The following is a 72,089-nucleotide window of genomic DNA, read 5'->3' as shown; positions in this document are numbered from 1 at the left end:
TTGATGCAGCCTTGCCCTTGGATTGGGTGGACACAGATGACATCCTATTACTTGCTCCACCTGAATGGGGGCATTTTTCAGATTCGGAGTTCCTTTAGAGGTGATTGCTTTTCTTGACTCACATGAGGATGCCTTAGTTTTTTATGTTTCTTCGGGGGGCAGGCTGCCCAAATCCACAGACGATATCTTGCTGGAGGTACCGTTTCAGCCAGTCAAAATAGCGGGCTGCATGGAGCATGGCTCTCTTTCATAGTGGTAGTTGGATCCTGACCCGCTTCTCCTCGCCCTTGGCTCATGGAGGCTGTGGCTCTATGGAGTTGTCCCAATTAAGTTTTTGTAGTGGGACCCTGGGGAATGGGAATGGATAGATGAAGGGCACCGAGAGAAGGGCATCCCCTTCTTTCGTTACACGGTCAGTGATGCCAGGAAATTCCAGCTCAGCTGTAGGGGTTGGAGGCCCATCAGAGCTCATCATTGGGAGAACTTTCAAATTCCTGCTGACTTGCAGAAATTTTTTTGGCAGAGACTCTGGAAATCCCACCGGAACAGAAAAATCACTCTCTTCTTTTGGCTTTCTATTCATGGTGGGACAGCAGTAAACCATTGGAGATCCAGGTTCAGAGCTGACCCTTGTTGCCTTCGCTGCCTTTTTGCTTTGGAGACAATACAGCACTGCCTTTGGGATTGCAGACAGGCGAGAATCATATGGAAGGGGATTGCAAGACTTTTCAGCACTTTTGTTCGCCTACCTTTCTATATGACCAGGGGATCAGTGGCTTGGCTTACTCTTTTAGGGCCCCAGGTATTTTTTAAGAGACTTGATTCCTCTTGGGCTCTTCACATCAGGCCACACCTTGTGGAGTCGTGCTCTCTAGAGGATGTTCCGGCCACTCTTTTCAGGGCTGCTTACTCCTTGGTCGACTTTCCATGGGAGATCCTAGCTAGCATTGCAGCATGGCACATTTGGAGAGCCAGATGCACCAAGGCTTTGGAAGGTTCTTAGGTTCACCCTTCTCAGATCTTGGCCAGTACTTGGACAGATACGTTACACACTCTGATGGCCATTTGGGCGACCATGCAAGGATCATCTCGAGCAGCCTCCTCCAGGAGAGTTACTTTTCTCAGAGATTGGAGAGTCTCTCCCTTCTTTGCTGAGACTTCTATAGGGTTGAGATGGCATTTTTGGCCTCAGCCTTGGTTTCTTTCTACCTCATTCCTCTGAGGTGTTTTTATTACATGCTTAGCATGGTGTATTTCTGCACAGAGCTTGCTCTAGTGGGTTTCTTTCTTACTTAATAGAAGTCTCTTATTTGGGGAAAAAAAAAAGGTGCTACAATTACATCAACTGAGAATTTCACTATATGCAAAAAAGACGTCATGATCTATGGAGCGGGTCTACAAGCAATCAAAGAAAGATTGCTACAGAGAACACGTAAAAAAGCCAAACAGAGAGAAAGTAGGATCACCAAAGACTTACAATTCCTATGTGTCCATAAAGTCCATAGTGCCAAGTAGCAAACCCAAACGAAGAAAAGATGAAACTCTGGTCTGGATGGATGAAACCCAAATAGCCAGAAGAACTTCCCAAACAGAACAGATGGGAATCTCGCTAGCAGGCACTGTCGAAGCAAATAAAAAAACTCATGAGAGCACGGACAATGCCAAAACAAGTGAGGCACAATCTCTGAAGAAGCAGAACATCTATGGCAAAGTGCAAGAGCAATGTGTCAATGAGCTAATAGCTGTCCAGATGGAAACACTCCCAAAAGAACTCGCCAAAAGAAAACTTGTTGCCAAAGCAGTACTTTATAGGCCCAAAGTTGCTGTAATCTTTTCGTCCACCACTTGGTTGGGCAATGCATTCGCCAAACAGAATCACCTCTCTTTGTAACCCAAGATTGAGACAAAAGGATTTTATGCAATGCAAGTACAGTAATCTGAGATAGCCTCAAAGGACGAGAAGAGGACCTTGGAGAAGTCAAAGTCCAATCTTCCATCCGGTCCTGGAGTTCGGTCCTGGAGTTCCAAAGGAGGAATTGGAACAAAAGGCGAAAGCATAGAAGTAATTTGTCACCACAAAGGATGATAATGAGAGCCCAATCCATATGTAGTAGCTGCTAGAGAAAAGGGGAGCACAGTACCAGCATCATCTATAACATCAACAACCGAGGTGATGCCTTTAAACAAGACAAAGTAGGAACGTCGAGGTTCCTATTAAAGCCAAGGGAGGCTGAAAGACTTTCGACCAGTGAATGCTTTCAGCTCTCAAAGAATTCCCAAGCAAAGATTTCCGTCCATTCCATTCCAGATGAGAAAGAACATGCTTCCAGTCAAGAAGCAAGCGGGAGACAAAAGGGCACCCAAGCAAAGTGCCATCAGTGCAGCCAAAAAAGAAATCCCAGTGATCGAGTTGCCAATGACCAAATGCCAAAATATTGATATGAATGACCAGAGTCCTAATCATAAGAGCCCAAGGCTTGATCACCTTGCAAAAATTGCAGCAACATTTTTTCCCTGTGGGCAAGAATATGCACATGAATATTTGTGATGTTTAATCCACCATGCATCTTGGGAGAACAAATGTGATGCATCGAAAGCAGCTTGAGACTTTTTTTGCCATGTTTGGATCGCCAGAAGATTTCCATAAAGACAGACATGAAAGATGTAAGATCTGCCTCAGTGAACATGATCAATGGCAAGTAAAACTGAATATATGTTACAAGGATGGACTGCACTATCTGAAGACGAACATGCAAAGGCCAGGTTGCCAATTCCGAAGCTTAGCCAAAACCCAATCAATTTGTTGTCGGCGAGTGAGTTCCCACCCCAAAGAGTAACCAAGATGACGAACAAACTGAGTGGGTGCAATGATATCCCCGGGCCATAATAATGCTAGTCTTTGGAATGCAAAGGGAGCAGCTTAGACTTATGAAAATTAACAAAAAGACTAGCTGCCAAACCATAAACAGAGAGGGCCTGCATCAAGGCACCAAGATCATGGGGCGTATTCTTTGGGGTAAACAAAGAATCATCAGCATAAGCTTGAGCAACCATGCTGTGATTAGCATCCAATTCCAAGCCATGAGGTGATCCTGTAGCCACAAGATGATCAATATATTGCAGCATAGGATGAGTAGCAATGGCATATAGCAAAGCAATGAGAGGGCATCCCTGGCGGACCAAACAATGAAGAGTGCACTCATTAGAGATATCCCTAGAAAGAATGCAAACCGCATTGCTATCTCTGTAAAGCCAGTAAATAACCTGCTGCATTTTTTGTCCAAACCCCAAAGCTCGCATAGTTTGTGAGATGAAATCCCATTGAACTGTGTCAAAGGCTTTTGCAATATCTACCTGCAAGAGTAGAATATCCTGTTGCATGTTTTCGGCATATTCAATCCCAATATAAGCATTGGCAATGTTATCTGTGATATGGCGACGTGGAACAAAGCCATATTGGGAGGGATGCAACCCATCATGCAAATAACCTTTAATCCGATCAACCACCATTTTGGCAATGATCTTGTAAATGACTGGCATGAGCGTGATTGGCCTCCAATCACCAAGTGAATCACATAGCTGCTTTTTTAGAATTAGCTTGAGAAGACCCTTTTTCCATGACACAGGCATCTATTGATTTTGCCATGCTGTATTTACCATTTGTAGCAAGGTGAATTTAAGAAGATCCCAGAATGCAAGAAAAAATTCAACAGTGAGACCATCCCATCCTGGAGATTTCCATCTGCCATAGGATCTCAGTGCATCAGACAATTCCCTTTCAATGAAGGGATGTTCAAGTTCCAAAGCCTAAGCATCATACAAAATTGGATGAATATGTTGCAAAAGAAGTTGACGTGTAGACACGACCTGAGGAGAAAGAGTATCACATGCCCAAAATGAGTGGAGAAGTGCTGCATACATTGGACACACTAGACTAAAACTCACACTAGAACACACCAAACTGACTCAACTTGACCCCATTTCCTAACAGAAGGTTGGGAGGAGGAGGAGAGAGGAGCAGTAGAGGGAAGGACAGAGGCTAGCATGGGGAGGGGAGATGGGGAGGAGCAGCAGCTCCATGCTATGCTAGATTGGATAAAATACTTCTCCAATCACCTGCATATGACCTGCTTTTACTGGCTTGATTTAACAATTACATCCACCAATTCTAAAGACTAGTTATAAGTAAATGCTCTTGTCCTACCATTTATTCCTTTCAATTATGATGAATCGTTCTAAATTGCAAGTAAAAATGGGACCTTGATCCAAATAAATCTTCAAAATTAAATATTCTAAGTGGCCACACCAAAAAAAATTGACATACTTTTATACATCCCAACATGCATAACATGACTCCCTTAAAGTTTAAAAACCAATTTATATTACAGGGATTTTAAACGATATGGACTCAAATATTCTCAATGCTTTTCTATATAATTGTACCTCAGTGATATTGTGAAGTTCTAGAGGGCCACTTCCACCGATATCATTTGCTAAAACATTGATAAGAACAACATTCCCTTGCCACAGCTGCATATAATCCTCGTTTGCTTTTGGAAAATAAGCATCTGAGCCCAAAAGATATATATGGTAAATAATTGAAGCAATTGTTAACATTTATTCTACACTATTAATACAGAGTCACACTGTTGCAATATGACGTATCAAATTCTAAATATAGTCCCTGCATCATAAAACTATGCCATCCTTGAAGATATCTGACCTGAATGAGCATAATCAACCATATGGCAAGATGGTATATCCATTCCATTATACAATACATCTATGACATACTTTCCACTAGCAAACGGCCGGTATGCTGTGAAATAAGATCCTTTTGCAGAGTCTATAATTTGCTTTTGATCATATCCTTTGTTGTATGGATTTATGACTAGTTTTACCAAATCAGATTTTCCATCAACTCCATTTCCTAGGCTATCATTCAACAAGATGAAAATGTAATTCCATAGTTTGACTCGGGTACCATCCTTATAGCTGTCCTTGTAACATCTGGACTTTGTTATGTTCACCGCACCTTGATACAACATCACACATTCGATGAGCCCATGATATTATTTATCTTTATTAGAAACTATAATTTGTTGATAGTGAACAGCAGACAGAATTCAGCTACTTAAAAAGCACGTCAGGGTTCTTGATTTTATTCTATTAAAAGCATATATTCAATTATTTATGTGAGTGCGTCTGCATGCATACATATAACATTTGGGACTGTTAATGTGACTGGTCTTGCATGTGCATAAATTTCACATTGATTGCTTAAAAATAAATAGTGTTTTTGTGGCACATAACCATGCAAAGGGACTCAAAAAACATTTATTAGGTGAGAGGCCTGCAAACGAGGTGCATGTCCATGCTCCTTATGCCAAGGTTATGTGGAAATACTAATACCTTGGGTATGCTAGGAAAACCAACATATGGTGGACATACATTACTGAAATTCTAAATAAAAAAAGAGAAAAGGTGATTATTACTGGGCACCTAGATTTTACAAAAAGAGAGAGCCCTCTGCCCCCCTTGCCCTATTTCTTCGTCGCCTATGCTGAATGGGACTTGTACAGAATTCCGTACTATGGCTTGTACAGGCTTGTATGTCCCCTTTCATGTGCTCTTTTTCAATTATATGGAATGTGTCATGATATTATTTTTTAATTATATCAATTGTTCTAAATGAATTAGGAGCATAATAATGATACCAACCCTATCCCTCAACTTCCACTTTATGTCAAATATTTCAATCTAATTTATTAGCTATTATATTAAATGTCTCATGATAATCACTGTGAGATTGATGCTCGTCCTCTCAATCATCCGTGGCTAGGTCTTGCACATCTTTAGCATGTAGATCAAGGTCTCCAAAATCATTATATCTAAGAAACCCTCCCCTTTCCACAGTCTTGTGGGAGCTTTGCAGGAATGGAAGGTTTGATAAAGGTTTAAAGTTGTCCTTATACCCTTTGATTCGAAAATGGCTTCACCTTCAACACCTCCACCTCCTCACTGGCTGTGAGAAGACGTTTATTTTGTGACGACACGTTGCAGCAGCTTAAGAAAAATGTTGAAGATGAGTCTGCAGCCAGTCTCTTTGCATGCACCCATGGCTCTCATCCTTTTATAAGCCAATATTAAGATTTGATGCTTGCAGCCGTACACCTTGACCTTTGTACACGCCTCATGGATGTTTGTTTTATAAGGGGAGGCTTCTTTCAAGTTGTCTTTGATTGTCTGGAGACTTTCTTCCAAGAGCTAGTAGCTAGCCCTCTAGCCCTTACAGTAGAACTTCAACTGTAGATCCAGTAGCCCTAAAGCATTCCTCTTTAGACCAGGAGTAGCAATCACCTTCCCCTAGCCTTAGCCTCTTTCTCCTTTGGCTTGGCAGCAGGTTCTTCCCCTGGGGCAGTTGCACTCTTTCCCTTTTCCTCGGTATTCAAGCCCATAGACGTTTCCACCAACGTAAAGACATTGGTCCTTAGTACAACTGCCGTTCCTTATCAATTTGTTGCTCTCACTCAGTTTGAAATTTTACTACATAATGGTTTTACACATCTTGCACATTTTGGAAGTTTCACGGAAGATGTTCCCATCAGACTAGGGATTGGATTTTAGTTTCATTTGGAACCAGTGGAGTACCTCAGTCACCTATTCATGTTGCTAGGTTAGCATTGGTATTTCCCCTTGCAGCAATTTGCTCCTATCCTTGAGAGGGTCAGCAGAAATCTTATGTTTTGGAGCTCTACAAAGCTAGACCTTGACTATGGGTGTTTGTGGTTAACCATATTCTTTTTCCCATTTCTTGGTTTTTTTGCTCTTGTTGGTGCTGCTCACATTCTTTTGAGCCACTGCTTGGTTTGTCTACCATTGGTGGTGCCACTCACAAGGTGCATTGGGAAGCTAGACAAATTATGAATTTTATTTTGAGTGGGTTGGAAGGTTTTGTAGATGCTAGAGTCAGGGTGTCTTGGAAAGATTCCTACTTAGAAGGAATGGCTGACCATCATGCAGCTAGATATTCAAAGTATAGCCTTGCTAGACCCAAGCTCAGAGAGTACCCTGAGTTCAAGGAGGATTTTGGATTTATGAAGGTGTCCCCATAAAGTGTTTGCATTGGGACTTTGAGGAGTGGGATTTGGCTTTATAGAGGTGTCCCCATAAAGTGTTTACATTGGGACCTTGGGAAGTGAGAGTGGGGTTTTTTTTTCCAATGAAAAGACTTCTATTTAGTGTGAAAAATACCCCAAAAGTAAATGCTCAAGGAAAAAAATCAGCGTGCATAGCATGAGATGCAAAATACCCTGAGTGGGAAACAACCTACTCTTCATCTTCAAGTAAAGCTAATAAAGCACCAAGGTTAAGGCTGAAAGTTCCATGTCAACCCTGTGGTGGACTCCGATAAAAAAGAACTGCCACTCCACTACTAGAGAAAAATAGCCCTCCGTACCATAGTGTAAGTGGATGATGCATGAAAGGAAATGTATGCTATTATTCACGCATTGAAAAAGTGGAGACAACATCTATAGGGTTCTACTTTTGTGGTCTACTTGAATAGCTCTTTAGTAGGAGATCTGTAAAAACCAAAATTTTCTAGTGGATAGATTGGTGCTTTTATAACCAAGGTCATCCCTTCAAGAAACCTAGTTGTCCACTCTAAGAGGCTAGCTAACCAAGATCCCAATGAATTGCTCTAGGGTAAAGTTCGAACATCAGTTAGTAGGGCAATGACAACTAAGGGACAAAATAGAAAGGAGAATAGAGTAGGTGTAGTGAAAGAAAAAGGTGTGAATCGCATGAGCCACATGGATAGAAAAGAGTATTAATTTTCTAAGAAAAAACAACTTGAGAGCTTCGAGGAGCTTAAGTTGAGCCCAAAAAGTTTTTTCGGAAGGTGCATGGTAGCAATCAATAGGAGAGGAAAGCATCATGAGAAGATATGATACACAATTTGTCAAAGGCCTCTACAAGAGGGACAAAGAATAAAATGAAGAGATCTAGTAGCTAGCTAGGAATGGAATGGAAATGTGGAAAGCATAATGAAAAGCAAAATGGAAAGGAAAATGAAAGAACAAGTGCTAGGCAATGATAACCCAAATACTCACATGTAGATAGCTTGACGTTGACTGATATTAAAAGCCTCAAGACAAGTACAACACTATATAGTGTGACACTAGACTCTAGAAAGCCATAGTGTATATGGGATAACTCCCAATATGACACGTGGCATATCTAGGACTCACTAGACTATAAAACACCCCCTAGACACCTAGTACACTCATTTTTTACTCAATTTGGCTTCATATTTCAATACCCCCGCATGACGGCAAGGTAAGAGACTACTTGAATGGAACCAAGAACAAAACATGACAATGACGGTCATTAGAACTATGCATGCCAGTCTAGAACTAGACATGGTTCCCACACAATCTCAGAGGCAAGTGAGCATGGCTCAGAGGCTAGTGAGCATAACATAGAAATCTCATCTAGCATGGTGGCTCAGAGGCTCATCATGGTGGATGCATGACCAACTCAGAGGTCTAGGAGACCAATGCACCAACATCCTGGAACTCTCAAGCCAGGCTTGATAAACAAATAGACCTATCAAAGCCAATACATATGGCTCCCACAGTACATCCCCCCTTGGCTTCATAACAGGACATGTTAGGAATCCACACACTAAAAAAATAGGAAAACCAATACATCTTTTTAGGAGGACTATCCAAGGCAGAGGACCTTTAGACTCAATGAAAACCAAACACTCAATACGTATCATTTTAGGGGGACTACCCATGGTAGAGGACCCTAAAATACATCAAGCATGTAGTAATAAATAAAAATATCTCTTTGTGAAAGAGATGTCCTCCAAGTAGCTAATGCACATGTGTACACATCCCTGCGAGTCAATGACAATGTCAATGAAGCGCTAGGCAGGAATGCCCCAAAATATGTGTCGATTAAGTCCATGGGTAGCTACATGGAGCAATTACATGATGACTCTCAAAATGCAGGAAGGAGAGTCACCAATGTCGAAGTAGAAGCCTTAGGTACCACGACCAATCGAAAAGTCAATCAATGCGAAGTATCTCAGGCACTGATCGAATAAGCAATATTGAAGAAGTCATTTGTTGATGTAGAGTGGTCTACATCAAGCTCGATGTAATACACTAATCAGAGAGATCACTGTAGTATCAGAGAACTCACATTTAGCTCAGAAAGTCTCCACCAAAGTTTGGAGTAGTCACGTGAAGGAGTCACCGCAATGTAATGTCAAGAGCTCACATCAAGTGACGGGCAGAGAAGATAGAGGCAGTGTGGACAGCAATTCCAAGAGAATGACGAACAAAATGCGGGCACGAACTTGCCGGGCAGCAGCTCCAAGAGAATGTCGGACAGAAGGAGCAAATGGTGGGATGGAGCAGAGGTCAACGATGAAGAGGATGGACAGCTCCACGTTGAGCTGGTTGCATCATGCTTGGGCTGTCAAATCATTGAGCTCCAAAACAAAATTCGCGTGTAGAAACAAATTTCGTAACTTCTTGGAAGGGCTGTAACTTTTTGCAAAAAACTCATATTGCAATGATGTAAAAACGAAATTTGTAGTACTCAAGGTCCTCTACAACTTTGCTGAAGACACAAAGCCGTGATTCTGCTTCTAGCTCCGAATAGAAGCGTCACATCGTCCGCAGGTCACAAAAAGATGTAGCTGAAGGAAGGGGAAGAGAGGTGGTAGATCATGGCCTGGAGAAGAGAGCTCAAGGAAGGAGAGAAGAGGGCAGCCTTCCAAGGAGGAGGAATTAGAGTAGCTTCATTGGCCTCCCTCACCTCAACCTCTTGGAAGGGAAAGGGAAAGAGAGAGCAGGGCTAGGAACATGGCTCTGATATCATATGAAGAGATCTAGTAGCTAGCTAGGAACGGAATGGAAATGTGGAAAGCATAATGAAAAGAAAAATGTAAAGGAAAATGAAAGAACAAGTGCTAGGCAATGATAACCAAAATACTCACGTGTAGATAGCTTGATGTTGACTGATATCAAAAGACTCAAGACAAGTACAACACTATATAGTGTGACACTAGACTCTAGAAAGCCATAGCGTATATGGGATAGCTCCCAATATGACATGTGGCATGTCTAGGACTCACTAGACTATAAAACACCCCCTAGACACCTAGTACACTCATTTTCGACTCACTTTGGCTTCATATTCCAACAGAAAATTCAACCACGATTTTTCTATCAAATCAACAAATGATTCCATAACAGAAAGGATGTGGAAAGAGGGCTGTAAAAGCTAGCAAATAGAAAGGCCCTAGACACACAAGGTTTAGTGGCTGAAATGCTGAAATGGGGTGGTGAAAAGACGAAGGGGATGCTAACCGAGATCATGAATAAGGCTTTAGAGGAGGTTTTTCCTCCACAATGGCTCCTTGGCAGGATTGTGCCATCGAGTGCATTGGAACTATGCTAGAACCTTGACCAAATGTGGTTTTCAGAGTGGACAATTGAGAATTAAAAACAATACCGTCTTTATTAAAAAATGTCATTTTTTTAATATCCTTTATTTTTTCTTATCCTTCCAATCCTTTCATGGACATGACTAGCATTTTACATATGGCAAAGATGCTAGTTCAGGCTTCCTTTTCCACTTTTTGAGTCGCTGATCCTGACGATCTTGTGTCTTTGTGCATTATGTTCTAACCCAGCAGGCTTGTAGCTTGTAGGTAGGTTGTATTAATGTGGTTGTTGAAGTGTAGCAAAGTGGATGGCAATTTTTAAATATTAGACAAGGCATGCTGACTATACTTTTGGGGGTTTAATTGATGCTACTGTTGTGTTAAAGGCAGTAGAAGAGGAATCACATTGTTCAGCACAAGAGATTTTTTCATAATTTGAGCTGCCTTATACCTAACCTCAAGGCGTCACTGAGGCCTCAACATCCCTAGAGATAGAGAGGCATTTTACCACACCTATTTCCCACTTCATATCCTTTTAATTTATAGAGAGGGGAAACATGTACTAATCAACATTACATGCTCATAGAGAAATTGAAATTTTATAAGGCATGTGCCAGTCTAGGATTTGACAGATGTGAAAACCCATTGCAGCTCATAAGAGATGTGCCAGTCTGGGATTTGACAGATGTGAAAACCCATTGCAGCTCATAAGAGCTCCAAGGGGAGGCCAATGGCAGAAGATATACAAATCCTAAAGCAAAGTAAAACATGCAGCTCTCCTTCAAACAAACACTTGGGGTGCAAACAAGACAAATATCATCAAACAACAATAAAATAACGTGTGGTTGAGAAAATAAGTTCAAGAATTTTTGGTTGAGATAATAAATTAGCATGCTAAAGGTTACCTGGAAACGCGGTGACTTGAAAGGCTTTCCCACCATTGAGGAGGACGTTTGTCCATAATACATAAAGATCATACTTTCCTGCTCTTGTGACCTTGTAACTAACTTTATAAATGGCCCTTTTATCAGCTGCCATTGTTATGTCCCTTGAAAGATAAGTTGACTTTTGTGGGATTGTATCTTGATAAGCTAGCTCATCCTCGATGCTGTGATACGAGGAATACTTGAAGCTTTCAGGAATTTCTGATCCCTGAGGATTCATCATCATGGAAATGGAGTTAGGATGTGAAAGTACTTGTTGCCCTGTAATGCTATAAAGTTTGACAGAGAACTTTGTCACCATGCCGACAGTTGCATTAGAGAGCCCTAATCCAGATAGGATGGTTGCATTTGGCTCGACATTTCCTGTGTTCAAGCAGTCCCTTAAGTTCACAAGGAAAAATTGCCTTCAATCTTCATTTTGATAAACAAAAATTGCCTTCAATTTTCATCTTGATAAACAAAATTTGTTAAACAATCATGCTGGTGGATCAAACTAAGTTGTAAAAATGAGGTTGCTGAAGCTTTTTTTAAGGCAAACAATCAATTAGATTTCCCAATCCTTAAAGACGATGACAACTTTAAATGCTTTCTCACAGCCATTCAACACCTCTGTTTTTTTTTCACAACTAATGTGTTAGAGCTCAATAGAAGCTTGAGATGGTTCTCTACCTTAAGACTCTCACAACACCTGTGTTCAAGTTATTTGTAAACGCATGTCCTCTCATTTCTCTCAATAGTAGAACAAGTGGTCATCCCTCTTCAGGAAGGGGGTATGAGATGTTTCTTTCTCAAGAATTTAAAGCACTCCTTAGTGGGCCTATCTATTTTCCTGATCAGCCAAAAAAACTTTCCAAAGGAAGCTGTAGGAAAGCGAGCCCTTGGGCATTGCTGCTAAAAATAAAGTAAGTTACGAGTGTCAAAGGCATTGCCAAACAAGATGAGACAAAGATTCTAGGGGAGCTTGACATCTATGACAAATAGGAGAAGCAATATGTCTGCGAGCCAATAGTTGACCAAATGGAATGATACCAAGCATCACCCGCCCCAAGAAAACTTGATGAGACAAAGAGAAACTTTGGAGTCCAAAGTAGCCTGTCTTTTTTGTCACCATCTGGCATCACAATGCATACACCAAATATTTGAAATCCAAGGTGAAGGAATCAAAACCTTATAAGCTTAGCAACCATGATGTGAGTGTAAGACATTACAAAGATATGGTGTTGTAGGCATAAAGTCAACCTTATGGTTGACCAGTAGTACTTGGGTACTATATATACCAAGTACTTGTATTGTTTCATTTTGAACATTTCTATTGGAGCTTTCTTGTGTGTGTACTCTTGCTCACTTGTGTTCACAACCTGTCTCCACTTTGTTCCTACATTTGGTATTAGAGTGCTTCCGTCTCTAGAGCCCATTCCCGCGCTTGCTTCTAGACACCCGCAAGCTTGGTGCTCCAGTGTGCGTTCCTAGTTCTCACATTGAACTCTCCAGCTTTCGTTTGAGGTAGCTCCAACAGTGTTTTTTGACTTTTTGAGGTCCGATTTCGACGTTTTTTGAAATTTCTGAGTTGTTGCATACAAACAAGCCTGTCCTGCACCATTTCAAGCAGAAAAAAAAAACAAAACAAAAACAAATTTCTATTTTTTGTCCATACAGTTGTACGGACGTCCATGCAGTCCGTATGGATCTGCTTGTACAGTTGTGCGACAGTGCCAAGAGTCCGTACGACTTGTCAAAACCTGATTTCGAGCCCGTACGATTTGTTAGAAGGCAATTCGAGCAGTTTTCGATTGTTTTTCGGCGTTTTTGCTCAGATCTGGATCTTTTTCAGCTCTAGCCTCTCCCGGGTGTGTTCCAGCAGCTCCAGGTGTCTCCATACTTCTCCACGCTCTTCTCTACACGTGTGTTGTGTTCAGAAGTACTCCTGACAGCTTCATTTAGCTCCAAGCAGCTCACTTCAGCTCCTTTGTCATATCCAGCTTGCCCACACAGCCAGTGGACTGTTTTGCAGGTGTTTCGGGCCAAGGTGCACTTTCAGTCAATGTTTTGAGCTATGTATTTCGCTTCGGGACTGTTTTTGCAGCCCATACTCTTGCACTCTTAGGTGTAGTTGTAGATACTCTGCATTGTTGGGTGCATTTGCAATTACTCTACAGTTGTGGATGCCTTTGAACTCCGGTGGATGCATTTGAGCACTCGTGGGTGCGCTATTTAAAATTTGGGTTGTGCATTTTCAGTTTGGGATTGCACTTTAGATTGCAACAGAGTGTAGTGATTGGTTTATGCCATTTTTGTAGTGATTGCATTGCGCAATTAGTGGCATTTTAGAGCAGCCAGTCGTACTTTGCATTTACAGTCAGTATTAGTTTGGGATTTGCAGGCACATTTGCAGCCAATTACACTTTTGGAACTTGCACTTCTTTTTGCAGGTACATTTGCAGCTTTTGTGGGTATCCCATTTTGCATCATGTCGACTCTTTGAGACAATTTTGGCAATTTGTCCGAGAGTGACAAGTTGGATGGACCAAACTATGCCTTGTGGTCATTCATGCTTAAAAACATCTTGGTTGGTAAGGGCTTGTGGGATATTGTTAATGGGGATGACGTGAGGCCAGCAGGCTCATCTACATCCAACACACCTTCTTCGGGTTAGAGATAGCAAACTGCTACAGTCCCTCCTGCTAGTCCCATAGCATCGACCAAGGAACAGAAGAAGTTTGACCACCGCAGTGCTTTTGATTGCCACAAATGTGAAGAGGCACATTATGACGACTATCAAGTCGTGCAAGGATGCAAAGTCAGCATGGGAAAGATTGGCAAACATGTATCATGTTAAGAATGAGGCAAGAGCCATTGCCTTGACAAATTAGCTCAAGGATCTCGAGATGCAGGAAGGCCAGGCCATCACTGATCATATTGTCAGGATCACTGATCATCTTGTTAGGATCACTGATCTATGTGATCAGCTCGCAAGTATTGATGGGGAAATAGAAGACAAGAAGCTCGTCTCTATTACTCTCAATAGCTTAGCGCCCTCAGATGGCACATTCGTCACTTCATTGACCATTGTTCTCAGGGCAGCCCCACTCTCATTCGATGAGTTAGTTGGGCTTTTGTTGCAGGAAGAGCAGAGATGCTCAAATTTTGCCAAAGCCTCTCGTCAGGGTGAGCAAGCACTTGCCATGGGTGGAAAGGGCAAATTTCAAAAAAAGTTTGAGCCAAAACACAGCCATACAACTCAACCCAAGGAGGGGAATGCAAGCAGTTCAAGCAAAAATGAGAAAAAGGACAAATGCAATTATTGCAAGAAGCCTGGGCATTACATCGCAAAGTGTCAGAAAAGGATTGCCAATGAAAAGAAGAGGCAAAGGGACAGCTCTAGCAGTAATTTTGCTACCCCCATTGAAACTCGTGCTTCAGATGCACATGGTGAAGCTCATCTTGCCCAAGGTGATAGAGATTTTTTGTTTGCTGCATTTAGTGGGAAGATGGATGCCAGGGGGGATTCGAATACTGAAAATCAATCAAAGGATGCTTCCCTTGTTGTTGCAAGTGATACATGGTATATTGACAGTGGTGCTACTAAGCACATGACTCCTTGCCAGGAGTGGTTTGAGAGCATCACACCTATTCATGGCAGACAGGTCACCTGTGCCAATGATGCTTCTCAAGACATCATCGGAGTTGGTCACATTCCCATTCAGCTTGATAATGGAAAAGTTAAGTATATCCGAGATGTTTGGTATGTTCCAGATTTGAGGCAAAATCTGATTTCAGTTTCAAACATTGCCCATGATCAACATATGTTGGTTAAATTTCAGGATAACCAATGCAGGATCAAGGATCCAAAGAAAGGGTATGAGGTTGTAGCAATAGGCACATATGACAGAGGCTTATACAAACTTGATGCTCATCCTTATGATCAGAACGTATTGGCTGTAACAAACACTTCCCAAGCTGATTTATGGCATGGCAGGTTTGGACATGTCCATCACAGGGCATTGTCCTACTTGTACAACAATAATATGAATCGAGGAATGCCAAAATTACAGCAACCAGCAAATGAAGTGTGTGAGGGGTGTGCACTTGGCAAATTGCATCGCTTGCCGTTCAGTAAACAAGGCAAGAATTGGGTCAAGGCAACCAGAGTGTTGCAGATAGTGCACAGTGATGTATGTGGCCCCATGACTATTCCCACGCACATAGGAGCAAGGTACTTTGTGACCTTTATAGATGACTTCTCCAGGTTCACATGGCTTTTTCTCATGAAGGAAAAATATGAGGTGTTCTATTGGTTTCAGGAGTTCAAAGCTGTGGCTGAGAACCAAACCAATTCTAGAATTGAAACACTCAACTCAAATAGAGGGGGAGAGTACATGTCACATGCCTTCTTCCTCGACAGAGGCAGTCAGTGCAGACGGGGTGCCTCGTGTTAGGGTCATTGTCTCTGACCCTAACATCTCAGATGACCACATTATCCGTCAGCATCCAAACGGCTCTCTCTTTTGACAGAGAGTCAAGATTTCAGGTAGACAGGACCAGTGCAGGATTTGCAGGACCCTTGGGCACTTTGCTAGAGACTGCCGAGGAAGAGAATGGTGCGGCTCCTTCACGTACTACCACGACTGCACCTCCCCAGCACCCTGTACCATGCACTCTGGGACCACCAAGAGCAACAGGGCGCCCTGCTTCGTGCACCCCAGGACCACCAGGGCCAGCAGGGCGCCCAATGCCTGCAACACACCCAGTACCACGATGGAGAGCTATTAGAGCGGCTCCCTTACCTCAACAGGAGACTTTTGATTCTGTTCAGATTGACGCCTTCCAGACTCCAGAGGTGGATGTTGCTATAGCCCCAGACACTATAGTTCCACATCAGGAGGGGCCTTTAGATCCACCAGCCCTAGTCACTCTGGTTTCTGAACCCTTGGTTTTTGACCACGAGGGGGCTACAAGTACTTCTTCCCTGCAAACTGTTCCTACCACAGTCAGGACAACCGAGAAAGTGCAGGTGTAGATGAGGAATCCTGATTCCTCTTCACCCCATCCACAGGCCTCCTCAACCCCCAGCTCTAGTTTTGCTGATAGAGGCCTGGCAATTCCTTCTCCTCCATCTTCCACGAGTGCAGGTCTTCTTCGCACTCCTCGGCCAGACTTGCTTATTAGGAATTCTTTTTCGGCACTGGCAGATTCTGCAAATTTCATGGATGATGAGGAGTTTGTGCCCTCCACCTTAGGGGTCCCGATCATTGGGATTCCTTCTTACAGGGCCTCCCTTTCAGCAGGTGTAAGGATCCTTTCACCTATTGAGTTTCCTGTCCTCAGCAGGAGTGTTTCGGACCAGGGGAAGCTGGTCTCCTCTACTAGGTCCGGTAAGCCTTTCCATCCAGCATCCTCTTGTCGATGAGGATAGTCAGCTGGAGCATACAGGGCCTAGGCAGAGTTCCACACCGTCGCTGTAGGCAGCTGATCCGGAACCAGCTTCATCCAGGCATCACTAGAGGTGCTGTTGATATCCTTTTTATTCGGGAACACAAGCTAGATGCTAGTGATTGCTCTAAGTCCCCCTTCCATACTCGTCATGAGGACAGCGATTTTGTCCTCATCATCTGGGGAGCAATTCAAGTTGGAGAGTTGTTGAACTAAGGATTGAATTTTTGCTATATGTGCACTTAAGGTATCGGACTCTTCCATTTTCAACTTATAAAATTACATTTTCAAAAAACTTTGGAGTTGGTGATTTTGTTACCAAATATATTCTCGAGGCATGCCCAAATCTCCTAAGCTTGGACTTGAAGTCGATATGATGAATCGATGAATCAATGAATCATCTAGGCAAAGTCCGATGATTGCGTTGGCCCTTGAGTTGTGTTGCTTCCAAATCTTGTGTATTTGAGGCTCTGTTGATGCCTTAAGTCCATCATCTTTGATGGCATCCCAAACATTCTCTTTTTTTTTTCTTTTTTTCTTTGTTTTTACAAAGAAAGGAACCTTGTATTAATGCTGGAAGATTTCATACAAGACAACAGCCCCGAAGGTGCTAAGTATGAAAAAAACCAGAAAAGGTTGAAAGAAAAACCGGCATGTTCCAGAGAAGCCCAGCGCACTGCCTAGGGGATCTCAGGAATTGGGGCTAACAGCCAAGTGGGGGGACTATACAGCCAGCGAATCCCTTGCGGAATGAAGATGTAGAAAACACGTGCAGGCCAAGCCTTGCAGAAACGAGCACGCCTCTCAATAGTCGCCCTGGAGCCTGGCGTTTCACACTCCCAGGTGGACCATAGAGTATAAATGATATCTTGCCAAATGGTAACCAAGGTAGTTGAGGGTGGAACCGGGTGCTCTCCCAGACTACAACGAGCCACCCAAATGTTCCAAGCCGTGATACTGGCTACCACCTCCCAAACATTGTCTTCCCTAGGGGAAGGAGGAGCTAGGGCATCAAGGGGGCCTGGCTCGTGGAGTGCAATCCTCTGAATGCTCTGACCCTGTATCCGGTAGGCTGGGGAGATCTCACCAATCTAAAATGCATGCCCTCCCTCTGTCAACCAAGCCACCATCCCCTAGGCGTAGTCTCTGTGAAGACTCTGCATGCGTGTCATGATCCTGAGGGCTCTCATCCAGTTCCTCGCTGCGCTACGACAGATCCATAGGCAGTGTGGGATAGTCTCCAGGACACCATCTAAGTAGCAATGGCACAAGCCTTCGTGGGCTGCCAACCAAAAGAAGTAAGAAATCTTTCTCGGCCGCAAGCTGGACCACAACCGCGTCCAAAACCTAGAGGGAACATCCCGGGGCACTCTTTGGGTCTCCCAATGTCTCTCCCTCGAGGGAGTCCATCTCGACGAATCCATCTGAAGTCTCCTGCCAATCCGTGTGGTGTAGGAAAAGAAAGGCACCCCATCTATCATCAGCTAGGCTGCGCCTAGAGGGCCAGAACCACTCCCCGGGTTCCCATTGGACCTCCCTTAGGGGTCTATCCTCCCAAAGCTAGAGGTGCCATCTAGAGGCGTCCTGCTCTCAGATACTGGGAGGATCGATGTGCCACTCCTTCCCCAAGCATCCTACCACTCTGATCATCTGCCAATGTATCCCATCAACACTCCCATCCATCTCAGGGTCAGTGAGGGGCTACAGTAGGCCTCCAGGTCCTACATGGAAGAAGCCGGGGTGCATGCTGCCGTGCTACATCAAAATTAAAACCATGCTGTGGCTAGAAGAACCTGGTTAACCACCACCACTCCGGATGCCAAATCAAGTTTGGCTGAGCTCCAGAAAAGGAGCTTTCTTCTAATGCTCTCCAATACCGGAGCAAACTGTTGTGAAGGAGAGATGCCCACCCCAACCTAGCAACCCAAATATCTCACAGAGACACCCCTCTGTACCCAAGTGAAGCCAATATCATTACCCCAATCCGGGGTGTCATCATCACAAATCCAAAAACCATTGGATTCATGCCAATTAATGTGTGCACCTGCAACTGTGCAATATAAATGCTAGGCTGTCCGGATGGAAGTGAGTGTCTTGGGGGAGGCATCCAAAAAAACAGCCGTGTCATCTGCCAACTCACTATCCAGGAGCTCTTCTTCCCGGCGGAGAGGAAGTCTCAGCCCATAAATATTAGCTTGAGATCTAGGGTAGATACTCATAGCTTCCGCCACAAACAAAAAAAGAAAATGGGCAATAGGACAACTCTGCCGGACTGATTTGGAGATCTGAAATCTGTCCCCTCTTACTCCCCCAATAAGCACCTGGCTATGGGCTGATCTATAGAGAGAGGATATTCCTCTAATCCATGCATCTAAAAAACCAAAGCGAGATAGAGTACCCTCTAAAAAATCCCAGTCTACTACTCTGTCGTAAGCTTTGTCAAAGTCCAAGAGTAGAATGGCCAACCTCTGGCGGCTTTGCATGGCCCATTCTGAGGCCTCCCAAAATGAGAAAATATTATCGAAAATACTTCTGCCATGCACAAACCGTGTCTGCATGTCATGAATCAAATCTGGAAGAAAAACTTGTAGCCAGAGATTGATCGCTTTCGCCAAAATCTTGTAAAAAGTGCCCAATAGAGTGATGGGTCTCCATTGTGACACTAGATTCCTATTACCCCCCTTTGGGATGAGATGAATGAGACCATCTGTAAGTGAGTCAGGCATCTCACCAGAGTCCCTCACGCCCTGCAAGGCTAATGTAATGTGATCACCAATCTGCTCCCAAGAAGTAATTAAAAAAAGAAGGGGTAAGTCCATCCAAACCTGGGCACTTGCCCTTGTGAAGGGCAAGTAATGCAATGGTGAAAGGTGCATCAAGAGAGACATACATCTCCTCCTTCACCAATACAGGGATACAATGCCAAATAACCTCTCTGGCATCATCTATGGCCTGTGTGCCCGGATCTGCAGTAAGAAGGGATGCAAAAAAATCTGAAGCTACACGCATGACGGCATCAGGATCTGACTGTAACACCCCGTCTGAATCAACAAGGTGCAGGACACTATCTCTACTATGTCTGGGTCCATGAGTAGAGAAAAAGTGTTTGTTGGGGATGGTCTTAAATGATCATGCTTGTGGGAGTATCCCTAATCCAATTTCATTTCTTCATTGTAAACTACATGCACTTGATTCTTTATTTCTTTTTGCAACATTTATTCTATTCAACATATGGATTCAGTGTGCTCTTGATTGCAATAACAAGAAAGAGTAAGGGGTGCAAAATCGTATTTCACATGCAAGCATATATGTTTTGTGTTTCTTAAAGTCTTGGGAGTTGATGCAAAAATGCATAGGTTCACACATCAGCTTGTGTTGAAGAGCCAAGAGGTAAGGCTTGCCCCCACAAGGGAAAGAACACCTTCCTAGTAGCCCATGACACATACGTAATCTATGGCCCACCCAAAAGTAAATATGTAGGTGTAGTTCATGATTACCATGTAGACACACATGTTTTGAAGGACTCTAGGTTGAGGCCTTCCTAGACCTAATTCTTTTAAGCAAGGGCAAGGACCGCACAACTACTTATCATTGTTAATGAAAGTAGTTACTTTTGACGTAGAAAAATCTCTAGTGCATGGTGTATCACCTGCTTCATCAAACCAATGCCACCCATCTGAATCCAAAAGGCTTCCCGTGCATGAAAGGAATACTCTGCTCTCTTATCAAACAATGTCTGCATATGAGCCCTTGCTGCATCAAGGCACTCCTGAATCCAAGCATCTGTGGGGCTATTCTGCTTTTCCCTCTGAAGGGACGCTAACTGTTGGTGTATACCAATCTCACGTCTCCTGGAATCAGCGATTGTATGATAATTCTGGATAAGGCTGCAGCTACCTGAGATGGGCGGACAGCTCCACCCTATATGTGAGAAACCCAAATCTGTAAAATATCCTCCGTAAGGCTCTCCTCTGCATAAAGAGCATCCGAAATCTTGATACTGGCAGAGCGTCCCCTCCGATGAGGCTCAAGAATCTGCAACACCACTGGAAAATGATGTGAGGTGGAAACCGCAGTAGAGATGCATAGAGATCCACCTCTGTCAAGTGCCCAATCGTCTACATAAAATCTGTCAATACATGCATGGATGGGCATGTGTATTCTCCTGTTTGACCAAGAGTACAAGACTGACTGTGGCATAATGTGAAAGGCATCCCAGCCTGCCCTCTCCAAAGAATGAATTCCACCCTGTCTGCCTGCCTTTTTGTCTGATGGCAATTCAACCATGTTGAAATTGCCACCAATGATCCAAGAGTCTGCAATGGGGGCCCAAGAGAGTAACTCCTTCCAAAAGGAGACCCGCTCCCCTTTGTTGTTGGGAGCATAAAGATTGAGAAGACCAATCTTACTCCCTCCAATCAAAATAATGATCCATTGAGCTCTAGAGGGGGAGATAATTCCATGACCAGCAACCAAGGGGAGAATAGAAGGAGAGACCGAAATGCAAGTACCTCCCCTTGTGCCCATAGCAAGCGACCAGAAGGTATGTCCTAAAAGCAATTTGCCAGACTTAGAGCAATCACTGGCATCCAACTTGTGTTCCTGGATAAAAAGGATATCAATAGCACCTCTAGTGACACCTGGATGAAGCTAATTCTGGATCAACTACCTATGGCGGCGCTGTGGAACTTTGCCTAGGCCCTGTATGTTCCAGCTGACTATCCTCATCGACAAGAGGAGGGTGGATGGAAAGGCTTACCTGACCTAGTAGAGGAGACCAACTTCCCCTGGGCCAAAACACTCCTACTAAGGGCAGGAAACTCAATAGGTGAAAGGATCCCCACACCTGCTAAGGGGGAGGCCCTATCAAAAGGAATTGCAATGACTGGGACCCCTAAGGTGGAGGACACAAACTCGTCCTCATCCATGAAAGTCGTCGAATCTGCCGATAAGCAAGTTTGGCCGAGGAGTGCAAAGAAGACCTGCACTTGTGGAAGATGGAGGAGAAGGACCCGCCAGGCCTCTATCAGCTGGAGGAGAAGGACCCGCTGGGGGCTGAGGAGGCCTGCGGCTCGGCTGAAGAGGAATATGGAGTCCTCATCTGTGCATGCACTTTCTCGGTCGTCCTTTTTCGCAGAAAAGTAGTGCTAGTTATCTTGCTTGAGAACGAGAGTACAAGAGGGCCTAAAGGCCAACGGGCTGCAATCACAAAACGGATACAGCCCGAGGTAGCAAAATACTAATTACAAGCCTCTCAGGGCATAATCATTGGGGTGTGGACACAGCCACGGTGGGGGGAGTAATGCCACTGAAGACTCTGAGCAGAGTGCTGGAAGAACAGCTCTCGATGGTCCCAGTCACGAAGGAAGCGCCGTCTCTTCTCCTTCCCTGCCCGGGACTCCCCTTGAATTTGATCCCACTGACCCTTGAGCATGTGAATGATCGTGCTCCAAATGTCCGCTAGGGTATGGGTAGCCGAAGAAGTCTGATCTCCTAAGGTCTGCGCCCGCATCTGGAAGTCCAAATATGCCAGCCTACAATACTCCCTATGATCTCCCAAACTGGGTGCCGAATCATCGCTCCTACATTTGTCTCCATCAGCTGCCAAGGGAAGCTGTCCATGTATGCCCAGGTGGCGTGCGTGATGAAGAAAACTGGATCCTGCCTAGAGAACTCATAAGCCAAGTGATGTCCTATCTCGGTGCTGCACCAGCAAACGGCTCCCCAAGTGACCGGGCAGCCCTTGCTAAGATCCCCATGACTCCCTTCCACACTGTCTGAGCATGCAAGCAGCTCTAAAGGCAGTGCTTCAGGGACTCCTCCTCCTGAAAACACATCTGGCAGTGCCCCTCCTGCCCCATCTGCCTCAGCCAGCTGCCAACTGGTAGCCCCTTGTGGGCCACCATCCACAAAAAGTAAGAGATCTTCCTCAGCCGCCAGCTTGCCCAAAGAGTCTTCCAGAATGTGCGAAGAAAAAGAGATATCCCTTGGGCATACCAACTATGAGCTTGTGTGGGTAGCCCGCGTTGGAGAGCCCCAAGAGCACGCCTACTAGTACACGCACTGTAAGAGAAGAAGGGGGTAGGGTTCTCTGGGGTCTCCAATGGTGGCCAGTGCCACTCCCCTGGGTCCCACTCCACCTCTATCAAGGAACGGCCCTCCCAGATCCAGAGTCTCCAGTCGTGGTCCTGCATAATCAGGGGGTCTATATGCCACGTTTTCCCTTGCAGCCCTATGATGCGAAGGCGTTGCCAGGGAAGTTGGGGGTCGATCACGGCCTCTCTGCTCTGGAGACGGCTATTATCGACGATAGAGAAGAAATGAATCGAGGAGTCCGAGAAAAGGCCTGCAACCACCAAAGGAATGCCACGGGGTGTGAACTGCCCTAGCCACCTCTCATCCCGCAGGAATGGCAGCATCGATCTCCGCTCGCCGAGCCTGGATCCCACGTGCTGTACCTTCTGCTACTGCCAACTTGCCTGGGCTCAGCTGGCTGTAGACATCCCTCCAAACCCGGAGCGAGTGCGCGGGCCCTCGCACCCAGAGCGCCCAAGGGATATGGGATCTCTCTCCAAGCTGGCGACCTGTATCATATGTCACGTGGCTGCTCCAAATCAGGGGCTGCCTGTCTATCTCCTCTCGACAGCTAGGGGGAACCTGGGAGAGGCTGTGTCGCAACTTCCTCCAGACCGAGACGAGGCTACGGAGGAAGGGGGAACGGGGCTGAGTCACTGGGGCAGAAGTGAAAATCCACCGGATAGACGGCTGCCAATCATCCTTTCTCTGGGTGGTACACGCGCTGAGACCATGCTGAAGCAAGAGCTTCCACGTCTGCCCTCCTAGGGTCAGCCAGACCGCGGATGACTAAGTTGCCAAGTAATGCCTGACTCTACAGTTTTGGATCTATGATGCTGAGGCCACCCTCTGTCTGGGGGAGAATGACCATCTACCAGGCGACCCGGGCTCTGGTGGTGCCGGAACCATCTGAGCCAGACCAGAGGAGGTTCCACACCAGTCTCCTCAGCTAGGCTACACACGATCTTGAGAAACACCAGCAAGAGGCCACGTACCAAGCGGTGGCAAGAAGGACCTGGTTGACCACAAGGGCCCTGCCTACCAAGGATAGCCGAGCCATGCTCCAGAAGGCTAGCTTCCGTCGTATGGAGACTAGGACCGGTAAGAACTATTGAGCTGGCGTGATATCCAGGCCTACCTGGAATCCTAGGTAACGTGTCGTCTATCCTCTAGGAATCCAGAGAAACCACAGGAAAATACCCCACTGTGAGCTGGCTCCCGGATCCGTAAGAAAACCGACTGACTTATGCCAATTGATTTTCGCCCTAGCGGCTAGGCAAAAAACCTCTAAGGACAGTCTCACTCACTCCAGTGACTAGATATCATCCTGCACATACAGGGCTGTGTCGTCTACATACTCGGAGTCTAGAAGTTCTGCCTCGTCCCGAATAGGGAGGCGCATCCCTCGAAGACCAGTGGTACGGGCCCGTAGGAAGTGAGTCATGGCCTCCGCAAAAAATAGGAAGAGGTAGGGTGCAAGCGGGCAGCCCTGATGCACCGAGTGCTCGAGGGTGAATCTCTCCCCCATCCTACCACTGATGATAACCCGGCTAGAGGCAGATCTCTAGAGGGTAGCAATGCCTCTGATCCACTGGTCCGGGAAACCAAACCGAGAGAGTGTACCTTCCAAGAAGGACCAGTCTACCCTGTTGTACGCCTTCTCAAAGTCAAGAAGGAGTATGGCAAGGTGCTGGCCACTGGAGCTCCTGCGAATGCCCCCCCTCCCCCGCTCTCGTCTACCCCTCCCTCGCGCTGCACGGCCCCCTCTCCCCTCCCCCTCCTCCTTCTCCATCGTCTCTCGCCGCGCCCCTCCGTCCCCCTCTCTTCCCTCTCCGCCCGCCATCCCCCCCCCTCTCCTCCATTCTCCGCCCCTTCGTCCTCTCCCCGCCTCCCCCCCCTCGTGTTGCGCTACCACCCCCCCCGCCCCCTCCTCCCCCTCCCCGCTGCTGCGCAACGCTGCCCCCCCCCTTTTCCCCTCCTTCCTCGCCTCTCCTCCCCGCCCCCTCTCGTGCTCCACTGCCATACCCCCTCCCTTTCCCTCCTCGTCTTCCCTGCCCCGCGCTGCGCTCCCCCCCCCTCCCTCCTCCTTCCTTCACCCTCTGCCACTCGCTCCCTCTCCACCATCTCTCCCCCTCCCGCTTCCTCATACCTCTCCATCCCTCCCTCTTTCCTCCCCTGCCTCCGTACCACTCCCCCCTCCTTCGTCTCTGCCATTTCCTTTCATTCCCCCGCCTTTTGGAGGGTTCACAGTTTGTCGGTGCCGTATGGCGGCCATGAGCCCGGAACCGGTGGCCCAGACGGACCCCCCCCCTCCATCAGCCTACCGCATAACACTGACAGAGCAACAGGTCTCCTTGGTGAAGCAAGCCGCCACGGACTTCTCCCAGACATCCATTTATGGGAGAGTCATTGGCTATGCCCCTTCACGAGCAGACATCAGGGACTGGTTGCAGTCCACCCTCTACCTTGAGCACAGCCACATTGAGGAGGTCGCACTCATGGGACGTGGTATCTTCTAGCTCAAGCTCTCCTCAGCACAGGCTGCGAGTGATATGGTCAGATGGTCCCCTACTTCTGTGGGTGGGAAGATCATCCTTATGGTCCCATGGTATAGGGGTTTCAGTGTAGCGGACTTCGATGCCCGCTTCCACATTCCTCGCCATCCAGTTACCCTCATTTTCCCAGGCCTCGCAACCGAGCTTCGCCCGATCATCAAGGACCTAGGGGCACACTTTGGCTAGCTCATGTAGGACACCTTCGTTGATGCGGCGGCAGCCCAAGGGGTGCCACGTGTCAAAGTGGCAATCCTAGATCCACAGAGTATCCCCTCGGAGTTTGAGATTGAGATGGACTCAGGTGTGGTGACGCAGTGCATTATGGTCACTAGTCGCCCAGATCAGTGTCTTAGATGCCACGGCTTCGGGCACCAGGCGCGCTCCTGCCCTCGCTTCATGAGGATAGAACCTCAGAAGGCCCCCATCCAAGCAACTCAGGATCCCCCCCGCCAGGCATCGACACCCCATCTCGAAGGGGAAGGCGGGACTGAGGTCAAAAGAAAACGGAAAGGAAACAAAACAGGACCAAAAAAGCCTTCCCATCTACAGCAAGAGCCCCCTATGGTCACCAATCAGCAGCAACCCAATAAGGGGAAGGAGAAGATCAGCCAGCGTCCCCCTCATCCTTCACCCCGCCCCCCCTCCGCTCCCCCCTCCTCCTGGGTCCCCCCCCCTCTCCCCCCTCTAGGATCCCCCCCAGCACCGTTGGTTTCAGCCCCCCCCTCTCCCTCGAGCATGATCCCGAGGGAACCCCCCCCTCCGCCTGCGCCACCTGTGTCAAAATAATCCCAAGTTCTTGCTCGGTAAAACTCCAAAGGAAGAGCTCTAGGAGCAGCCCTTGGGTGTGGGGACGAGGATGAGGAGTCTGAATCAGAGAGAGGGGTGTTGGCTGTCGAATAAGCTGGAGTGGTACTAGCCATCTGCAGGGAAGGGCCTCTCCCCTCCACCGGGCCAGGAGGGATAGGCGCGGGGGAGGTCTGTGCTGGATTCGGGGCCGCAGGTGGTGCAAGCAGAGGGGAGGGCTCCCTCGGGATCATGCTCGAGGGAGAGGGGGGGGCTGAAACCAGTGGTTCTGGGGGGGATCCTAGAGGGGGGGGAGGTAGGGGGACCTAGGAGGAGGGGGGAGGGGAGGGGGGGCGGGGTGAAGGATGAGGGGAAGGCTGGCTGATCTTCTCCTTCCCCTTTCCGGGCTGCTACTGATTGGTGACCATAGGGGGCTCTTGCTGTAGATGGGAAGGCTTTTTTGGTCCTGTTTTGTTTCCTTTCCGTTTTCTTTTGACCTCAGTCTAGCCTTCCCCTTCGGGATGGGGTGTCGATGCCTGGCGGGGGGGATCCTGAGTTGCCTGGATGGGGACCTTATGACGTTCTGTCCTCGTGAAGCGAGGGCAAGAGCGCGCCTGATGCTCGAAGCCGTGGCATCTTAGACACTGATTTGGGCGACCAGTGACCATAATGCATTGCGTCACCACACCTGAGTCCATCTCAATCTCGATCTCCAAGGGGATACTCTACAGATCTAGGACTACCACTTTGACACATGGCACCCCTTGGGCTGCTGCCGCATCAACGAAGGTTTCCTGCATGAGCCAACCAAAGTGCGCCCCCAGGTCTTTGATGATTGGGCGAAGCTCGGTTGCGAGGTCTAGGAAAATGAGGGTAACTGGATGGCAAGGAATGCGGAAGCGGGCATCGAAGTCCGCTACACTGAAACCCCTATACCATGGGACCATAAGGATGATCTTCCCACCCACAGAAGCAGGGGACCGTTTGACCATATCGCTCGCAGCCTGTGCTGAGGAGAGCTTGAGCCAGAAGATACCACGTCCCATGAGTGCAACCTCCTCAATGTGGCTGTCCTCAAGGTAGAGGGTGGACTACTGCAACCAGTCCCTGATGTCTGCTCGTGAAGGGGCATAGCCAATGACTCTCCCATAAACGGATGTCTGGGAGAAGTCCGTGGCGGCTTGCTTCACCAAGGAGAGTTGATGCTTTGTCAGTGTTATGCAGTAGGCTGATGGAAGGGGGGGGGTCCGTCTGGGCCACTGGTTTCGGGCTCATGGCTGCCATACTGCACCGACAAACTACGAGCGCTCCAAAAGGTGGGGGAATGAAAGGAAATGGGAGAGACGAAGGAGGGGGGAGTGGTACGGAGGCGGGGGAGGAAAGAGGGAGGGGTGGAGAGGTATGGGGAAGCGGGACGGGGAGAGATGGTGGAGAGGGAGCGAGTGGCGGAGGGTGAAGGAAGGAGGAGGGGGGGGGGGGCAGCGCACCGCAGCGCAGGGTGGGGAAGACGAGGAGGGAAAGGGAGGGGGTATGGCAGCGCAGCACGAGAGGGGGCGGGGAGGATAGGCGAGGAAGGAGGGGAAAAGGGGGGGGGTAGAATTGCACAGCAACGGGGAGGGGGAGGAGGGGGCGGGGGGGGGGGGGGTTGTAGCGCAACGCAAGGGGGGGAGGCAGGGAGAGGACGGAGGGGCAGAGAATGGAGGAGAGAGGGGGGGGGATGGCGGGCGGAGAGGGAAGAGAGGGGGACGGAGGGGCGCGACGGGAGGCAATGGAGAAGGAGGAGGGGGAGGGGAGAGGGGGCCGCACAGCGCGAGGGGGGAGTAAACGGGAGCGGGGGCATTTGCAGGAGCTCAATCTTCAAATTGTAGCCTATCGTTTTGCATTTGAAAGTTTTTGGTTCCAAATTTTTTGTTCATGTGAATCTTTCTCGGTCGTCCTGATTGTTGGAAGTCTGGTACAACCACATTGCATTTCATCATTTCCTCCAAGTCCCTGTAGAAGCTTCTACAATCAGTACATCAATGTAGAGTCCTTTTGGGAGTGTCCAGAACTCTATGCCACAACCAACTAGCTATATACATAGCTCTGCACTCACCCATCAACATGCAACAAGTGAAAAACATTTTTTCATTTTTTATCCACACACCGGCAGTGAAAAGTGTGAAATTCACCCCAAAAAAAAAAAAAAAAAAAAAAAAAGGCATCCAAAGTTGAGTGAGCTGCTGCTCCTCCCCGTTCCCTTGCTGCTCCCCCTCCCTCAGCCCGTCTCTCTCCCCCCTCAGCCTGTCCCTCGCCCCTCCCTGCTGCTCCCCCCCCTCCCCCTGCCTGTCCCTCGCTCCCTCCCCCTGCCCTTCCGCCCCCTCTCCCTGCTTCCGCCCCCTCCCCCCTGCTGTCCCGCCCCCTCTCCCTGCCTCCGTCCCCTCCCCCCTGCTGCTCCGCCCCCTCTCCCTGCCTCCGCCCCCTCCCCCCTGCTGCTCCGCCCCCTCCCCCCTGCCTCCGCCCCCTCCCCCCTGCTGCTCCGCCCCCTCTCCCTGCCTCCGCCCCCTTCCCCTTGCTGTTCCGCCCCTTCCCCCTGTCCCGCCCCCTCCCTTGCTTGCCCCTCCTCCCCCCTGCTGTCCCGCCCCCTCCCTGCTTGCTCTCCTGCCCCCTCTCTTCCTCTCACTCCTCCCTTTCTTCTCCTCTGCTTTCCCCCTCCCTCCCTCTCAGCTTGCCCCTCTCCCCTCTCAGCCCCAGCCCCTCTCCTCCTTCCCTCCCCTTCCCCCCTGCTTCCTCCTTGCCTCCTTTCCCCTCCCTTGCCCCCCGCAGCTTTTTTGGAACGGAAGGAGCTTTTATTCTGTTCGAGTCGGCCTCCTCACCTTGATTGGCGATGGATACCCCGTCAGCCAATCCTACTCCATCTCCACCGGCCGCGAAAACTATCACTTTCTCTAAAGACGAGTTGCAGCAGCTCAAGAAGGATTTAGAGATTGAGTGCTCTACCACATTGCTAGCACGCATCTTTGCGTCTCACCCTTCCAGATCCCAAGCCAGAGACTGGATGCTTGCGGCTCTCCCCCCAGACCTCACTCCTCGATTGTTAGATGTTCGCCTTCTGGGACGAGGTTTTTTCCAGGTTGTTTTTGACACTCCAGAGGCTGCGAGCACTGTGCTCAAGGCCGAGTTTTTACACCTGGGACACAGGAAGATCTTCTTTAAAGCCTTTCACCTTGGTTTCGACCCAGTAGAGGCAGATAAGAAAATCTTCTCGCTCTTCATCAGGTTCCCCGGGCTTCCCCAGGTTTACCATCGACTTCTTTCTGTTATTAAGGAGCATTTTGGCGCAGTTGCTGAGATCCCACCCCTCCCTGGGTTGCCATTGACTGCAGCAGAGGCAACCAAGGCTGATGGGGTTCCTAGAGTTAGGGTCCTTTGCAAGGATCCTAACCTCAAGATGGACCACGTCATGATACAGCGCCCGGATGGTTCCTTTTTTCGCCAGAGAGTGGAGATTTCAGGCAGGCAGGACCAAGTGCAGGATTTGCAGGACCTCGGGACACTTTGCCAGGGATTGTCCCAGGAAGAAGAAAAGGCCTAAGAAGCCCTCTGGTACAGCTACCGCCTCAGGGCATCGACAGGGGGGACAGGGGGGGATTAGACCCGGCACTTGCCCCTCGACCTCGACAGAGGGGTGGTACATGTCCAGCTCCTGCTCCTCCTTCTTCACGTGGCGGTCCTGCTCAGTCAGGTGGTGGTACAGGTCCAATACCTATTCCTCGGCCTCGTCAGGGAGAGGTGGTACAGGTCCTTCACCTGCTCCTCGACCCCCACCTCCCTCAGGCACACGCGACGCTTTACAGTGGGTTCCAGTACGTGTGCAGGTCCCTCCTTCAGTTCACGAGGGTACCTTAGTAGACTCTGCTTCACCTCGAGCTGTCCTTCCTGTATCACCTTGCACAGTCCGAGACGCTGAAGCTTCGACCTCCTCCCCAGTTGCAGCTTCTTCCTTAGATCCAGCACTGCCAGATGTTCCTCTTGAGGACGGAGAGATCTCCGTGGCTGGGCAGACACCGGATAGAGAGCATTCCTCACTCCCTCCCTTGGATAGGGGGAAGGGGATAGCTTACACTGTTGATCCTCTTCCCTCACAAGGGATCCTTCGTACTCCGGTGTCTGGATTGCTCCACAGGAACTCGTTTTCAGCCTTGGCAGAGAGTTCAGATTTCCCAGAGGAGGAGTTTGTGCCCGCTACTTTTGGGGAGCCAGTGGTTGGGTTTCCTATTGACAGGGCTTCTTCTTCAGGTGCCAGGATTCTTTCCCCTATTGACTTTCCTCCACTGGGTTCCTTCCCTCCTTCCTCGAGCAGGAGGTCTTTCCCTGTTGAGGGGTTTGTTTCCGCCACTAGGTCGGGTAAGGTGTTCCACTCTACATCCTCCCGTCGATGAGGATTATCAGTTGGAACATACACGGCCTAGGTGGCGTCCCACATCGCCGCCGTAGACAGCTGATCCGGAATCAGCTTCATCCAGGTGTTACTGGGGGTCCCATTGATATATTATTTATTCAAGAGCACAAGCTGGATTATAGAGATTGTGCCAAGTCAGGCAAGTTGCTTTCAGGACATACTTTTTGGTCGCCTGCATTGGGCACTAGGGGAGGCACTTCTATTTCAGTTTCGCAGTCGGTTCTCCCCTTAGTTGTTGGGCACGGAGTCATTATCCCCTCTAGAGCTCAGTGGATTATTCTTTTGATTGGAGGGCATAAGGTTGGCTTCCTCAACCTATATGCCTCCAACATTAGAGGGGAACGTGTCCTTATGTGGAAGACTTTGCTCTCCTGGGCCCCCATTGTGGATTCTTGGGTGATTGGAGGTGACTTTAACATGGTCGAGTTACCTTCAGACAAAAAAGGGGGTAGAGAAGGCGGACTTCACTCTTTGGAGAGAGCAGCTTGGGATGCCTTCCTTTTCCATTTCTGTGGCAGAGATACTTGGTGTGATGATGCCTTTCTTATTCAGCCACAGTCCCTCCTGTTCTCTTGGTCGAACAGGAGGCAACAGATGCCTATTCATGCACGTATTGACAGATTTTATGTAGATGACTGGGCACTAGACAGAGGTGGATCGGTATGCATTGCTGCGGGGGTTTCCACGTCAGACCATTTCCCTGTTGTTCTGGCTATCTCAGAGCCTCACTTGAGAGGCCGATCTGCCAGCATCAGGATTCCAGATGCCTTTTACACAGAGGAGGACCTTACAGAGGCAACCCTACGGATATGGTTTGCTCATGTCCAGGGTGGGCAGCCACATCCTTCACATTTAGCCGCTGCCCTCTCTGGTATTAGCGACTTTTACTTCTCAGTTGCTTCTACCAGGAGACGAGATATTCTCAGACGTGAGATTGGTGTTCGCCAGCAGTTAGCAGCTTTGCAGAGGGAAGAGCAGAAACGGCCTTCAGATGCTTGGATTCAGGAGCGCCTTGCTGCAGCGAGGGCTCATCTGCAGTTATTGCTGGCTTGATCAGAGAGCAGAGTATGCCTTTCATGCACGGGAGTCCTTCTGGATTCAGATGGGTGGTAGAGTCAATAAACACTTTTTCTCTACTCTTGGCCCTAGACATAGTAGAGAGAGTGTATCTCAGCTTATTGACTCACATGGGGTTTTACAGACAGAGCCAGATGACGTCTTACGCATAGCTTCAGATTTCTATGCCACCCTCCTTACTGCTGATCCTGAGACACATGATATAGAGGATGCTAGACAGGCTATTTGGCAGAGTATCCCAGTGTTGGTGAATCCGGATATGCATGTTCTACTTGACGCACCTTTCACCAACACAGAGTTCAGGACTGCACTTTCAGCCCTTCACAAGGGCAAGTGCCTATCACACTTCTGGGGACTTGTTACAAGATTCTGGCCAAGGCTATCAGCCTGCGATTGCAGCCACTTCTCCCTGATGTTATTCATGATACTCAGACGGGATTGGTGCATGGCAGAAGTATTTTTGATAACATTTTTTCTTTCTGGGAAGCTTCAGAGTGGGCCATGCAGAGTGGCCAGAATCTTGCCATTCTACTGTTGGATTTTGAAAAAGCTTATGACAGAGTAGATTGGAGTTTTTTGGAGGGCACCCTTCTACGCTTTGGATTCACTGATGTTTGGATCAGAGGTGTTTCCTCTTGGTACAGATCAGCCCATAGCCAGGTACTTATTGGTCGGGTAAGGGGTGAGAGATTTCAGATTTTGAGATCAGTCCGTCAGGGATGCCCCCTTGCTCCTTTCCTTTTTTTATTCGTGGCCGAAGCTATGAGCATCTATGTTAGATCTCAAGCTGACATCTTTGGGCTGAGACTTCCTATCAGAAGAGAAGAGGAGCTGCTTGACAGTGAGTTGGCTGATGACACAACGATTTATTTGGATGCCTCTCCACAGACATTGACTTCTTTCAGGACAGCATTGGATTTATTTTGCTTGGCGGCAGGGGCGCAGATAAATTGGCATAAATCCAATGGCTTTTGGATCAGTGATGAGGACACTCCAGTTTGGGGGCTTGACATAGGGTTCACTTGGGTTCAGAGGGGTGTGCCTATCAGGTATTTGGGCTGCCAGGTCGGCTTGGGTATTTCTACCACGCAGCAGTTTGCTCCCGTGTTGGAGAGCATCAGAAGGAAGCTTCTCTTTTGGAGCTCAGCCAAGCTGGATCTTGCCTCTAGAGTTGTGGTGGTCAACCAGGTCCTCTTGGCCACTGCCTGGTTTATTTGTTCATGTTGGTGCCATTCTAGGGACTGCATCATTCAGCTCAGAAGACCGATCAGGAACTTTCTCTGGAGTGGGCTTGATGGCACAGCAGATGCCTTAGCCAGAGTGGCTTGGGAGACCCTCATCCTCCCTACACAGGATGGGGGTCTCAATATTATTGATCCAGATTTACAGTGCAGAGCTTTACTTTGCAAGATAGTGGTGCGAGGACTTATGCCAGGACAGGAACCGTGGAAGGACTTTCTTATCAGCAGCATACAGAGGTGCACACCTTCCTCAGGAGGAGACTGGATGAGCAGTGTTAGATGGATCTTCACCTCAGCACACCTCAGATCACCTTCGTCCCCTCTCATGGTTGCCATTCTGAAAGCTTGGGCTAGTTTCAGAAGCTCTCTTCGGAGGATTCCTCCTTCCTCCCGGGAAGAGATTGATAGGCAGCCCATCATGTGGAACGACAGTATTTTAGATGATCGTGGCAGACCACTGGGTGCCTCACTCTACATGCAGTGGGCCAGGTGGGAGAGGGGACCTGCTTCTTCTTTGGGATCTTGGAAAGCTTTCCGTAGGCTTCCAGAGGAAACCAAGTCAAGGTTGACAGGACATCTCAGAGGGAGTGCAGGGAGGATCTTGCAGATTGAGACAGCCCTTCCAGAGGCTTGGATAGACACAGATGATATGCCTCTCACTTCCTCCACTTGGGCAAGCACTTTCTCGAGAGGCGGGGTTCCACTTCAGGTCTTAGCCTTCCGAGATGCACAGGAGGATGCTTTGGTTTTCAGTGTCTAGGATGGTGGCAGATTGCTCAGATCTACAGATGATATCTTGCTTGAGTCTGCTTTTCAGCCTATCAGGGTCGTAGGCCTTTTGATGCAGGGATCAGATTCAGAGTGGTTCTTAGACCCTGACCCCCAGTTACTCTCCTCTGGGTCTTGGAGACTTTGGCTCTATGGAGGAGTTTCCATCAGGTATTTACAGTGGGACCCCGGAGAGTGGGAGTGGATTGACGCGGGGCATCGAGAGAAGACCATCCCCTTCTTTCGTTACACGGTCAGTAATGCCAGGAGATTTCAGCTCAGTAGTAGAGGTTGGAGACCCTCCAGAGTTCCTCATTGGGAGACTTTTGGTATTACTGCGGATCAGCAGAGGTACTACTGGAGGAGGCTCTAGATATCCCACAGGAATAGAAAGATCACTATCTTCTTTTGGGTTTCTATTCATGGAGGGATTTCAGTGAACCTTTGGAGGTCCAGATTCGGAGCCGACCCTACTTGCCCTCGTTGCCTTTCTGCTTCGGAGTCTATTCAGCATTGCTTATGGGATTGCAGACAGGCGAGATTGATTTTTTTTTTTTCATGAAAAAGACTTCTATTAAGTAAGAACAAAAACCCGCGAGAGCAAGCTCAAAGCGGAATACATCATGAAATCATGAGGATAATAAAAAACCCCCTCAGAGTGAGGTGGAAAGAAACCAAGGCTGAGGCTGAAAGTGCCATCTCAACCCTGTAGTAGATTCAGAGAAGAAAGGAGAATCCTTCCATTCCCTGAAGAAAGAAGCCCTCCTAGCTGAGGCTGCACGGGAGTCCCCCTGCATACCCGTCCATACGGCCATCAGAGTGTGTACGATGTCTGTCCAGATACTAGATGTCTGTCCAGATACTAACCAATGTGTGCGAGGGGTGAACCTGAGTACCCTCCATAGCCTCTGTGCATCTGGATCTCCAGATATGCTAGGCTGCTATGCTCGCTATAATCTCCCAAGAAGTATCCACAGCAGCTGTAAAAGGACGGTGTGGAACCACATCCAACGAGCAGAGCTCAACCCGATGACGTCGAACCGAAATGGCCCGGGAGGAGTCAAGTCCCTCATAGAAAACCTGAGGTCCTGTAAGAGAAAGCCAAGCCACCGAGCCCCAAGTCATAAAGAGTGGGGAATGGGCAAAGTGACTGAAGATCCTGGCTATCCCCATCCAAATCAATCTCGCCTGTCTGCAATCCCATAAGCAATGCTGAATAGACTCCGAAGCAGAAAGGCAACGAGGGCAAGTAGGGTCGGCTCCGAATCTGGACCTCCAAAGGTTCACTGCAATCCCTCCATGAATAGAAAGCCAAAAGAAGATAGTGATCTTTCTATTCCTGTAGGATTTCCAGAGCCTCCTCCAGAAGTACCTCTGCTGATCCGCAGTAATACCAAAAGTCTCCCAATGAGGAACTCTGGAGGGTCTCCAGCCTCTACTACTGAGCTGAAATCTCCTGGCATTACTCACCGTGTAACGAAAGAAGGGGATGGTCTTCTCTCGATGCCCCACGTCAATCCCCTCGCACTCTCCGGGGTCCCACTGTAAATACCTGATGGGAACTCCTCCATAGAGCCAAAGTCTCCAAGACCCGGTGGAGAGTAACTGGGGGTCAGGGTCTAAGAACCACTCTGAATCTGATCCCTACATCAAAAGGCCTACGACCCTGATAGGCTGAAAAGCAGACTCAAGCAATATATCATCTGTAGATCTGAGCAATCTACCACCATCCTGGACACTGAAAACCAAAGCATCCTCCTGTGCATCTCGGAAGGCTAAGACCTGAAGTGGAACCCCGCCTCTCGAGAAAGTACCTGCCCAAGTGGAGGTAGTGAGAGGCATATCATCTGTGTCTATCCAAGCCTCTGGAAGGGCTGTCTCAATCTGCAAGATCCTCCCTGCACTCCCTCTGAGATGTCCTGTCAACCTTGACTTGGTTTCCTCTGGAAGCCTACGGAAGGCTTTCCAAGATCCTAAAGAAGAAGCAGGTCCCCTCTCCCACCTGGCCCACTGCATGTAGGGTGAGGCACCCAGTGGTCTGCCACGATCATCTAAAATATTGTCGTTCCACATGATGGGCTGCCTATCAATCTCTTCCCGGGAGGAAGGAGGAATCCTCCGAAGAGAGTTTCTGAAACTAGCCCAAGCTTTCAGAATGGCAACCATGAGAGGGGATGAAGGTGATCTCAGGTGAAGATCCATCTAACACTGCTCATTTAGTCTCCTCCTGAGGAAGGTGTGCACCTCTGTATGCTGCTGATAAGAAAGTCCTTCCACGGTTCCTGTCCTGGCATAAGTCCTCGCACCACTATCTTGCAAAGTAAGGCTCTGCACTGTAAAACTGGATCAATAATATTGAGACCCCCATCCTGTGTAGGGAGGATGAGGGTCTCCCAAGCCACTCTGGCTAAGGCATCTGCTGTGCCATCAAGCCCACTCCAGAGAAAGTTCCTGATCGGTCTTCTGAGCTGAATGATGCAGTCCCTAGAACGGCACCAACATGAGCAAATAAACCAAGCCGTGGCCAAGAGGACCTGGTTGACCACCACAACTCTAGAGGCAAGATCCAGCTTGGCTGAGCTCCAAAAGAGAAGCTTCCTTCTGATGCTCTCCAACACGGGAGCAAACTGCTGCGTGGTAGAAATACCCAAGCCGACCTGGCAGCCCAAATACCTGATAGGCACACCCCTCTGAACCCAAGTGAACCCTATGTCAAGCCCCCAAACTGGAGTGTCCTCATCACTGATCCAAAAGCCATTGGATTTATGCCAATTTATCTGCGCCCCTGCCGCCAAGCAAAATAAATCCAATGCTGTCCTGAAAGAAGTCAATGTCTGTGGAGAGGCATCCAAATAAATCGCTGTGTCATCAGCCAACTCACTGTCAAGCAGCTCCTCTTCTCTTCTGATAGGAAGTCTCAGCCCAAAGATGTCAGCTTGAGATCTAACATAGATGCTCATAGCTTCGGCCACGAATAAAAAAAGGAAAGGAGCAAGGGGGCATCCCTGACGGACTGATCTCGAAATCTGAAATCTCTCACCCCTTACCCCACCAATAAGTACCTGGCTATGGGCTGATCTGTACAAAGAGGAAACACCTCTGATCCAAACATCAGTGAATCCAAAGCGTAGAAGGGTGCCCTCCAAAAAACTCCAATCTACTCTGTCATAAGCTTTTTCAAAATCCAACAGTAGAATGGCAAGATTCTGGCCACTCTGCATGGCCCACTCTGAAGCTTCCCAGAAAGAAAAAATGTTATCAAAAATACTTCTGCCATGCACAAATCCCGTCTGAGTGTCGTGGATAAGATCAGGGAGAAGTGGCTGCAATCGGAGGCTGATAGCCTTGGCCAGAATCTTGTAAAAGTCCCCAGAAGTGTGATAGGCCTCTACTGGGACAATAAATTTCTGCTACCTCCTTTTGGGATAAGGTGGATGAGGCCCTCTGTAAGCGATTCAGGCATCTCGCTAGAGTCCCAAATGGCCTGCATGGCTGAAGTAATATAGTCTCCAATCATATCCCAAAATGCAATGAAAAAAGACGGGGTGAGGCCATCTAAACCTGGGCACTTGCCCTTGTGAAGGGCTGAAAGTGCAGTCCTGAACTCTGTGTTGGTGAAAGGTGCGTCAAGTAGAACCTGCATATCCGGATTCACCAACACTGGGATACTCTGCAAATAGCCTGTCTAGCATCCTCTATATCGTGTGTCTCAGGATCAGTGGTAAGGAGGGTGACATAGAAATCTGAAGCTATGCGTAAGACGTCATCTGGCTCTGTCTGTAAAACCCCATGTGAGTCAATAAGCTGAGATACACTCTCTCTACTATGTCTAGGGCCAAGAGTAGAGAAAAAAGTGTTTATTGACTCTACCACCCATCTGAATCCAGAAGGACTCCCGTGCATGAAAGGCATACTCTGCTCTCTGATCAAGCAATAACTGCAGATGAGCCCTCGCTGCAGCAAGGCGCTCCTGAATCCAAGCATCTGAAGGCCGTTTCTGCTCTTCCCTCTGCAAAGCTGCTAACTGCTGGCGAACACCAATCTCCCGTCTGAGAATATCTCGTCTCTGGTAGAAGCAACTGAGCAGTAAAAGTCGCTAATACCAGAGAGGGCAGCGGCTAAATGTGAAGGATGTGGCTGCCCTCCCTGGACATGAGCAAACCATATCCGTAGGCTGCCTCTGTAAGTCTGCTCTGTGTAAAAGGCATCTGGAATCCTGATGCTGGCAGATCGGCCTCTCAAGTGAGGCTCTAAGATAGCCAGAACAACAGGGAAATGGTCTGAGGTGGAAACCCCCGCAGCAATGCATATCGATCCACCTCTGTCTAGTGCCCAGTCATCTACATAAAATCTGTCAATGCGTGCATGAATAGGCATCTGTTGCCTCCTGTTCGACAAGAGAAACAGAGGGACTGTGGCTGAATAAGAAAACTGGCATCATCACACCAAAGTATCTCTGCCACAGAAATGGAAAAGGAAGGCATCCGAAGCTGCTCTCTCCCAAAGAGTGAAGTCCCGCCTTCTCTACCCCTTTTTTGTCTGAAGGTAACTCGACCATGTTAAAGTCACCTCCAATCACCCAAGAATCCACAATGGGGGCCCAGGAGAGCAAAGTCTTCCACATAAAGACACGTTCCCTCTAATGTTGGAGGCATATAGGTTGAGGAAGCCACCTTACGCCCTCCAATCAAAAGAATAATCCACTGAGCTCTAGAGGGGATAATGACTCCGTGCCCAACAACTAAGGGGAGAACCGACTGCGAAACTGAAAATAGAAGTGCCACCCCTAGTGCCCAATGCAGGCGACCAAAACGTATGTCCTGAAAGCAACTTGCCTGACTTGGCACAATCTCTATAATCCAGCTTGTGCTCTTGAATAAATAATATATCAATGGGACCCCCAGTAACACCTGGATGAAGCTGATCCCGGATCAGCTATCTACGGCGGCGATGTGGGACGCCACCTAGGCCCTGTATGTTCCAACTGATAATCCTCATCGACGGGAGGATGTAGAGTGGGAACACCTTACCCGACCTAGTGGCGGAAACAAACCCCTCAATAGGGGAAGACCTCCTGCTCGAGGAAGGAGGGAAGGAACCCAGTGGAGGAAAGTCAATAGGGGAAAGAATCCTGGCACCTGAAGAAGAAGCCCTGTCAATAGGAAATCCAACCACTGGCTCCCCAAAAGTAGCGGGCACAAACTCCTCCTCTGGAAATCTGAACTCTCTGCCAAGGCTGAAAATGAGTTCCTGTGGAGCAATCAGACACCGGAGTACGAAGGATCCCTTGTGAGGGAAGAGGATCAACAGTGTAAGCTATCCCCTGCCCCCTGTCCAAGGGAGGGAGTGAGGAAGGCTCTCTACCCGGTGTCTGCCCAGTCGCGGAAATCTCTCCGTCCTCAAGAGGAACATCTGGCAGTGCTGGATCTAAGGAAGAAAGCTGCAACTGGGGAGGAGGTCGAAGCTTCAGCGTCTCGGACTGTGCAAGGTGAGACAGGAAGGACAGCTCGAGGTGAAGCAGAGTCTACTAAGGTACCCTCGTGAACTGAAGGAGGGACCTGCACACGTACTGGAACCCACTGTAAAGCGTCGCGTGTGCCTGAGGGAGGTGGGGGTCGAGGAGCAGGTGAAGGACCTGTACCACCCCCCTGACGAGGCCGAGGAATAGGTACTAGACCTGTACCACCACCTGACTGAGCTGAGCAGCAGGACTGCCACGTGAAGAACGAGGAGCAGGAGCTGGACCTGTACCACCCCTCTGTCGAGGTCGAGGGGCAAGTGCCGGGTCTAATCCCCCCCCCTGTTCCCCCCTGTCGATGCCCTGAGGCGGTAGCTGTACCAAAGGGCTTCTTAGGCCTTTTCTTCTTCCTGGGACAATCCCTGGCAAAGTGTCCCGAGGTCCTGCAAATCCTGCACTGGTCCTGCCTGCCTGAAATCTCCACTCTCTGGCGAAAAAAGGAACCATCCGGGCGCTGTATCATGACGTGGTCCATCTCGAGGTTAGGATCCTTGCAAAGGACCCTAACTCTAGGAACCCCATCAGCCTTGGTTGCCTCTGCTGCAGTCAATGGCAACCCAGGGAGGGGTGGGATCTCAGCAACTGCGCCAAAATGCTCCCCAATAACAGAAAGAAGTCGATGGTAAAACCTGGGGAAGCCCGGGGAACCTGATGAAGAGCGAGAAGAATTTCTTATCTGCCTCTACTGGGTCGAAACCAAGGTGAAAGGCTTCAAAGAAGATCTTCCTGTGTCCCAGGTGTAAAAACTCGGCCTTGAGCACAGTGCTCGCAGCCTCTGGAGTGTCAAAAACAACCTGGAAAAAACCTCGTCCCAGAAGGCGAACATCTACCAATCGAGGAGCGAGGTCTGGGGGGAGAGCCGCAAGCATCCAGGTCTCTCGCTTGGGATCTGGAAGGGTGAGACCCGAAGATGCGTGCTAGCAAAGTGGTAGAGCACTCAATCTCTACATCCGTCTTGAGCTGCTGCAACTCGTCTTTAGAGAAAGTGATAGTTTTCGCGGCCGGTGAGATGGAGTAGGATTGGTCTGACGGGAAATCCATCGCCAATCAAGGTGAGGAGGCCGACTCGAATAGAAAAAAAAGCTCCTTCCGTTCCAAAAAAGCTGCGAGGGGCAAGGGAGGGGAAAGGAGGCTAAGAGGAAGCAGGGGGGAAGGGAGGGAAGGAGGAGAGGGGCTGGGGCTGAGAGGGAGAGGGCAAGCTGAGAGGGAGGGAGGGGAAAGGAGAGGAGAAGAAAGGGAGGAGTGGAGAGGAAGAGAGGGGGCGGGAGAGGAAGCAGGGAGGGGGCGGGACAGCAGGGAGGGGGCGGGACAGCAAGGGGGAGGGGGCGGAGGCAGGGAGAGGGAGCGGAGCAGAGGGGGGAAGGGGCGGAGGCAGGGGGGAGAGGGGAGCAGGGGGAGGGGGCGGAGGTAGGGAGAGGGGGCGGAGCAGCAGGGGGGAGGGGACGGAGGCAGGGAGAGGGGGCGGGACAGCAGGGGGCAGGGGGGAGCAGCAGGGGGAGGGGGCAGAGGCAGGGAGAGGGGGCGGAGCAGCAGGGGGGAGGGGACGGAGGCAGGGAGAGGGGGCGGGACAGCAGGGGGGAGGGGGCGGAAGCAGGGAGCAGAGGGAGGGAGCGAGGGACAGGCAGGGGGAGGGGGCGGAGCAGCAGGGGGGGAGGGGGGGGAGCAGCAGGGAGGGGCTAGGGACAAGCTGAGGGGGGAGAGAGACGGGGGCTGAGGGAGGGGGAGCAGCAGGGGAACGGGGAGAAGCAGCAGCTCAAACCTTGTACCTCTTCGGCGAGATTGATTTGGATGGGGATGGCCAGGATCTTCAGTCACTTTGCCCATTCCCCACTCTTTATGACTTGTTGGGGCTCGGTGGCTTGGCTTTCTCTTACAGGACCTCAGGTTTTCTATGAGGGACTTGACTCCTCTCGGGCCATTTCGGTTCGACGTCATCGGGTTGAGTTCTGCTTGTTGGATGTGGTTCCACACCATCCTTTTACAGCCGTACATGCCTCTGTGGATACTTCTTGGGAGATTATAGCGAGCATAGCAGCCTGGCATATCTGGAGAGCCAGATGCACAGAGGCTATGGAGGGTACTCAGGTTCATCCCTCGCATCGCACACATTGGCTAGTATCTGGACAGACATCGTACACACTCTGATGGCCGTATGGATGGGTATGCAGGGGGACTCCCGTGCAGCCTCAGCTAGGAGGGCTTCTTTCTTCAGGGAATGGAAGGATTCTCCTTTCTTCTCTGAATCTACTACAGGGTTGAGATGGCACTTTCAGCCTCAGCCTTGGTTTCTTTCCACCTCACTCTGAGGGGGTTTTTTTATTATCCTCATGATTTCATGATGTATTCCGCTATGAGCTTGCTCTCGCGGGTTTTTGTTCTTACTTAATAGAAGTCTTTTTCATGGAAAAAAAAAAAAAAGTGTGAAATTCACAGGCTGCTGCTCCTCCCCGCTCCCTTGCTACACCCTCTCCCTCAGCCTGTCCCTCCCTCTCTCCCTTGCCCTCAACCCCTCCCTCTCCCTCAGCCGCTCCCTCCCTTCCCCTCCTCCCCTTCAGCCCGCCCCCTTCCAGCCTGCTTCCTCTTCTACCCCTCTCAGTCTGCTCCCCCGCCCCCCTCCCTGCTGCTCCCCTGCCCTCTCCCTGCTTCTCCAACCCCTCCCTACCTCTCCGCCCCCTCCTTGCCTGCTCCCCCGCCCCCTCTCTGCTTCTCCGCCCCCTCCCTGCCTCTCAGCCCGCCCTTTGCTCCCCCGTCCCCTCCCTACCTCTCCGCCCCCTCCCTGCTGCCTCTCAGCCCGCCCCCTGCTACCCCGCCCCCTCCCTGCTCCTCCCTGCCTACTCCCCTGCCCCCTCCCTGCCTCTCCGCCCCCTCTCTGCCCCCTCCTCTCCCTCTCCTCTCCCTCTCCTCCCCCTTCCCTTCACTCCCTGCTCCCTCTCCTCCCCCTCTCAGCCTGCTCCTCGCCCCCTCCCTGCCCCTCCCTGCCCCCCTCTCCTTCCTCTCCCTCTCCTCTCCCTCTCAGCCCTCCCCCTCCCTACCCCTCAGCCCCCCCCCCTTCTTCCTCCTCCTTCCTCTCCCTTTCCTCTTCCTAGCTCCCTCCCTCCCTCCCTCTCAGCCTGCCCCCCTCCCTCCCTCTCAGCCTGCCCCCCTCCCCTTCACCTCTCAGCCTCTCCGCTATCCTCTTCCTAGCCTGCCCCCTCCCTCCCTCTCAGCCTGCCCCCCTCCCCTTCTCGCCCCTTCCCCTCGCTCCCTCCTCACCTCCTTTTCCTTTTTTCTAAACCCCTTTCTCCCGCAGCCTTTTTGGAGCGGAAGGAGCCTCCAATTTGTTAGAGTCGGCCTCCTCACCTCGATTGGCGATGGATACTCCGTCAGCCAATCCTACTCCACCTCCACCGGCTGCGAAAACTATTATCTTTTCTAAAGACGAGTTGCAGCAGCAGCTCAAGAAGGATGTAGAGATTGAATGCTCTACCACGTTACTAGCACGCATCTTCGGGTCTCACCCCTCCAGATCCCAAGCTAGAGACTGGATGCTTGCAGCTCTCCCCCCAGACCTCACTCCACCATTGTTAGATGTTCGTCTTCTGGGACGAGGTTTTTTCCAGGTTTTTTTTGACACTCCAGAGGCTGCGAGCACTGTGCTCAAGGCTGAGTTTTTACACCTGGGACAGGAAGATCTTCTTTGAAGCCTTTCATATTGGTTTCGACCTAGTGGAGGCAGATAAGGAAATCTTTTCTCTCTTCATCAGATTCCTCGGGCTTCCCCAGGTTTACCATCGACTTCTTTCTGTTATTGGGAAGCATTTTGGCGTAGTTGCTGAGATCCCACCCCTCCCTGAGTTGCCATTGACTGTAGCAGAGGCAACCAAGGCTGATGGGGTACCTAGAGTTAGGGTCCTCTGTAAGGATCCTAACCTCAAGATGAATCATGTTATGATTCAGCGCCCGAATGGTTCCTTTTTGCGCCAGAGAGTAGAGATTTCAGGTAGACAAGACCAGTGCAGGATATGCAGGATCATTGGACACTTTGCCAGGGATTGCCCGAGGAAGAAGAAAAGGCCCAAGAAGCCCTCTGGTACAGCTACCGCCCCATGGCCTCGACAGGGGGGACAGGGGGGTGATATAGGTCCAGCACTTGCTCCTCGGCCTCGACAGAGGGGTGGTACAGGTCCAGCACCTGCTCCTTGACCTTCGCATGGTGGTCCTCCTCAGGATGGTGGTGGTACAGGTCCAGCACCTGCTCCTCGGCCTCGACAGGGGGGTGGTATAGGTCCATCACTTGCTCCTCGACCCCCACCTACCTCAAGGGCATGCCACACTCTCCAGTGGGTTCCGGCACGTGTCCAAATTCCTCCTTCTTTTCACGAGGGTACATTAGTGGACCCTGATTCACCTTGAGCTATCCCTCCAGTCTCACCTTGCACAGTCTGAGACGCTGAAGCTTCGACCTCCTCCCCGGTTGCAGCCTTTTCCCTAGATCCAACGGTGCCAGACGCTCTTCTGGAGGCAGTAGAGGTCTCCGCGGGGCTGGGCAGACACAGGATAGAGAGTAGTCCTCACTTCCTCCCTTGGATAGGGGGAAAGGGTTGGTTTATACTATTGATCCTCTTCCTTCAGAAGGGATCCTTCACACTCCGGTGTCTTGCTTGCTCCACAAGAACTCGTTTTCAGCCCTGGCAGATGGTTCAGATTTCCCAGAGGAGGAGTTTGTGCCCGCTACTTTTGGGGAGCCAGTGTTTGGGTTACCTGTTGACAGGGCTTCTTCTTCAGGTGGCAGGGTTCTTTCTGCTGTTGATTTTCCACCACTTGGTTCCATCCCTCCCTCCTCGAGCAGGAGGTCTTCCCCTGTTGAGGGGTTTTTTTCCGCCACTAGGTCGGGTAAGGTGTTCCACTCTACATCCTCCCGTCGATGAGGATTATTAGTTGGAACATACAGGGCCTAGCTGGCGTCCCACATCGCCGCCGTAGACAGCTGATCCGGGATCAGCTTCATCCAGGTGTTACTGGGGGTTCCATTGATATCTTATTCATTCAAGAGCACAAGCTGGATTATAGAGATTGTGCCAAGTCAGGCAAGTTGCTTTCTGGCCATACTTTTTGGTCGCCTACCTTGGGCACCAGGGGGGGCACTTCTATTTCAGTTTCGCAGTTGATTCTCCCCTTAGTTGTTGGACACGGAGTCATTATTCCCTCTAGAGCTCAGTGGATTATTCTTTTGATTGGAGGGCATAAGGTTGGTTTCCTTAACCTGTATGCCTCCAACATTAGAGGGGAACGTGTCCTTATGTGGAAGACTTTGCTCTCTTGGGCCTCCATTGTGGATTCATGGGTGATTGGAGGTGACTTTAACATGGTCGAGTTACCGTCAGACAAAAAAGGGGGTAGAGAAGGTGGACTTCACTCCTTGGAGAGAGCAGCTTGGGATGCCTTCCTTTTTCACTTCGGTGGCAGAGATACTTGGTGTGATGATGCCTTTCTTATTCAGCCACAGTCCCTCTTGTTTTCTTGGTCGAACAGGAGGCAGCAGATGCCTATTCATGCACGCATTGACAGATTCTTTGTAGATGATTGGGCACTAGACACAGGTGGATCGGTATGCATTGCTACTGGGGTTTCCACTTCAAGCCACTTTCCTGCTGTGCTCACTATCTCGGAGCCTCACTTGAGAGGCCGGTCTGCGAGCATCAGGATTCCAGATGCCTTGTACACAGAGGAGGACCTTACAGAGGCAGCCCTGCGGATATGGGTTGCTCATGTCCAGGGTGGGCAGCCATATTTATCACATGTAGCCGCTGCCCTTTCTGGAATTAGCGACTTCTACCGCTCACTTGCTTGTACCAGGAGATGAGATATTCTCAGACATGAGATTGGTGTTCGCCAGCAGTTGGCAACTCTGCAGAGGGAAGAGCAGAAACGGCCTTCAGATGCTTGGATTCAGGAGCGCCTTGCAGCAGCAAGGGCTCATCAGCAGCTATTGCTTGATCAGAGAGTAGAGTATGCCTTTCATGCACGGGAGTCCTTCTGGATTCACATGGGTGGTAGAGTCAATAAACACTTTTTCTCTACTCATGGCCCTAGACACAGTAGAAAGAGTGTATCCCAGCTTATTGACTCACATGGGGTTTTACAGACAGAGCCTGATGATGTCTTACGCATAGCTTCAGATTTCTATGCCACCCTTCTTACAGCTGATCCTGAGACACATGATAGAGAGGATGCTGGACAGGCTATTTGGCAGAGCATCCCTGTGTTGGTGAATCCAGGTATGCATGTTCTACTCGATGCACCTTTCACTAACACAGAGTTCAAGACTGCACTTTCAGCCCTTCACAAGGGCAAGTGCCCAGGTTCGGATGGCCTTACCCCATTTTTTTTCATTGCATTTTGGGATATGATTGGAGACTGTATTACTTCAGCCCTGCAGGCCATTTGGGACTCTAGCGAGATGCCTGGGTCGCTTACAGAGGGTCTCATCCACCTTACCCCAAAAGGAGGTTGCAGAAATTTAGTGTCCCAGTGGAGGCCTATCACACTTCTGGGGACTTGTTACAAGATTCTAGCCAAGGCTATCAGCCTCCAATTGCAGCCACTTCTCCCTGATCTTATTCATGACACTCAGACGGGATTTGTGCATGACAGAAGCATTTTTTATAACATTTTTTCTTTCTGGGAAGCTTCAGAGTGGGCCATGCAGAGTGGCCAGAATCTTGCCATTCTACTTTTGGATTTTGAAAAAGCTTATGACAGAGTAGATTGGAGTTTTTTGGAGGGCACCCTTCTACGCTTTGGGTTTACTGATGCTTGGATCAGAGGTGTTTCCTCTTTGTACAGATCAGCCCACAGCCAGGTACTTATTGGTGGGGTAAGGGGTGAGAGATTTCAGATTTCAAGATCAGTCCGTCAGGGATGCCCCCTTGCTCCTTTCCTTTTTTTGTTCGTGGCCGAAGCTATGAGTATCTATGTTAGATCTCAAGCTGACATCTTTGAGCTAAGACTTCCCATCAGAAGGGAAGAGGAGCTTCTTGACAGTGAGTTGGCAGATGACACAGCAGTTTACTTGAATGCCACTCCACAAACGCTCACTTCTTTCAGGAGTGCATTGGATTTATTTTGCTTGGCGGCAGGGGTGCAGATTAATTGGAATAAATCCAATGGCTTTTGGATCAGCGATGAGGATACTCCAGTTTGGGGGCTTGACATAGGATTCACTTGGGTTCAGAGAGGTGAGCCTATCAGGTATTTGGGCTACTAGGTCGGCTTGGATATTTCTACCACGCAGCAGTTTGCTCCCGTTTTGGAGAGCATCAGAAGGAAGCTTCTTTTTTGGAGCTCAGCCGAGCTGGATCTTGCCTCTAGAGTTGTGGTGTGATCAACCAGGTCCTCTTGGCCACGGCCTGGTTTATTTGTTCATGTTGGGGCCGCTCTAGGGATTGCATCATTCAGCTCAGAAGACCGATCAGAAACTTTCTCTGGAGTGGGCTTGATGGCACAGCAGATGCCTTAGCCAGGGTGGCTTGGGAGACCCTCATCCTCCCTACACAGGAAGGGGGTCTTAATATTATTGATCCAGATTTACAATGCAGAGCTTTACTTTGCAAGATGGTGGTGTGGGGACTTATGCCAGGGCAGGAACCGTGGAAGTACTTTCTTATAAGCAGCATACAGAGGTGCACACCTTCTTCAGGAGGAGACTGGATGAGCAGTGTTAGGTGGATCTTCACCACACACACCTTAGATCACCTTCGGCCCCTCTCATGGTTGCCATTTTGAAAGCTTGGGCCAGTTTCAGAAGCACTCTTCGGAGGATTCCTCCTTCCTCTCGAGAAGAGATTGATAGGCAACCCATCATGTGGAATGACAGTATTTTAGATGATCATGGCAGACCACTAGGTGCCTCACTTTACATGTAGTGGTCCAGGTGGGAGAGGGGACCTGCATCTTCTATGGGGTCTTGAAACGCTTTCTGCAGGCTTCCAGAGGAGACCAAGTCAAGGCTTACAGGACATCTCAGAGGGAGTGCAGGGAGGATCTTGCAGATTGAGGCAGCCCTTCCAGAGGTTTGGATAGACACAGATGATTTGCCACTCACTTCCTCCACTTGGGCAGGTACTTTTTCAAGAGGCGGTGTTCCGCTTCAGGTTTGGCCTTTTGAGATGCACAGGCCTTTCGAGATGCACAGGAGGATGCTTTGGTATTTAGTGTCCTGGATGGTGGTAGATTGCTCAAGTCCACGGAGGACATCTTGCTTGAGTCTGCTTTTCAGTCTATCAGGGTTGTAGGTCTTTTGGTGCAGGGATCAGATTCAGAGTGGTTCCTAGACCCAGACCCCCGGCTACTCTCTACTGGGTCTTGGAGGCTCTGGCTCTATGGGGGAGTTCCCATCAGGTATTTGCAGTGGGACCTCGAAGAGTGGGAGTGGATTGACGCAGGGCATCGAGAGAAGAGCATCCCCTTCTTTCGTTACACGGTCAGTAATGCCAGGAGATATCAGCTCAGTAGTAGAGGTTGGAGACCTTCCAGAGTTTCTCATTGGGAGACTTTTGATATCACTGCGGATCTGCAGAGGTGCTTCTGGAGGAGACTCTGGAAATCCCACAGGAATAGAAAGATCACTATCTTCATCTGGCTATCTATACATGGTGGGATTGCAGTGAACCTTTGGAGGTCCAGGTTCGGAGCCGACCCTACATGCCCTCGATGCCTTTCTGCTTCAGAGTCTATTCAGCATTACTTATGGGATTGCAGACAGGCGAGGATGATTTGGATGGGGGTAGCCAGGATTTTCAGTCACTTTGCCCACTCCCCATTTTTTATGACATGGGGTTCAGTGGCTTGGCTTTCTCTGACAGGACCTCAGGTTTTCTATGAGAGAGTTGACTCCTCTCGGAACATTTCGGTTCGACATCTTCGGATTGAGTCCTGTTCGTTGGATGTGGTACCACACCTTCCTTTTACAGCTGCACTTGCCTCTGTGGATACTTCTTGGGAGATTCTAGCGAGCATAGCATCCTAGCATATCTAGAGAGCCAGATGCACACAGGCTTTGGATGGTATTGAGGTTCATCCCTCGCACACATTGGCTAGTATCTGGACAGACACCGTACATATTTTGATGGCCGTATGGACAGGTATGCAGGGAGACTCCTGTGCAGCCTCAGCTAGGAGGGCTTCTTTCTTCAGGGAATGGAAGGATTCTCCTTTCTTCTCTGAGACTACTACAGGGTTGAGGTGGCACTTTCAGCCTCAGCCTTGGTTGTTTTTCACCTCACTCTGAGGGGTTTTTATTTATCCTTATGATTTCATGATGTATTCCGCTTTGAGCTTGCTCTCGTGGGTTTGTTCTTTTACTTAATAGAAGTCTTTTTCTTGGGGAAAAAAAAAAAGTGTGAAATTGTGAGAGGTTCGGTGAATGCTAGTGAGGAATTATGTAGAGTGTGCGAGCATAAGAGTGCCATAGAGTGGTGTTTGTGAGAGGAGATGGGGCTCGTCGCTCAAGAAATTTATGCCCAAAGTGCTTGGAATTTTACTAAATAAAGTGTTTATTGACTCTTCGTTTTGGCGAATGAAAGCCACCTCCTTCTAGTGGACCAGACGACGATATTGTCTCACTCGGAAGGTGATGCTTAGTCTGAAATTTGAGCTGATTGCATAGAGTCTTACACTCATCATCGTACCGGTTATTGTACAGAGTCCAAAGGCATTGGGGACTACGATGTGTATGTTGCCTACGATGTGTATCCATTGATGATGGTCTCTGTGTAGAATGCTATATCTTGTCTTCTATAAGGCTTCCAGAAATTCCTTAGATGTGATCATAAGGTACCATTACAATTCTAAACAGTGCTCATCGGGTTCTCGATGCTTTGAGTCTCACAGACCCCACTCCCCTATGTAGTGAATCACCAGATGACCATTGACGACCTATTAGAATCCAACCATCTTGAACCATTTCCCTCATAACATCCTTGCAGGCTATGTCCCGCTGTTGTAGGAGGGTGCATCTCTCCTTCATTTGCAAAGGTTTGAGGTCCTCATCCAACATGTGAGGTCCTCATCCAAATTGATCTAGGATGATCCCTTAGGACTGTACACATGCGTAGTGCTTCAAGGTGAGCACGAGTGCCCCTAAATCAGATGATAAGTGCTTTGCGCTCGAGTGGAGTCTCGTCCTATGTGCCAGGTGCCCTCAATCCCATGCTCGAGGACTCCTAGGGTGGAAGCCATGAAACTGGTTGCATCATCGATGGGAGTGGTGGACGTGCAAGGGATCCTATGGACTCTGATGTTGACAGTCTTATTGGTTCAGCCTTCGCAGACTCACATTTCACAACCGTCCACCCATCTAGAAGTCTCTGTAATAGCCATTTCCAAGGCGGCCATCTGTGCATCCATTGTTGGCCCCCTACTTATGGCTGACGCTATGGCAATCTCCTTACAAAGCTATAGTATTAGTGTGTTTACAAGAGGATGGTGATTCAGAAGATGAGCTGAATTGTGTTCCTGATGATGCACTGGATGATATGTTAGCATTGATCTCTTCGAAAAAGAATGTAAACACCAGTATGCATGTTGAACAGGATGGCAGTGATAGTGTGGTTGATGATCAACTAGATGCCTTACTTGAGGATACCCTTGTGGATTTTGCATCTGTGGTTGGCAATGACAAGAAAGAGTGTGTTGATAAGTTTGAGCATTCTTCAAGTGGGAAGGATGTTTGTTTGCTCCTAGGTGATCTTGATCCATGCTAGCACATGGTTGTTATCCCTGTCACCCAAGTTGATTTGCATATATTCTTATTATGGCACTTGAACTTCATGAATATTTAATATATGTCAATAAGAATACTCAATAAGTGGCAGTAATAACCTTCAGTAAATGGTCATAAAGATTCTTATATGATAGTGAAAAATCTGTAAAAATAGCAAACTGAACATCATATTCACTATATTCAATACAAGGGGTTCATATCCTCTTTTGAGATCCACAACTTCTTCCTTAGAATACTACTTACTTGGACAATTGTATCCCTATGATTTCAAAAAAGAGACTTCTATTAAGTAAGAAAGAAATCCGCTAGAGCAAGCTCTGTGCGGAGATACACCATGCTAAGCATGTAATAAAAAACACCTCAGAGGAATGAAATAGAAAGAAACCAAGGCTGAGGCTGAAAATGCCATCTCAACCCTGTAGTAGTCTCAGCAAAGAAGGGAGAGTCTCTCCAATCTTTGAGAAAAGTAACTCTCCTAGAGGAGGCTGCTCGAGATGATCCCTGCATGGTCGCCCGAATGGCCATCAGAGTGTGTATTGTATCTGTCCAAGTACTGGCCAAGATTTGAGAAGGGTGAACCTGAGAACCCTCCAAAGCCTCAATGCATCTGGCTCTCCAAATGTGCCATGCTGCAATGCTAGCTAGGATCTCCCATGGAGAGTCGACCGAGGAGTGAGCAGCCCTGAAAAGAGTGGCCGGAACATCCTCTAGAGAGCACGACTCCTCAAGGTGTCATCAGATGTGAAGAGCCCAAGAGGAGACAAGTCTCTCAAAAAATACCTGGGACCCTGAAAGAGTAAGCCAAGCCACTGATCCCCAGGTCATATAGAAAGGTAGGCGAACAAAAGTGCTGAAAAGTCTTGCAATCCCCTTCCATATGATTCTCGCCTATCTGCAATCCCATAGGCAGTGTTGTATTGTCTCCAAAGCAGAAAGGCAGCGAAGGCAAGAAGGGTCAGCTCCGAACTTGGATCTCCAATGGTTCACTGCTATCCCACCATGAATAGAAAGCCCTATTCCGGTGGGATTTCCAGAGCCTCTGCCAAAAAATTTTCTACAAGTCAGCAGAAATCTGAAAGTTCTCCCAATGAGGAGCTCTGGTAGGCTTCCAACAGAGCTGAGCTGGAATTTCCTGGTATTACTGACCATGTAACGAAAGAAGGGGATGCCCTTCTCTCGGTGCCCTTCATCTATCCATTCCCATTCCCCAGGGTCCCACTGCAAAAACTTAATTGGGACACCTCCATAGAGCTACAGCCTCCATGAGCCAAGGGCGAGGAGAAGCAGGTCAGGATCCAAGTACCACTGTGAAAGAGAGCCATGCTCCATGAAGCCCATAATCCTGACTGGCTGAAACGCTACCTCCAACAAGATATCGTTCATGGATCTGGACAGCCTGCCCCCCGAAGAAACATCAAATACTAAGGCATCCTCATGTGGGTCAAGAAAAGCAATCACCTGTAAAGGAACTCCCAATTTGGAAAATGCCCCCATCTAGGTGGAGCAAGTAATAGGCATGTCATCTGTGTCCACCCCATCCAAGGGCAAGGCTGCATCAATCTGTTGGACTCTCCCTGCACTCCTTTTGAGATTAAGAACCATTTGGGCCTGTTGGTCTGTAGGAAGCTTCCTGAAGGCTTTCCACACTCCCACTATAGATGCAGGGCCCCTCTCCCATCTTGGCCACTGCATGTAAGGAGAAGCTCCAAGTGGTCTGCCAAGCTCATCCAAAATCCTGCCATTCCACATGATAGGCTGCCTTTCAATCTCTTCACGGGTGGATGGGAGAATCCTGCGAAGAGTACTCCTGAAGCTGGCCCATGCTTTCAGGATAGCAACCATAAGAGGGGAAGAGGGAGACCTAAGGTGGGCTGTGGTGAAAACCCATCTAGTACTGTGTGTCCTGAAGTGGGTATGCGAGACTGTATGCATCTGATAAAAAAATCCTTCCAAGGCTCTTGTCCTGGCATAAGCCCTCTCACAACGAACTTGCAAAGTAAAGCTCTGCACTGTAGATATGGGTCGATGATATTCAAACCCCCTTCTCTTGCAGGAAGAATCAAGGTCTCCCAAGCCACCCTGGCTGTAACATCAGTTGTGCCTTGTACAGGCCTCTTAAGTTGAGTGATACAATCCCTAGAGTGGCACCAACAAGAGCATACAAACCATGCTATGGCCAGAAGAACCTGGTTAACCACCACCACCCTGGAGGCCAAGTCAAGTTTGGCTGAGCTCTAGAAAAGGAGCTTTCTTCTGATGCTTTCCAACACCGGAGCAAACTGTTGTGAGGGAGAGATGCCCACCCCAACCTGGCAGCCCAAATATCTGACGGAGAAGCCCCTCTGTACCCAAGTGAAGCCAATATCATTACCCCAATCCGGGGTGTCATCCTCGCAAATCCAAAAACCACTGGATTTATGCCAATTAATGTGTGCACCTGCAGCCGTGCAAAACAAATCCAAGGCTGTCCGGAAGGAAGTGAGTGTCTTGGGGGAGGCATCCACAAAAACAGCCGTGTCGTCTGCCAAGGTGCATCCAGAGAAACATACATCTCATCCGTCACCAATACAGGGATACACTGCCAAATAACCTCCTTAGCATCATCAATGCCCTGTGTGCCTGGATCTGCAGTAAGAAGGGATGCAAAAAAATCTGAAGCTACATGCATGACAGCATCAGGATCTGGCTGTAACACCCCGTTTGAGTCAACAAGTTGCGAAACACTATCTCTACTATGTCTGGGCCCATGAGTAGAGAAAAAGTGTTTGTTGACCCTGCCACCCATCTGAATCCAAAAGGATTCCTGTGCATGAAAGGCATACTCTACTCTCTAATCCAACAATGTCTGCAAATGAGCCCTTGCTGCAGCAAGGCGCTCCTGAATCCAAGCATCTGTGGGCCTCTTCTGCTCTTCCCTCTGAAGGGACGCTAATTGCTGGTGTATACCAATCTCACATCTGAGAATCTCACGTCTCCTAGTATCAGCGACTGTATGATAATAGTCACTAATTCCGGATAAGGCTGCAGCTACATGAGATGGGTGGACAGCTCCACCCTGTATGTGAGAAACCCAAATCTGTAAAATATCCTCCGTGAGGCTCTCCTCTGCATAAAAAGCATCCGGAATCCTGACACTGGCAGAGCATCCTCTCCGATGAGGCTCAAGAATCTGCAACACCACTGGAAAATGATCTGAGGTAGAAACCCCACTAGAAATGCATATAGATCCTCCTCTGTCAAGTGCCCAATCGTCTACATAAATCTGTTAATCCGTGCATGAATGGGCATGTGTATTCTCCTGTTCGACCAAGAGTACAGGAGTGACTGTGGCATAATATGAAAGGCATCATCCAACCAAGTGTCCCTACCACTGAACTGAAAGAGAAAGGCATCCCAGGCTGCCCTCTCCAAAGAATGAATTCCACCCTGTCTGCCTCCCTTTTTGTCTGAAGGCAACCCAACCATGTTGAAGTTGCTACCAATGATCCAAGAATCTGCAATGGGGGCCCAAGAGAAGTAACTCCTTCCAAAATGAGACCCGCTCCCCTTTGTTGTTGCGAGCATAAAGATTGAGAAGACCAACCTTACGCCCTCCAATCAAAATAATGATCCATTGAGCTCTAGAAGGGGAGATAATGCCATGACCAGCAACCAAGGGGAGAACAGAAGGAGAGACCGAAATGCAAGTACCTCCCCTTGTGTCCATAGCGGGCAACCAGAAGGTATGTCCTAAAAGCAGTTTGCCAGACGTAGAGCAATCACCGGCATCCAGCTTGTGTTCTTGGATAAAAAGGATATCAATAGCACCTCCAGTGACGCGTGGATGAAGCTGGTTCCGGATCAGCTGCCTATAGCGACGGTGTGGAACTCTGCCTAGGCCCTGTATGTTCCAGCTGACTATCCTCATCGACAAGAGAATGCTGGATGGAAAGGCTTACCCGGCCTAGTAGAGGAGACCAGCTTCCCCTGGGCCGAAACACTCCTGTTGAGGGCAAGAAACTCAACAGGTGAAAGGATCCCCACACCTGCTGAAAGGGAGGCCATGTCAGAAGGAATCCCAATGACCTGGACCCCTAAGGTGGAGGGCAAAAACTCCTCATCATCCATGAAAGTCCCCGAATCGACCAGTGCCGAAAAAGAATTCCTGATAAGCAAGTTTGGCCGAGGAGTGCGAAGAAGACCTGCACTCGTGGAAGATGGAGGAGAAGGACCTGCTAGGCCTCTATCAGCAAAACTGGAGCTGGGGGTTGAGGAGGCCTATGGCTGGGGTGAAGAGGAATCAGGAGCCCTCATCTGCGCCTGCACTTTCTCGGTTGTCCTGACTGTGGCAGGAATAGTCTGCAGGGAAGAAGTACCTGTAGTCCCCTCATGGTCAGAAACCAAGGGGTCAGAGACCAAAGTGACTAGGGCTGGTGGATCTAAAGGCCCCTCCTGATGTGGAACTATAGTGTCTGGGGCTGCAACAACATCCATCTCTAAAGTCTGGAAGGCGTCTATCTGAATAGGATCAAAAGTCTCCTCCTAAGTTAAGGGAGCTACTCTGATAGCTCTCCATCGTGGTACTGGGTGCGCTGCGTGTGAAGATATGCGTGTGAAGATAGTGGGAGAGAGGGAAGGAGTCTCACTTGCGGCTTTCTCACATGCACAATGGGGGAATACACACAAAGGTGGAGGCTGAAAACAGTTTTTCTCTTCTTAGTTGTGAAAGCCAAAAGAACTCTCTTACAAAGAAAATAGAAGAACCCTATATGTGGGTCTCAAACCAAACTCAACTAACTAAGGTGGCATACTAACTGAGCCACAAACTAGAGTAGATAAGGATAGCTGTCATCCAGCTATTATTCGTGGGCGGTGTACCAACCGCATCTCCAGCTAACAAGTCGGTGACATAAATACACAACGGTCACCCTGGCATATCATGAGTGAAGCTCGATATCTCAACACTCCCTCTCGAGCTCAATCCCAATTCCTGCACACCAAGCAGGTCTCTGAACTTGCGCAGCTTCTCTGCGCCCAATGCTTTCGTGAATATGTTAGCTACCTGATCCTCTATGCTGACATAAACTAGATTAATAAGACCTAGTAACACTTTCTCCCGCACATAGTGATAATGCACCTCAATGTGCTTTGTTCTAGCATGAAAGACTGGGTTCTTTGCCAAGTGTATACTGCTCATGTTGTCACAATAAATGACAACTGGCCCATCTGTAGACTGATGCATATCATAAAGTAGCTTATGCAACCAAGCTACCTCACATGCAGCCATTGCTGCACCCCTGTACTCAGCCTCTGTGCTCGACAAGGCAACTGTAGGCTGTTTCTTGCTGCTCCAAGTGACTGCAGCACTCCCAAACGAGAACACATATCCACTGGTAGATCGTCTATCAGAACTGCTACCAACCCAATCAGCATCAGTGTATCCATGCAACTATATCTGAACCCCAGCCTCATAAAATAGTCCATACTACAATGTGGACTTCACATACCTGAGTATGCGTCTAGCCGCATCCAAATGCGATTTCCTTGGAGCCTGCATAAACTGACTTACCAATCCAACAGCATAGCTTAAATCTGGCCTGGTAATAGTCATATAAATCAAACTTCCTACTATGCGTCTGTACATAGTAGGGTCTTCCAAAAGCTCACCTGCATCTGTGCTCAGCTTCACATTCTGCTCCAAAGAAACTGAAATAGGCTTACAGCCTGTCATCCCATATTTGGACAGCATGTCCAATCCATACTGCCTCTGCAAGAGCTGTATCCCACTTGGTGATCTAATCACCTCAATTCCCAAGAAATAACGTAGCTCTCCCAAATCCTTCATCTCAAACTTCTGCCTCAATAGCATTTTCACATGAAGGATATCTTCATCACTATCACCTGTGATGATCAAATCATCAACATAAATGACAAGCAGCATAATCCCTTTCTCTGTTTTTCTCACATAGAGTGAGAAATCTGCCTTGGAAATCTGAAAGCCAATAGTGACAAGATACTGTCCTATCTTGTCAGACCATGCTCTAGGTGCTTGCTTCAAGCCATACAAGGCTTTCTTCAACCCTGCAAACAAACTCAGGATGAATAGCATGAACATAACCTGCTGGCTGCTCTATAAAGACCTCTTCTTGCAAATCACCATGCAAGAAGGCATTCTTTACATCCATTTGATGTAAAGACCATCCCTTTGATGCAGCCATAGCAATGGCTGCTCTTACGATTGCGATCCTTGCAACCGGGCTGAAAATTTCTTCATAATCAATGCCATATGTCTGTGCATATCCCTTGACAACTAATCTTGCCTTGTGTCTATTCACAGAACCATCTGCATTGTGCTTGATCTTATAAACCCACTTACAGCCAATTGCATTCTTGTCTTTAGGCAAAGGCACCAATTCCCATGTAGCATTTGCATCCAAGGCATCCATTTCTTCATCCATGGCTTTCTCCCATTTTTCATTTCCCATGGCTTGCTCAAAAGAAGTGGGTTCCGGTTCCTGTATCACTTTGACCATATAGGCATAGTGAATGGCTGTAAATCCATCATATTTCAGCCTATCCACAGGATACCTAACCCTGGTAGACCTGCACAAAATAGGCTCACTTCCAGGTGCTCTCAAAACATCCCTGGTCTTCCTTACTCCAGGTGTAACAACAGAAGGAATACCCAACTCATCATCAATGCTCTGTTCTGAGCCACTGGATTCACCCTCCACACAAGAGTGACCTGCATTCACATCAAACATGGGCTGATCTACCTTCTCTTTTCCTTTTCGTGATACCTGCATACCACTCTCTGCATTGCTTTGAGGAGATTCTCCTGATCTCAATCTGCCTGTCCATGGTGAAGTATGTGAACCACTGCTAGACGACACTTCAGGTCCACTGATATTTTGTGATTGTTGCTGTGAATTCTGTGCAGCATTACCATTTTGTGCATCTACATTAATCATCACATTTACTGGTTTATACCAGCTGCTCATCTCATCAAAAACAACATCTCTGCTCACTGTAAACTTACGAGTAGAAGGGTTATAGCATCTATACCCTTTCTGCTGCAGAGAATAACCAATAAAGATGCACTTCTCAGCTTTTGGATCCAACTTGGACCTCAACTCATCTGGCACATGGACATAGGCAATGCAACAAAAAATTTCAAATGAGAAATATCTGGTTTCCTACCAGTATACATCTCCTCTGGCGTCATGCCATGTATTGCTGTAGTGGGAGTCCTGTTCATTATATAAACTGCTGTAGCAACTGCTTCAGCCCAATAATAATCTGGTAGATCTTTTTCATTTAGCATAGCCCGAGATACCTCTCCAATATGCCTGTTTTTCCTTTCTGAAATTCCATTTTGCTGTGGGATATGACTGCATGAATATTGCTACTTTATACCATGCTCCTGCAAGAACCTTGCAAACTCATTTGAGAGGTACTCTCCCCCTCCATCTGACCTTAGGCATTTTATTTGTAGGCCTGTTTCTTTTTCAACCATAGCTTTGAAAGCTTTGAAGTGCCCAAACACTTCACTTTTCTTTTTCATAAAATACACCCAAAGTTTTCTGCTGAAGTCATCAATAAATGTGACAAAATAGTGACAGCCTCCAATAGATGCAGCTTTAGTAGTCCACACATCAGAGTGGATTAATTCCAATGGCTTTTTACTCTCTTGAACATGCCTAGGAAAAGGTTTCCTTGCCTGTTTCCCAAATTGACAGGCTTCACAAACCTTGTGCATTTCTGCAACCTTGAATTTAGGCAATCCTGCAACAATATTTTGGGCTTGCATTGATTTAAGTCGCTGTATATTAACATGACCAATGCGTTTGTGCCAGATATCAATATCTGCAACTACACCGGTCCCATGTGCAAACATTGCTGCACTCAATTCAGGCATGTCCCCGCATCCAACGTAAACATCCTGCCCTTCTTCTTTCCTTTTGCTATCAAGCGACCGTTATTTTTCATATCCTCAACAAAGCATCCATGAGGATTAAATCTAACCTGCAAGCCCTGCTCAACCATTTGACCAACAGAAATCAGGTTCTTGGTGATGTTCAAGACATGAAATACATCGGACAGGTATTTCTTTTTCCCATCCTGCATAGACAAAGGAATTTTACCAATCTGCACAATAGGATGTGCAGTATGATCACCAGTCTCCACAAATCCTGGCTTTTCCATTTTCCTTGCATCTTGCATCCATTCTGCATGACCTGTCATGTGGTTTGACGTACCTGAGTCAACATACCACACATCATTTCGTTCTTCTGCACTTGTCACAGAATTGGTCATATGTTGCACCATAAATAGATGCTCATTTCTGTCATCACCCTGCCTAGTAGAAGATGCATAATTGCCTTGCTGCAATTTTCCATTCATAATGTCATTCTACTTTTTATAGCAGTCCTTAGCCATATGACCCATTTTGCCACAATAGTAGCATTCAACATTGCTGTTTGCATTTTGGCCTCTCTGCCATCCACCACGGCCTCTTTGGCTCCCCTGCCTCTCGAGTTACCATGTCCTTCTGCATAGGACTGGTTTTCTTGCGTTTGCTGCATATTCTGATTTCTACCACGGCCTGCAGATCGGCCTCCTCTACCTCTGTCTCTCCCTCTGCCAGCATTTGAGTAGAAGACAGTTTCTTTTGAAGTTCCTGCTGAAGAAGATGCACCCCCATTTCTCTGCCTTTCAGAAATTAGAAGAGCAAACAACTCTTCAAAATCAGGAAATTTTTCACGGACGGCAATGGATGTCCGGAATTGTGCATAATCCTTTCCTAGACCATTCAAGGTCACAGAAACTAGATCATCATCTTCCACTGGCGACCCAATGGAAGCAAGTGCATCTGCAATTTTCTTCACTTTCATGTGGTAGTCATTTATGCTCAAATTTTATCTCTGCACATTGTGCAACTCCTGTTTGAGTTGCATTTTCCTGGCTTGCGTATTTGTGCTGTACATTTTTGCCAAAGTATCCCATGCCTCCTTTGGCGTACTTGCATCCTGAATATGCACAATCATGGAGTCCGAAATACTGATAGACAGCCAGTACATAACTTTCCTGGCTCTCTCATGCCATCCTTTAAATGCCTGCATTTCCTGTTGATTGGGAACATTAGGAAGAACAGGTTCTTCTTCATTTCCTGTAATGAACTCCCAATAGCCTTTTCCCATAAGGAAATTCGTCATTCTAAACTTCCACGCTTGGAAGTTGTTCTTGTCAAGCTTTTCAGTGACAATCTGTGAAAGAGAATCAGATGCCATTACAGAACACTGCAAAATATTCTGTCACTGCAAAAAAACATAGCTTTTGCCTCACACGGGCAGATCTGCAAAACTGACGAAAGTGGTATTTCACCACACAGTCACTTCCTAGTGACGATTTTGCATCAACATGCAACAAGCATGATTCTGCAACTCTCAATATCTCTGCACACAGGCATACGATGCAATTTCTGCGGCAACTTTTCACCGACTAGCCGCGCAGTGGACGCACAGCAAAAACAGGGCCTTTTTCTGAGTGCCTGCGAAGAACTTCCGCCTTCGAAACGGGCCCCGAAATGGCCTCGAATCAGAAAAATAAAGTCACTAAGGGCTTTGCCCCATCCTGCAGCATATATTGCGCTCTCGCCACACCGCGAAGGGCGTCTCAATCTGAGACAGTGCACTCTTGCACTTCTAGTTGTGCTACCTGCAGAGATTTGCTCCCAAACTCGAAATAGGAAAGCAACACTGGTCCTCTTACCAAGACACCGCGAACTTGGTTTGCTTTCTTGAGCTCCTTACCACGAACAAGGCTCTGATACCATGTGAAGATAGTGGGAGAGAGGGAAGGAGTCTCACTTGCGGCTTTCTCACATGCACAATGGGGGAATACACACAAAGGTGGAGGCTGAAAACAGTTTTTCTCTTCTTAGTTGTGAAAGCCAAAAGAACTCTCTTACAAAGAAAATAGAAGAACCCTATATGTGGGTCTCAAACCAAACTCAACTAACTAAGGTGGCATACTAACTGAGCCACAAACTAGAGTAGATAAGGATAGCTGTCATCCAGCTATTATTCGTGGGCGGTGTACCAACTGCATCTCCAGCTAACAAGTCGGTGACATAAATACACAACGGTCACCCTGGCATATCGCGAGTGGAGCTCGATATCTCAACACTGCGGGCATTGGGCACCCTGCTGCCCCTAGTGGTCCTGGGGTGCATGAAGTAGGGTGCCTTGTTGCTCTTGGTGGTCCTAGAGTGGGTGGTACAGGGTGCTAGGGAGGTGCAATCGTGGTAGTACGTGAAGGATCCGCACCAAAAGACCTCTTGGGACTTTTTCTCTTCCTTGGGCAATCGCTAGCAAAGTGCCCAAGGGTCCTGCAAATCCTGCACTGGTCCTGTCTACCTGAAATCTGGACTCTCTATCGAAAGAGAGAGTTGTCTGGACGCTGAAGCATAATGCGGTCATCTGAGATATTAGGGTCAGAGACAATGACCCTAACACGAGGCACCCTGTCTGCACTGACTGCCTTTGCCGAGGAAGAAGGCATGCCAGGAAGGGAGGGGATCTCCGTGACCACTCTAAATGTTGCTCCGATAGTGGCAAGCAGTCGATGGTAGACCTGAGGAAGACCAGGAAAATAGTGATGTGACCTGCTTGTCCTCCTCATCCGAATCGAAGCCCAAGGTGTAGGGTAAAAGAAAGATCCTCCTCGAACGCAAAGCCAGGGGATTATCTTTGAGAACAAGGGCTGTGGACTCGTGGGAGTCGAAAACCACTTAGAAGAATCCACGTCCCAAAAGTCGAATATCCCTGAGGTGAGGGGTGAGGTCTCCTAGTAATGCCGCCAGCATCCAGTCTCTAGCCTGTGATCTGGAAGGGTGTGACCCAAAGATGCGGGCGAAAAGTGATGTGGAGCCCTCTAATTCCACATCTTTCTTGAGCTGCTGCAGCTCTTCTTCTGAAAAAATGATAGTTCTCGCAGCCAGTGGAGGTGGACGAAGATTGGCTTAATGGGGATCCATTCGCCAATCGATGTGAAAAGGCCGATTCCAACAGTGAAAAAGCTCTATCCGTGAAACTACTGCCTAGGATGCGCTGAACGTGGGTGCAGGAAGAAGGAGAAAGAGAGGGTAGGAGAGAGGGGAAGGGAAGGGAAAGAGAGGGGAAGGAAGAAGGAGAAAGAGAGGGTAGGAGAGAGGGGAGCTGGAGGTAGGCTGAGGGGGAGGCGTGGGGAGCTGATTTAGGAAGGAAGGGGGCGGGGAGGGAGAGGGAGGAGGTTTTTTTTTTTTTTTTTTGGTGGAGGTCTCCTTGGGGGGGAGAGCAGCGGGGGGTGCGGGGGGGGGGGAGAGGGAGGGGGAGGGAGGGGGGCGGGGGAGGAGAAGGGGGCGGGGGGGCTGGCGGGGGAGAGGGAGGATGGAGGAGAAGGGAGCAGCGGGGAGGGGGAGAGCAGCAGGGGGGGAGAGGGTAGGCGAGGGAGGGGGGCGGGGGAGGAGAAGGGGGCGGGGGGGCTGGAGGGGGAGAGAGAGGGCGGAGGAGAAGGGGGCAGTGGGGAGGGGGGCATCGCGGGGGGGGGGGAGAGGGATGACGGGGGAGGGGACGGGGGAGGAGAAGGGGGGCGGGGGGTCTGACGGGTGGGGGAGAGGTAGGGGGCAGCAGGGGGGGAGAGGGAGGGCGGGGAGGAGGAAGGGGAGAGGGAGGGTGAGGGAGGAGGGAGAGGGGGTTGGCAAGAGGGGAGGGAGAGGAGGACCAGCGAGGGGGGGCAGCATGGGAGAGGGAGAGGGAGAGGGGGCTGGCTGAGAGGGGGAGAGGGGGGGGGCAGTAGCTCACGGGGAGGAGCAGCAGCTCACTTCACTTGCCAAAATATGGCGAGGATGATTTGGATGGGGGTAGCCAGGATTTTCAGTCACTTTGCCCACTCTCCATTCTTAATAACACAGGGCTCAATGGCTTGGCTTTCTCTTATAGGGCCTCAGGTATTCTATGAGAGACTTGACTCCTCTGGGGCCATTTTGATTCGACATCATCAGGTTGAGTATTGTTCTTTGGATGTGGTACCACACCTTCCTTTTGCAGCTGTACATGCCTCTGTGGATACCTCTTGGGAGATTCTAGCGAGCATAGCAGCCTGGCATATCTGGAGAGCCAGATGCACAGAGGCATTGGAGGGAACTCAGGTTCATCCCTTGCACACATTGGCTAGTATCTGGACAGACATCTGGACAGACACCATACATACCTTGATGGCCATATGGGCGAGTATGTAGGGAGACTCCCGTGCAGCCTCAGCTGAAAGGGCTTCTTTCTTTAGGGAATGGAAGGATTCTCCTTTCTTCTCTCAGACTCCTACAGGGTTGAGGTGGCACTTTCAGCCTCAGCCTTGGTTGTTTCCACCTCATTTTGAGGGGGTTTATTTATCCTCATGATTTTATGATGTATTCCGCTTTGAGCTTGCTCTTGCGGGTTTTTTCTCTTACTTAAAGTCCTGCCTGTGTTTCTTGTACATATAAGCCTTTGTAGTAGCCCTGAATCACTTAAAAGGAAAAGAGTAAAAGATAGAGAGCAGGAGAAGGATAGACTAAAGCCCAAAAAGGGCTAAGAAAGACCTCAGCAAACATAGAAACGAGGACAACAAAGGGGGGCAGTAGAAGAAAGCGAGGAAAAGGTTGACCTCTTATCCAAGTGATGTGAGCTGATTGCCAAGATCCTTCAATCTGAGTAAGAAGTTAGGACATGGTTCATTTGGAAGCATTGGATTGTTGTTCAGCTGATTCTCCAACAAGAGAATACGTGACATGTTGTTGGCATTGTACCTTCTTTCCAAAGTCTTCCAAGCAAGTACAGCTGAGATCTGCCCATCAAGAAGAAGGATCATCGTATCCTTCACATTGAAGTTGATGATATTCAAAGCAAGATGTGCCAGGGCAAGGGATACAAATCTCATCGCAGGCAAAATGTATTATGTTAGAACCATACAAGATATCTCTCTCGATGATGTTCTAGTCTCACACTTCAGAGCGGGGTGCATGCTTCTGTGGATTCCTCTTGGGAGATTTTGGTGTGCATTTTAGGAGGCGTATTTGGAGAGCCAGATGCACTGAGGCCTTGGATGTATCCCAAGTCTACCCCTTTCACACTCTGGCCAATATTTGGATGGATACTATACATACATTGATGGCCACAAGGTTGAGATGGCATTTCAGCCTCAACCATGGTTGTTTTCTAGCTCTTTTTTAGGAGCTTTTTTGGCCCATTTCGAGGCCTTATTTTCATGCACAGCATTTTGTATCTTCACTTTGAGCTTGCTCTCATAGGATCTGTTCATACTTAATAAAATTATTTTTCATGGGGGGGGGATTTTTTCTATAGACAATTGGACTACAAAGTCGCCTCCAACTCCCCTTTGCAGGCTTGTCCCCAATGAAGCAATTCGCACAGCATCATCAGAGATCCATGAGCTGCATGAGATCTTTTACATAAGCTCCATTGCTGATTTTCAGGTACTCTTGCATAGGCTCAAGAGTGAAGGGTTCTTGGATGTCACAAAAATGGACTTTCATGAGTGGGAACCCACCTGGGTTTTGAAAATGAGACGTTTGAAATGAGTTGACTGGGGAATGAGAGCGCTTGAAGCAAAAGAAGTCCTATGTGTGGGATGGGAACCATTGCTTGAAGGCATGGTTTGCCCGCATCAGAGAAGGTACTGTGGTGCACATTTACCAAGTTTCTTTTGCGTTGTCTTTGCTTTCCCAGATACTCATTCTTGTCTGCCATATAACTTTCAGCATGGTCTCATGTGCCTAGGCACCATGTGAGGGTGCGGTGCCAATTCCTCACTAGGGAGAAGTACAAGGAAGGAGAACTACTGCTAGCTCTTGAGTCCACAAACAAGTGAGTGTTCTGTGTGCTGCATTTGTTAATTTCAGCTGGTTTGTGTTAACGCAAACCAATTTAAGGATTAAGCCAATGTTGGCCAGCCGAGATTAAGGGTGTCTCTATGCAGACTGGCTCACACACAGGTGGCTCCAATTTTATTAATCTTTATGTTCCAATATAATTTGTAAACCTATTTCATCTAGTGTATGAAGGACAATTTTTAGAACAAAAGAAGAAAAACACTCTTAATTCAAACGTATTCAGGCGTTGGTACATTTCTTTTTCTTTTTCTTGCAAGAAAATTACTTCATTAAGTATGAAAGAAAACTATGAGAGCAAGCTCAAATGCGGGAGTACATCATGCAATGCATGAGGAAAAAAACAGCTCAAAATGAGCTAATAAAGATCCAAGGCGGAGGCTGAAAATGCCATCTCAACCCTGAAGGAGACTGAGAGAAGAAGGGAGATCCTCTCAGTGTGTACTATGTTGGTCCAAATATTGGCCATTGTCTTGGAAGGGTGAACCTGGATACTCTCCACCGCCTCTGTACATTTGGCTCTCCAAATATGCCAAGCTGCAATGCTAGCCAAAATCTCCCAAGACGTGTCTACTGAGGCATGAGCAGCTCTGAAAGGAGTGAAGGGAGCATCCTGGAGGGAACATGATGCCGTACAATGAAAGCTGGATCTAGATCATGTCCCTCAAAGAACACACTGGGGCAGTAAGAGATAACCAAGCCACTGAACCCTAGGTCATATAGAAAGGTGTTGTATGAAAGATGCTGAAAATCCTAGCAACACCTTTCTAGATTGTCCTCACCTGTTTGCACTCCCAAAGGCAATGTTGTATTGACTCAACTGCCATGTGACAACGAGGACAAGTAGGGTCAGGATCTCCATAGGTTCACTGCAATCCCTCCATGAATAGCAAGCCAAAAGAGTGATCTTTCTATTCCTGAGGGATTTCCAGAGCCTACGCCAAAAGTTCTTCCACAAAACTGCGGAAATCTGAAAACTATCCCAATGTGGCGCTTTGGAGGGCCTCCAACCTCTACTGCTGAGCTGAAATCTTCGGGCATTTCTAACTGAGTGCTGCACCAGCAAACGGCTCCCCAAGTGATCAGTCCTAGCTCGGGTGTAGCCCTCGCTAAGATCCCCATGACTCCCTTCCAAACCATCTACGCATGCGAGCAGCTCCAAAGGCAGTGCTTCAGGGACTCCTTCTGAAAACACATCTGGCAATGCCCCTCCTGCCCCATCTGCCTCAGCCAGCTGCCAACTAGAAGCCCCTTGTGTGCCACCATACAAAGGAAGTAGGAGATCTTCCTCGGTCGCCAGCTAGCCCAAAGAGTCTTCCAGAAAGTGCAAAGAAAGACCAAAGATATCCCTTGGGCATACCACCTATGTGCCTGTGTGGGTAGCCCGCACTGGAGAGCCCCAAGAGCACGCCGACTTGTGCGTGCACTGTAAGAAAAGAAGGGGGTAGGGTTCTCGGAGGTCTCTGATGGTGGCCAACGCCACTCTCCTGGGTCCCACTCCACCTCTGTCAAGGAACGGCCCTCTCATATCAGGAGACCACTTCCTGGTCCTGCATAATCAGGGGGTCTATATGCCACGTCTTGCCTTGCAGCCCTACAATGCGAAGGCGCTGCCAGGGAAGCTGGGGGTCGATCACGGCCTCTCTGCTCTGTAGGCGACTGTCATCAGTGATGGAGAAGAAGTGTACTGAGGAGTCCGAGAAGAGGCCTGCAACCACCAAAGGAATGCTCGTGGAGTGAACTGTCCTAGCCACCTCTCATCTCCCGGGAAGAGCTGACTATGGGAATCCTCCAACCTGCAAGAATGGCAGCATCAATCTCCGCTCGCCGAGCCTGGAGCCCACGTGCCATACCTACTGCTGCTGCTAGCTTGCCAGGGCTCAGCTGGCTGTAGACGTCCCTCCAAACCCGGAGCGAGCGCGCAGGCCCACGCGCCCAGAGCGCCGAAGGGATATGGGATCGCTCTCCAAGCTGGTGACCTGTAACATCTGTCACCTGGCTATTCCAGATCAGGGGCTGTCTGTCTATCTCCTCTCGGCAGCTAGGGGGAACCTGGGAAAGGCTGTGTCGCAACTTCCTCCAGACCGAGATGAGGCTACGGAGGAAGGGGGAATGGGGCTGAGTCAAAGGAGCTGAAGTGAAGATCCATTGGATAGAAGGCTGCCAAACACCCCCTCTTTGGGGAGTACACGCGCTGAGACCATGTTGTAGCAAGAGCTTCCATGTCTGCCCTCCTGGGGTCACAGACCGCGGATGACTAACTTGCCAAGAAGTGCCTGACTCTACAGTTCTGGATCTATGATGCCGAGGCCACCCTCTGTCTAGGGGAGAATGACCGTCTGCCAGGCGACCCTAGCTGTGGTGGTGTCGGAACCGTCTGAACCAGACCATAGGAAGTTCTGCACCAATCTCCTCAGCTGGGCTACACATGATCTCAAGAAACACCAGCAAGAGGCCACATACCAAGCAGTGGCAAGAAGGACCTGGTTGACCACAAGGGCCCTGCCTGCCAAGGAAAGTCGAGCCGTGCTCCAGAAAGCAAGCTTCCGTCGTATGGAGGCTAGGACCGGCAAGAACTGCTGAGCCGGTGTGATACCTGGAATCCTAGGTAACGTGTCGTCTGTCCTCTAGGGATCCAGCGAAACCCCAGGAAAATACCCCACTGTGAGCTGGCTCCCGGATCCGTAAGAAAACCAACTGACTTATGCCAGTTGATTTTCGCCCCAGCCGCAAGGCAAAAAATCTCTAGGGACAGTCTCACTCGCTCCAGTGACTCGACATCATCCTGCACATATAGGGCTATGTCGTCTGCATACTCGGCGTCCAGAAGCTCTGCATCATCTCGAATAGGGAGACACATCCCGCGAAGACCAGTGGTACGGGCTCGAAGAAAGTGGGTCATGGCCTCTGCAAAAAATAGAAAGAGGTAGGGCGGTAACGGACAGCCCTGATGCACCGAGCGCTCGAGTGTGAATCTCTCCCCCATCCTGCCGCTGATGATAACCCGACTGGAGGCCAATCTGTAAAGGTTAGCAATACCTCTGATCCACTCGTCTGGGAAACCAAACCGAGAGAGTGTACCTTCCAAGAGGGACCAGTCTACCCTGTAATATGCCTTCTCAAAGTCAAGAAGGAGTATGGCAAGGTGATGGCCACTGTGCTGAGCCCATTCCATTGCCTCTGAGAAAGTGAAGATGTTGTCCAAAATGCTGCGATCTTGGACAAAACCAATCTGGGTGTCATGAATCAAGTCGTGTAGCAGGGGGCAGATGCGGCTACTGATCATCTTGGCGAGGATTTTATAGGCGGTCAGGAGGAGGGTGATAGGGTGCCACTATCTGATCTCCTGACGGTCCCCCCTTTGGGGATGAGGCAAATCAGGCTTGTCGCAAGGCTCTCTAGCATCTGCCCACTGGAGAAGATATGCTGGAAGGCTGCGAGCAAGGGCCGGTGGATCTGCTCCCAAAAGGTGGTGAAGAAAGCTCTAGAGAGGCCATCCTCACCTGGGCATTTTTTCCCATCAATAGCGCTCACCGCATCCTGCATCTCGGCCACGATGAAAGGGGCGAGAAGGGCGTCGCTCATGTTGGGCTGCACGAGCCGCGGTGTAGATCTCCACACCTCCTCCCTGCAAATGCGGCCACGAGGGTCTGGGGGCTCCTGCTGGAACAATGATCTATAGAAATCTGTCGCCAAGTCCCGGACCTCGTCTGGATCTGTCCTGACACTACCATCCTGCGTCCTAAGAGAATGGAGTTGTTCTCCTGCTGACCTCTGTCCATGAGTCCTAAAGAACTCTCTGCACATCCTGTCGCCTTTCCTAGCCCAGAAGGACTTGGAAGCATGAAATGAGAACTTTGAGCGACGCTGGGTGATCTCCTCCAGCATGGCTCGGGCCCGAACCTCCTGCTGTCTGAGCTCCTTAGAGCTTGGAGAAAATTGCTGCATCCGCTGAATCGAAGCGAGATCACGTCTGAGACCCCTCTCTCGCACCCAACATTGTTGTCTGACTTGAATCGCCTCTTGCTGGCAAATGAGGCTAGACTCAGCAAGCGCCTGAGTACCTGTGCTGCCGTATCCCTGGTGGGGTCCCAATCCTGCTCCCATAGGTCCACTATCCTGCTGTGAACCGCTGCTCTGGAGTAGATGGAGTCTGGGATCCGGCATGAACGTGGAGGTGAGGAATGAGAGGCTGAGTCCAAGACTAGGATGACTGGGGCATGGTCTGAGAGTGTTGTGCCTGGAACCACTCCTGACTCTCCTCTGCCAAGCGCCCAATCGCTGACATAGAAACAGTCCAGCCGCTCCAGAAGTCTGCCTCCCTCCCTCCTGTAACCCCAAGAGAAGTCCAAACTCCCGGGCCATCTGCGAAAGGAGGCTCCCTCCAATTGTCCCGACCTCCCACTGCGAAGAGGAACTGCGAAGAGGAAGGAGTCCCAATCTGCCTGCTCTGCCTAAGCTATACCGAGGAACTCTGGGCCCCGTCCCTGCTGATCCTCTAAGGTCTCAAGGTTGTTGAAGTCCCCTCCTACAATCCAAGAGTCCATCTCTGGCAACAAGTCTGTCAAGGATCTCCAAAAAATGGCTCTACGTCTGAGATCGGTCGGGGCGTAGATATTGAGGATGTTGATACGGGATCCCTCAATATGCAAGCCCACCCAAAGCGCACGTCCTGGGATCAGAGTGCCAAAACCACACACATGTTGAACTAGAGAAGCGTCGATGGAGGTACAGACACCCCCGCTCCTCCCCTGCTCGCCAATCGAAGGTTCCCAGTAGGAGCGTCCTGTGAGGACCTTCCCACAAATACTAGTCTGAGAAGCCGAAAGCTTGTGTTCCTGTAGTAGGAGCACATCTACCCTTCCCACCAAGGTTGGTTGGAGCTCCTGTCTGAGCACCATCTTCCCGAGGCCACGGGTTCTTGATGAGTGGAACCCATTAATGTTCCAAGAGATAATGCACATACTCATGAGGAGGGAAGGTGGGCCACAAACAGCTGTCTGCTTGCGGTCGATGTCGAAGTGGTCGGAGGATGTCCTATGTGGAGATGAAGGCGCTTTTGTGAAGGTTTCGAAGGAGAGGCCGGATCATTGGACCCATCCTCTAAAACCTTCAGCAGAGGGGAGAGGCCCTTCGTCCTGTGGTGGTAGGCTCTCTCCAACCAGCTCGACGCCTCTGCCAAGGAAATGCTGTAGAAGCTTGCTACCTTTGAGGTCCTCCATGGGCAAAGCCCTTCCGCATAGGCCCACTCCAACGGTTGTCTAATAATGACCAGGAGTCGGAAACGTTTGGCGCTGTGGCGCCAACGTAGACAAAAATCACCCTCTTGCCACTGCTGCTGAAGAAGCTCCGCTGCTCTGCTACCAATCCAGTCCTGCACCTGCTCCTGGGACTGATCTCGTATCGTCTCCCAAACATTTTCATTCATCCATTGCTCATTCCCTTCACTGGAGATAGTGAAGGAATAGCTAGGACCATCATGTGGGGCAAGGACGGACACCTTACCCTCTGCCCCCTTGCGGAGGAAGAAGATGCTGATGTCTAGGCATGCGGGGAAGGAGCCAATACCCGCTGCATCCAAATAATCCCAAGGAACTGCTCAATAAAACTCCAATGGAAGAGCTCTAGGAGCAGCCCTTGGGCATGGGGACGAAGATGAGGAGTCTGAACCAGAGAGAGGGGTGCTGGCCACCTGCGGGGAAGGGCCTCTCCCCTCCGCCGGGCCCGGAGGGATAGGCGCGGGTGCGGTTTGTGCTGGCTTCAGGGCTGCAGGTGGCGCAGGTGGAGGGGGGGATTCCCTCTGGATCATGCTCGAGGAGGAGAGTGGAGCGGAAACCAACGGTGCGGAGGGGGATCCTGGAGGGGGTGGGGGTCGGAGAATCGAGGAGGAGGGGGGAGGGGGAGGAGGGCGGGGTGAAGGATGAGGGGGAGGCTGACTAACCTTCTCCTTTCCCTTCTCCTTCCCCTTACTGGGCTGCTGATGAGTAGGGACCATCGGAGGGGGCTCTTGCTGTAGATGGGTAGGTTTTTTGGGGCCTGCTTTGTTTCCCTTCCGTTTTCATTTGACCTCCGTCCAGCCTTCCCCTTCGGGAGGGGATGTCGTTGACTGGTGCGGAGGATCCTGAGTTGCCTGAACGGAGGTCTTCTGAGGTTCTGTACCCGTGAAGCGAGGACATGAGCGCGCCTGGTGCCCGAAGCCATGGCATCTCAGACTGGCATCTCAGACACTGGTTTGGGCGACCAATGATCAGAATGCGCTGCATCACCACACCTGTGTCTATCTCTGTCTCGAACTCCGAGGGGATGCTATGTGGATCGAGGACTGCCACTTTGACACGTGGCACCCCTTGGGCTGCCGCCGCATCATCGTAGGTGTCGTGCATAGGCCAGCCAAAGTGCGCCCCCAGGTCCTTGATGATCGGGCGAAGCTCGGTTGCGAGACTTGGGAAGATAAGGGTAACTGGATGGCGAGGAATGTGAAAGCGGGCATCGAAGTCCGCTACACTGAAACCCCTATACCATGGGACCATGAGGATGATCTTCCCACCCACAGAAGTAGGGGATCGCCTGACCATGTCGCTCACAGCCTGTGCTGAGGAGAGCTTAAGCCAGAAGATGCCACGTCCCATGAGTGCAACCTCCTCGATGTGACTGTCCTCGAGGTAGAGGGTCAGTCCCTGATGTCTGCTCGTGAAGGGGAGTAGCCAATGACTCTCCCATAAACGGATGTCTGGGAGAAGTCCGTGGCGGCCTGCTTCACCAAGGAGATCTGGTGCTCTGTCAATGTTACGCGATAGGCTGATGGAGAGGGGGGTCCGTCTGGGCCACCGGTTCCGGGCACGTGGCCGCCATATCGCATTGACTAACTGCAAACACTCCGAGGCGGGCGAAGGGGAAGGAAACGGAAGGGGCGGGGATGGGGGATTAAGGTGGGGGAGGGAAGAAGGAGGGATGGAGAGGTATGGGGAAATGGGGGGGGAGAGGGTGGTGACGAAAGGGCTGGCAGAGGAAAGAGGAGAAGAAAGAGAAGGGGAAGGGGGGGGGGGGGCAGCGCAGCGCAGGAAGGTGAGAGGAAGGGGAAGGGAGGGTGTGGCAGCGCCGCACGAGGGGGGTGGGAAGGAGAGGTAAGGAGGGGAGGGAAAAGGGGGGGCAGCGTGGCGCAGTAGCGGGGAGGGGTAGGAGGGGGCGAGGGGGTTGGTAGTGCCACGCGAGGGGGTGGGGCGGGTGGGGGGGGCTGAATGCGGAGAGGGGGAGCAGGGAAGGAGGAGCGGAGCGAGGGGGGAGCGACGGGCGGAGAGAGGGGGAATGAAGCGAGGAGGCAGGGTGAGCGGAGTGTGGCGAAGGGGGAGGAGAGGATCGACGGGCGGAGGGTGAGGAGAGGGGGGCGGATGGCCGCGCGACAGCGGCTGAAGGAGGTAGAGGGGAGGGCCGCGCAGCGCGCGAGGGGGGGGTAGACGGGGAGCGTCGGTCTGAGGTGCCATCTAAACCACTCCATAGGAAGTTCCTGATAGATATCATTAGCTGAGCAATACAACCTCTATATCTTCACCAACGTGAGCAGACAAACCAGGCAGTGGCCAATAAGACCTGGTTCACAACCACAACTCTGGATGCAAGATCAAGTCTGGCTGAACTCCAAAAGATGAGTTTCATCTTGATACTCTCCAACACAGGAGTGAACTTCGTGTTGGAGAGATGCCCACCCCAGCCTAGCATCCCAGATACGTGACGGAGACTTCCCTCTAAATCCAAGTGAATCCTATGTCAATCCCCCAGACTGGAGTGTGCTCATCACTGATCCAAAAACCATTGGATTTGTTTCAATTTATTTGTGCACCTGTCGCAATGCAAAACAAATTCAATGCCGTCCTAAATGAATTCAGTGTCTGTTTTTGGAGGCGGCTTTGGAAATCCCTCAGGAATAGGAAAATCACGTTATTCATCTGGCTTACTATTCATGGAGGGATTGCAATGAACCTATGGAGATCCAACAGGTTCGAGGCTGACCCTACATGTCCTCGATGCCACTCAACAGTTGAGTGCACTACCTTTGGGAGTGCATTCAGGCGAGGATGGTTTGGAAGGGTGTTGCTAAGATACTTTGCACTTTTCATAGTGTTGTAC

Source organism: Dipteris shenzhenensis, chromosome 30, assembly GCF_047967505.1.
Source record: "Dipteris shenzhenensis isolate YYH24624 ecotype China chromosome 30, Dip_SZ_1.0, whole genome shotgun sequence".
Classification (NCBI taxonomy): Eukaryota; Viridiplantae; Streptophyta; class Polypodiopsida; order Gleicheniales; family Dipteridaceae; genus Dipteris; species Dipteris shenzhenensis.
This window is presented reverse-complemented; position numbering follows the sequence as displayed.